We start from the raw sequence: 63,311 nt of genomic DNA, 5'->3' as shown, positions 1-63,311 counted from the left end.
GGACCTAATGGTCAGGGGTCCCTTTACCTTTACTTTATGTCAGTTTCTTCTTTTCCAGGCTAAACATACCCAGTTTCCTCAACTGTTCCTCATAAAGCTTAGCTTCCAGACTCTTTATCCTCTTGGTCATCTGCCTCTGCACATATTCTGGCTTGTCAATATCCTTCTTAAACTGTGGCACCTAGAACTGGACACAGTACTCCAGGTGTGGTCTGACTAAGGCAGAATAGAGCAGGATTATTACTTCCCTTGACCAGGACACCAGATTTCTTTTGATGTTGCCTCAGATAGCATTAGGTTTCTTGCTGCTGTTAAGCTTGTGGTCTATTAAGACCCCTCAATCCTTTTCACATTTACTACTCACAATCCACGTGTCTTCCATCTTATATGTGTACATCTGGTTCTTCCTGCCTAAGTGTAGAACCTTACATTTGTCCCTATTGAAATTTATTTTGTTAGTTTTGATTCAGTTCTCCAAGCCTGATCTTGTCTTCTGCAGTATTGGCTACCCCCCCAATTTGGTGTCATCTGCAGATTTGATGAGGATCCCCTCAATACATTCATCCAAGTGTCCAACAACTTTCATACTCGCAGGCACACTTGCTTTGTTTGAAGTAAATAATGAATTCACAAGTATGATAGAGCAAACCCATTGAGATAAGGAGGAAGCCATTTCCAGGTTCTTTCAAGTAACTTTTGACAGCTTTAAACATTTATTTGACAGCTTTGACATTTATTTTCAAGTATTTCTGAAATATTTAGTATTGCAGAACTCACCATTGGCACAAACTAAAATGAAGAGGAGAGAAGGACCATTGGTTTAAAAAATCATTATTATCATACATCATTTATATGTTGCCCAGTAATTAACCTGCCTTTTGAGTATAAGTCTCTGTGACGCCTATCAAGGCATACTCAAATCATATAAACAAATTTTTAAAAGTACAATAAATACTAATTATGAACAATAACAATCATTCTCTGCAATCTCAATGCACCATGTAAAATTTTACATTATTCTTATGGAGGTGAGGATAAAAATATGAAATCCACAGCTCTGCTAAGAGAGAGATAGCACTCAGCCACCCTGAGTTATCTCCGGGTATCACAGATTGACTGCCAACTTGGTTGTGCACACACCATATCTGCAAAGCACATTCAAAGCTGATTATTTTCCACCAAGAATTCTGGGCACTGTAGTTTACCCCTCAGAGTTATAATTCTCATAAGCCCTTAACAAACTTCAATGCCCAGAATTATTTGAGGAAAAGAATGTGCTTTGGATGTGCTTTAAAGGTGTAGTGTGTAACAGCTGAAATCAGTTGGAAGAAAACCCAGAGCCTTCTGGTAACCTTGAGGATACACCTTCTGTTAGCCTAAACCTCAACAGAGAACTGGCAAGGCAATCAATGTAAAATCCCTCATTTGCAGACTACCATCTTCCCACCCAATCAATAAAATCAAGTCTAATGTGCACTCTGCCACATGTATTGGGCCAATGACATCTTGGGACAGCCTCATGGTGGTGATGCTGATCACGACGTCCTGAGCTGCCCCCAGCCTGGTGTCCTTTGCATGGATATTGACATCTTCCACTGCTAAGAATGTAGGGCTCCTAAACACCATATCTAAGACCATATTGATCAGCTCAGATAGGGAGACTGCTGGGCAGCAGGGGATTGCCAGTACACCAGCAGAATCCTTTATCTGTCCCACTTAGCCAACACAATTTGCAAACACCCTAGACATGTACAGTACTTGTCTAGACAGGGAGACTGGAAAGAGAGACTGAATTCCTAACACACACCCTTCTGATTTCACTCTGATGCTGGCTTGGATTATGACATTAAAGGAACAGAGAAATCGTGGTCACTTTATTGCTATGAAATATTTGCTCCTAGCTCTTAGAGTTGCACGATGTTAGTGAAAGGAAATAGTTTAAGCAGGAAATACAACTATTCCTGATAGCAGATGAATTGATTTGATAAGCCACATCTGCTAAGTACACAACTTTTGCTGAACATAGTTGCTTAAATTAGTTTACATGTTTGTGATTCCTTCGAGCCATCTTCCAAAGAAAGAATCAGCTATCTCCCAAATAAAGAATTGGTTACTGATACAACAATTTCAGACTTTGAGGAGAGCACTTTGAATGGAAATGTACCTATTAGGATCCCAATGTCAGGGGAAGGAGATTAATTTTTGGAATGTTACTGTCAAAGTTGGAAGTCATGGCATTTGCACAGCAGCACCGCTATAAAAGTGGAAGGGATGATATTGTGCAGAACAGGTGCACATGGCAATGCAATCAGCCCTGAAGACTAAAATATTATTGCAGGGCTAGCAAGGGGTCATGTGTGGGAACGGCTGAGAAACAAACTATCACAACCTGAGTCCAAAGTACTACCCAAATACTGTGGTCCCACGGCAACTCTTGCTTTGTGCCCCTCAAGTTTATTTTCAATATGAGAGGGACCATGCAAAGTGCAGTTTGTGATGTGGCACAGCAGGCTGCTTCTGTTCAAAAAAGAGAAGAAATCTAAAATTGTACCCAGCTCTTTGGATCCTGGCCCATATTACCAGGGCAAAAGTGCAGAATTGCAATGTGAGATATACGGTATATTTGAAGTACACTTCTTATACTTTTTCTAATATGATTATTTCATCTACCATATCCACTGTGTTTGAAGTAAAGTCTTTTGTTAAAAGTTTTGTGGCTATTGTTTAGCTAAGCCCAAATAGGAGGCAGGGCAAAGTAAGACTTGCTAATACAGTATTTCATTCAAAATGGTTTCAGATTTAGAACTAGCCAGGCCATTTCCCCTCTAAAGTTTTGTTATTATTCTACAGTGGCCTTCAAGTGGAAACATATGCTTATTTAACTGTCATATCATATAGCATCAATTACAATTTTTTATGAAAGCGATTTTATTGGGCAAAACCTGCATTATGAGACTTTGAAAGTTATACTTGTTGCACCAAATTTAACTTGCAGGATTAGACTTCTGTACCTTTGATTATAGTTGATTGATGTAGAAATGTCAGCAACGCCGCAATTTCATGGTCCTAAATCACATATTAATAGTGTAATACTAGAAACGTTTACTCAGAATTAAATCCCATTTAGTGGAATGGGAAGTTCTTTCCAGTGTTATGGGTTTGCAGGGGGCAAGGATCCCTAAAATTCCTGGGTGCCAAGTTCTCCTCATAGTTTCTGAAATTAGTAAATGTGGGGTTTGACCAACGGATTTAGCAAGGCCTTAAAAAGGCAGTTTCCTCAGGAGAGTGCCTTAGAGAGGTGCTATGAAAGAACAAAGGTGATGGCAGGGTCACTATCAGACAAGAAGTGAGAGAGAAGTTCCTCCTCAGGCTGTGTGTTAGTTAGCAAAGGCAATAGAAGATGTGAGGGGAAAGTTGCAAGGGTAACTGGGGGTGTGGTGTCACCACAGGAAAAAAGTGTCTTTTGCAAGAGGCTTTTGAAACAGAGGTTGTCAAGGGAACACTGGGGATGATGTAATGGATGGAGGAGTTGTGTTTGGCAAGGGGTTCTGGGGGAAAGGAGCAGGAAGTGGAGGAGGAAGTCTCCATGAAGGAACTGAAGGGCGGCAGCCATATTGGCTGGCTGGAGTGGGCTGTTACAGAGGCATGGGGATGCTGCTTAGGATGCATCTGAGTCCAGTGCTGTGCTGCTGGGAAGGACAAGCCCCACTTGCTGTGAATGCCCTCTCCATCTGAACTCAGGTGTAAATATGCATAAAGAAACAGTATTTAGAAGACACTGCGGACACCCTGGGTGAGCACCTGGAATCCCTGGAATCATGCTACCACTCAGCAGAGATTGTGGGTGGCGTGGAACTCTAGTTATGTAAGTACCTGGTATAAGGCTGCATATACACAAAGCCATTTGCAGCACAAAAATTAACTAAGTTTTCCTCAATCCCAAATTGTTGATGATCGTCTTGAACATGGTGCTTCAATCTAGATCCATCTGCCATCCACACAGGTGACTATGCTTGAAAGCTTTTTCCTTGAGTAGTTTTTCCATGCCTTCCCTCCCCCCCCCCCCCGCACATGCCCCAGGTGAATGAAGAAATTAATAATAATAATAATAATAATAATAATAATAATAATAATAATAATAATTTATTTATACCCTGCCCATCTGACTGAGTTTCCCCAGCCACTCTGGGCGCCTTCCAATCAAGTGTTAAAAACAGTACAGCAATAAATATTAAAAACCTCCCTAAACAGGGAAAGAAAGAAGTAGTGATGGCGATGTTAGTGTATATACCCACCTAGAATGTAATAGGGCAGCTGTGGACACTCCCCAACCCCATTGCCAGGGCTGTCTGCATCTGTTTTAACCTGTTTTCAAATGGACATACAATGGTACCTCAGGTTACAGACACTTCAGGTTACATACGCTTCAGGTTACAGACTCCGCTAACCCAGAAATAGTGCTTCAGGTTAAGAACTTTGCTTCAGGATGAGAACAGAAATTGGGCTCCGGCGGCGCAGCAGCAGCAGGAGGCCCCATTAGCTAAAGTGGTGCTTCAGGTTAAGAACAGTTTCAAGTTAAGTACAGACCTCCGGAACGAATTAAGTACTTAACCTGAGTTACCACTGTACTGCAGGGTAATGCAGTATCAATCTGCAGTAAATTTCTATTCTTTAAATGAAACCGGTTTCTCAAGTACTTTTCAGTGGCAAAAAATATGCAGTAGAACTAGATTGTGCATAGAATAAAATGCTGTGTATATGCAACCTAAGTCACTTTCCTTCTTATTAGAGATTTCAGTTTACAAAACATAATATAAAGACAAGCTAAGTTCATATGTATTTATTGTACCCCAACCAGCGTCAGCATGTATTGTTAAAAAAAAAAAAAAATGGATTTTTTATACACAGGTTCAAAATATTTTGATAGTTAAAATCTGTGAGACATTGCAAAAACTGCCAGATCTTTTGCAACAATTTATGAAGGCCCATCCATTAGATAGCACTGTTTGTGTGCCTGGCTGTTGTTAACCTCTAGTTGTGGTAGTGTATCTTCCGGTAACATGCACATCTGCAAATAGGAAAGGATGAAAGTTCTGTGGAACTGGGGTAAGGCAGACCTGTGGGGAGAAAAGAGAACAGATCAGACGCAAAGTACTTTTCCAACTATGCAGTATTCTACTAGTATTTGGGTGTCCCCCGTCCCCCCGCAGTGTGTTGTTTCGGCACCGGTTAGGAAACATTGAACAAATATTCGGAACAGCACAAATAAAATACAAACTTACTGGCACAGAACTAAGTTTACAGCTTTATGTCTAGAAAGAGCAATGGAATAATTTAGAGCAATTTTGGACACTATCAAGTGACACATTATTTTTAGATTTTAATACTGTGGGTTTTGACCCAAATGCAGTAAAATATATTCTCTAAACTTGGATGTACCATGCAAAGTGCCATCAGGACCAGACACTATAAACTAGGATTGGCATATAATTTCAGGGAGAAGAGATTGTAATGGAAACGGTATTGTTGCCTACTTTTATGAGGAGAATGAAGTGTTATAAATGCTGAAGATCCTTTCAACTAGAACCAAACATACTTCAAAAATATTCCCAACTTCTTGATATGCCCTAATCAATATAAGAATTCATCATTGGCAAAAAGAATGTTTTCCCTGCACGTTACCTATTTATCCCAATATTAGATCCATACCTGCTTTTAAATCAGATGATTAACGTAATGTGCAGCTAGCAATTGCAGATTTAATGAGCGCATTTCCCACATGTTATGAATGATGCCACCTCTTTTCAGCAAGGAGTTGTTTTGTTACTTTATCGGTGCGACATCTGCATGACATCTGTTTCATTTTGGTACCGGAGGCTCCTGCTATCTACTCAAATACTCAACCAAAGAAAGTTCTATGAATAAATCCCAAACTCCCTTCTGCCTACCCTAGAACGAACTAGCCCGATTTAAAATGCAAATTAAGAAAACGAGAAGCAACCCCTGTTAATCTAGCATATGCTATTGCCCAGTGTGGGATCTTTGAGGCTGAGAAAGTGCAATTTTTCAAAACCACTCAATGAGTCAATTGCCAGGGGTTTCTAACTGAGCATGAAAACTTGTAACTCCATTAAGATGGGGAGAACAGTGGGTCTGGCTGGGTCACTAGGATGTCGGTGAGGGAAGAAGACGGAACGGGGAAAGTCAATTACTCCCAGCAACAAATCTTCTGCTGCATAGGCTAGATACACATTAGTGGCTTAAAATGCAGCAAGGCCATTTCCCCCCACTGTGTTTCATGTGGCATTTGCACACTATTCTATATACACACCAGAGAGGGGTTGGGGATGCCTTCACCCAATGCACATTAACTGCTTGGTTTTCATGCACCTATACCTCCCTCCTAATCATTAAGCTGTTATCTGTGCCTGGCACTGTCATCCATATACAGTATGTGCAAAGGCTGTCTCAAACGTACACCACCTCAGCTAAAATGCATCGTGAATGTGGCTGAAGTTTTACTTCCTGATTGAAGTTGATTTGAGAGAAAACGTTTCAAGCAGCGCTATTTCTCAAGAAACTACAGGATAGTTCTGCATTGTGGGCAACGTTGGGCATACATGGATTCAAAAAGCCAGAGGTGGGAGTGCATTGGGGCCAGAGTAAATGGTATTGTGTACAGAGCCATTTCCCTATGTGGAGTGGAAAGGCTTGAAAGCCAATTTAGCTGGGAAGAGAGATGCCCAGTTCTGTGTTGGTTCAATGAAGAAATATTGAAAGGAGAATTCCCAGATGCTAAGAGGCAAGTTTGGGGCAAGAATTCTTTGGGGAGAGAACCCTAGCAGAAATTTAAAATCACGAGATAGGCAGCAAATACAGTCTGTTAGACCTTTAAAATATGCCCTTTACAGTGAATTCCAAAGTTTCTCTCTTACCCAGCATAGAAAAAGACCACACATTTGGTAAATAAAAAAATGATTTACTTACAAACTCTTCAAAGGTCAGGTTCACGTGCTTCAGAAAGTTGCACAGGCAGTAAAACTTAGCTTAATTACAAAATGTTGAAAGTTCCTAAATTATTGGTATAGGAATTCAAGAGTGACCTATGCTAAGCCTCGCAGGACAGCTTATTCTGTGGTATTATCCCCTTCATGCATTCATTAGACTTAAGCATGCTGGTTATATGAGACTTGTTATCCCACATTCTGAAGGTCAAGCCACATCCTAGTCTTCCTACTCCAACTCAGGTCAAGTCCACATGCTACCTGGGCTGTTTCAAAACAGTGTCAGGAACTCAGACACCACTACTTATTTGGACCTTGCCCTTCACAGCTCTGTTAGTGCTCACCTAAAATATTCTCTCTCTCTCTCTCTCTCTCTCTCTCTCTCTCTCTCTCTCTCTCTCTCTCACACACACACACACACACACACACAGAGAGAGAGAGAGAGAGAGAGAGAGAGAGAGAGAGAGAGAACCAGCTACTGAACTGTTGAGGGTGGGGGAAAACAACTTTTATTTCAGAAATCTAACCTGACCCCATCCAATGTTCATAGGAGAAGAAAGAACACTCAGCTTCAGCTGCTGGTTGCCTTGGGACTTAAGAACGGAAGAGAAGCACCCTGTGGCTTCTGCCATCAGCCAGGTGACTGGGTTGTTTGTGTTTAGGGTTTGTGCATATGGATCTGTGTGTATTTATTATAATCTATTGTAAACTAATCTGAGGATCATTCAGTCAAAAGGGTGGAGGAGATACAGCAGTGTTTCCCAACCTTTTTTGGGCAAAGGCACACTTGTTTCATGAAAAAAATCTCGAGGCACACCACCATTAGAAAATGTTTAAAAAATTAACTCTGTGCCTATATTGACTATATATAAAGTAACTCTCTTTAATAGGAATCAAATAAACACAAAGAAAGTATTTTATAATTACTTTATTATGCAATAGTAAGTACCGTATTTTTCGTCCCATAGGACGCTCCGTCCCATAGGACGCACCTACTTTTTTGAGGGGGGAAATAAAGGACAATTTTTTTCCCTTTATTTCCCCCCCAAAAAACCAGGTCGGGGAACAGTGGGATGGCGGTGCTGCGCCTCCCCGCTGTCCCCCGAGCTTGTGGGGCTGGCCCATGTCTGCCTGGCGCGAGGGGCGCTCTGCTTCAGGGCGCCCCGCGCGTCCGGCGGCAGGCTACAGTCCGCAGCATGGGGAACCCTCTGTTTCAGGGCGCCCCATGCGCCCCCCGGGTGCGCAAGGCTTGCGGACACCTGCGTGGAGCACGGGGCGTCCTCCGAAGGGCGCCCCGTGCTCCGCGCTGCCAGCTGCCGCCCGCAAGCCTTGCGCTCCTGGGGGGAGATCCCCCGGGTGCGCAAGGCTGGCCAACACCAGCGCGGAGCACGGGGCGTCCTCCGAAGGGTGCCCCGTGCTCCGCGCTGCCAGCTGCCGCCCGCAAGCCTTGCGCTCCCGGGGGGAGATCCCCCGGGTGCGCAAGGCTGGCCAACACCAGCGCGGAGCACGGGGCGTCCTCCGGAGGGCGCCCCGTGCTCCGCGCTGCAGGCTGCTGCCCGCAAGCCTTGCGCTCCCGGGGGGAGATCCCCCGGGTGCGCAAGGCTTGCCAACACCAGCGCGGAGCACGGGGCGTCCTCCGAAGGGCGCCCCGTGCTCCGCGCTGCAGGCTGCTGCCCACAAGCCTTGTGCTCCCGGGGGGAGATCCCCCGGGTGCGCAAGGCTTGCGGACACCAGCGCGGAGCACGGGGCGTCCTCCGGAGGGCGCCCCGTGCTCCGCGCTGCAGGCTGCTGCCGGCAAGCCTTGCGCTCCCGGGGGGAGATCCCCCGGGTGCGCAAGGCTTGCGGACACCAGCGCGGAGCACGGGGCGTCCTCCGGAGGGCGCCCCGTGCTCCGCGCTGCAGGCTGCTGCCGGCAAGCCTTGCGCTCCCGGGGGGAGATCCCCCGGGTGCGCAAGGCTTGCGGACACCAGCGCGGAGCACGGGGCGTCCTCCGGAGGGCGCCCCGTGCTCCGCGCTGCAGGCTGCTGCCCGCAAGCCTTGCGCTCCCGGGGGGAGATCCCCCGGGTGCGCAAGGCTTGCGGACACCTGCGTGGAGCGCGGGGCGTCCTCCGGAGGGCGCCCCGTGCTCCGCGCTGCAGGCTGCTGCCCGCAAGCCTTGCGCTCCTAGTGTGCCACGGAACACCGGTTGGGAAACACTGAGATACAGAATCTTCTGAATTAGTAAAATAAATAAAAAATCTGAACATATAGAAAGCTTAGTGACCACTGCTGTATGAGAAGAGATAAGGCCCCCAAGAGCTAGAATAATCCAGTGTTTTAATGTGAGGAAAGGCTTTAGCACCATCATCGTTATCTTTATGGTAGTGATGTTTGTTTTTTGAAGGAGTGGGTGTGGGTGCAGAGCAAAATCAATCCCTACTCCAAAAGCAAGGGAAATAATTGGAAAGTAGGTTGCATTTGTGTATTGTCGGAGCTGATTCTGAGTCTCCAACAGGTTCAGGCCATAGGAACATTGCTAAATATAGCAACCACTTTACTGAATGATGAGCCAACAGTTTTGCAAGATAATAGAAATACAGCTAGCTTCCTTTTTGCCATCCAAAATTCTTGCCTGCAATGCACAAAACGTATCTCATTCATTATCTTGTCTCCTAGAGCCCTTGGCTCAGTCTGCTTGTTCTACTTGCTACAGTTACAAGAACTAAGTAAATTAAAATCCCAGGGATCATGTGCTGTACATACACGGTGAAAAGAGCACATCGTTGTCCTTTTGGGGTGTGGGGGAGGGTTGTGATGGTGGTGAAAGCTGGGCTTCCTCCAAAGGGCACTTCTACATATCTTGCTACAATTAGACTATTTGGAGCCAAGCAATGTGGAGCCTTAACTAATTTCAGCATTCACTTCTGCTAAATTATTTACGACGCTTTCCATGCAGGCTCTGGCTTTTTTAAAAAGCCACACACACGCCTAATGCTCTATGTTAGGTTCCATATGAAAATAAGGGACTAATTCTGCACCCAGTGTCCAACTAGTACAGTAGTTTAAAACACAGTAACTGATGCTTAAACCAAGCATTTGATATATTCAAAGAGACCAGAATGGAATTTCTGCCATGTACAGAGCTACTAAATTATGTTCATTAATGATGAGAATGCTTAATGTTTTCACATAAGCAGCTGAAACAACATTAGAAACATTTAATAAAAATACAGCCAGCCACTCCTATCAAAAACTCAGACACCTCAAATATAAAACAATGAAGATTTTAAAAACAGAGAAAGTCCCTATGTTTTGCAACTGCAGAGTCAGCATTATACATCTATTGAAACTGTTTGCTGGGGGAATCTTCAGCCTGAACTTTGTAAAAGTGAAAATACAGAAAGGTAAAATAGATGGTTTGATAGTTTCTTCTCTTTCTTTTTTGGAAAAATTACAATGGACCAATGCATCTCAGACTTTTAAAAGTGGGGCCAACCTATTCAGTCCTTTTTGGGCCAATTTTAATCTAACGCACTGCACATTGCTGGCTTAAAATGCAGCTAAGTTCTTCTTTGTCTCAGTTTGGATCAAAGCTGGTTTGGGGAGAACACTGTTAAATAAGAAATCACAGAATAGATACAGGATAGATATGGATTGTGGTTAATGCCATGCAAAACCAGCTGTGGGGAGTACGCTGTATGCAGACTAAATGGGAGTGTGTACACAGCCTGACACCACCTTTCAAGCCATACCTCTCTCTATAACAGGAAGCACAAAAATATCACACCAGTAGTTAGCTATGAATCTTTTGTTTTTCTGTGTAAATATAGATATAGGCGACATGTATTTGAGTTGAATTAAAGCATAATTAGGGAGGGAGGGAGGGAGACTTTAAGTCATCACACTAACACATCACATCACACCACACTGACAAGAATGGTGTGCTGTGAGCCTCGTAAAAGTCCCTCAAAATGTGTGTGTGTGTTGTGCAACCCACCCAGAAACACATTGTTACCCACGGTTTGAGAAGCTCTGCAGTAGGCAAAGTAAAGAGCAAAACACACAGGTTTTGGGAAATTAGAGAACAAATAACTTCACTGATCAGTAGGTTGCCAAAATCAACAGCCGCAGAAACAGGGAATACAGAGGGAGACTTGTCACTGAATTCTATCCAAACCAAGAAAGGGAATTTTGTAGGTTCTTGTTTGGGTACTACATTTAAAAAATAATAATAGTTCAAGGATTGGGGGAGTTTTAATAAGAGTTGATCTAGACATGATGTGCGAGATCCATGCATCAAGAATATCCCACAATTAAAAAGCTAAAAGGAGCCAGAAAGGAAAACTATGGTGCCAAGGGAGGAAGGAGTTTTCAGAGGTTTTAGCACAATCCTATGCATATTTATCTGCTGGGGCTTATATAGGTTATGTAGAATTATAAGCCAAAATCATTGACCACCTGAAAGATATAGGTACCATTATGATTTCCCTGGCTAAACAAATAGCTGATTTATATTGGGAAAATAGTGCAGCCCCAAACTGACCCTTACCCCCATACACACATACATACCAGTGGCTGCTTTTAACTTTTAAAAACAATAATAAGATCCTGATCTCAGATGTCCCATAGCTCACCTCGTTGCACTCTTAAGAGAGCTTCCAGACCTTCACTATTTTTGCATGAGATTCAGTCACATCCTGGCAAATTCAGGCTGCGGAATCAAAGTTGAACTGGAGCTCTTGCAAAGCAAACCTATTTTCCCCAAAGATCAGGCATCTTGCGATGAGGAAAGTGACCAGAAAATGCACTGGAAAGTGTGGGATAGCACTTGCTTTGATGCAATGTGGTCCTTTTTGTTAAAGGGTTCGGCTGGAAGCAACCTAAGAAATGGGGTCCACACATCCCTATGTTGCTGCTGAATTTTGCTTGAGGAAAAAGGTCCAAGAAATCTAGACAGAATAAGAACCTCTCAGGCTAGTAGCCAGAGGGGGGATATGCATATCTTTATTCACATATTAGCTGCTTCTCTTCTTATGAAAAACTGATGTAAAATGAAAACTATTCACACACATTATATGCACATATAAAATTGTGTGCAATTTTTTATATTTGAGTCCTATATGCTTCATGTTTTATTTTAAAATGTGATCTTTTTAATATGGGCCTTGTGATTTATCGCACTTTTCCAAGCAAGCATAAGCAATTACGGTACTATTTTAAAAAATCCTGCAGGAATGGTAACACAACTCTCCTGTTCATTATCTACAAATCCCATTAAAAACTACTCCAAACAAGCCTAAGGAGACTCACAAATCATGAAGGGTTGCCATGGGGAGGATAAGAATCTCTTCTTCTCCTTACATAGCATAGTCAAGAGAAGAGATAAAAGTTCAAATGGCAAATCAAATGAGTTTGTCTTGATGTTAGGAAGAAACTTTTTACTATATACGTAATGCTGAACATTGAAACAGGTCGCCTAAAAATGCAGCGGCTTCTACAACTCTGGAGGCCTTCCAGAATAGTTTAAACTATATATTTCACTGAATGCATATCTGAATCTAATGTTGCATGTTTTAAAAAATGCAAATAGCATCAGCTGGGGTGGGTTGATAATTAATAGGATCAGAGTAGGTGTGGAAAGGAAAAAGTCCTCCCTGTCCTCTACTGCAGTCCTGAGGAAAACATCTCTTCTGAAGCTAGTATTGTTTTGAAGGGAAATTCCCTCATTGGTGTCAGCCTTTCTCAACCTTGGGTCCCCATATGTTTTTGGCCTACAACTCCCATCATCCCTGACCACTGGTCCTGTGAGCTAGGGATCATGGGAGTTGTAGGCCAAAAACATCTGGGGACCCAAGGTAGATATACAATACAGTAAATACAAATACTTTATAATGTCACTTTTAATTTGATCCACATTTTTATGGCACCACTTTTCATAGGAGGGATGTGTGTTTATATTTTGTTGTATGTACAGATTGCTTTCTATTTTTGTTCCTCTTTGCATTGAAAGCAGAGAATAAACACTGCAAATTACATTAAAAGAAGACCTAAGCAGCTAACACCATAAGGAAAAATACTGTAGTCAATATCAGAAAAAAGCATTCTGTATAACAATTTAGTTAAAAAGTGATTAAAAAATAACTAAGCAGCGCTAATATCTTACATTAATATAAGCAATTCATACACTACAATGCAGCCAAGCAAACACAAGATGCAGACAGAAGACAAACCTTTCCACAGCCCTAAATGTGCACAGTGTGATACTGCAAAGCTGATTCTCTAAAGCTGCACGTTAAATTTGAAAAGTGAATTAGAAGCAATTGCTCAGAAACATAAAGTCTTGCAAAATGTTATAGGATGTTTCCAATCTGCAGACCTGGCGTTTAATGATCTGTTTGTTTAATCCCTTTATGCCATAAAGCAACAGTACCCTCCATAATTCTAATAGCTTGTCAATTACCTGTTTTTTAAAAAATGCAGTGGGTGGGAGAATAATCTAGAAACTTGAATGAATGGTGCTTCCACAGTGGTTGAATGGAGCTATAAATCATACAAAAATTAAGCAACAGTTTCTAGGATAATACTCCAAATTTACCTTGCATTTATTTCCATGATTGTAACAAGATTTCACATGTCAATAATATCTCATCTTGGTAAGAAACAGAGCTCAGTTTGATTGCCTCTGCTTTCATATCTAAGATGTGGATGCAAACTGAGCTTGATGTTGTTCAATAGCATTCTGGGAGACATAATTTATGGCATTATAATCGAATCATAGAGTTGTAGAGTTGGAAAGGGCAGCAAGGGTCATTTAGTGCAACCTCCTACAATGCAGGAATCTTTTGCCCAACATGGGGTTTGAACACATCACCCTGAGATTGAGAGTCTCATGCTCGACTGCAGGGGTCAGCAAATTTTTTCCGCAGTGGGCCGGTCCACTGTCCCTCAGACCTATATCTATCTATCTATCTATCTATCTATCTATCTATCTATCTATCTATCTATGATGAATTCCTATGCACACTGCTAGGGGGGGGCAAGTAGTCCTCCCCACCCACCCCCAGCCCCAGTCGCCTTCTTGGTTTGCCGCCTGCCTCATTCGCCGAAGGGCTGGTGGTGCGAAACGGGCTTCCTCACTGCCTAGAGAAAGAAGGCGCTGGGCTTACCTTCAAAGGGGCTGCCACCACCACCACTGCTGCTGCTGCTTCTTGTGAAGCAGGTAGGCAGAGCGAGCTCGTCCGCTCCACTCTCTAGCCCACAGGAGCACCAGGGTGGCAGCGGCGGGAGGAAGAGGCCGAGCAGTGGCGGCGGCTCTATTAATCAAATGCCGCTGAGGTAATTCAGGCGTGGCATTTGATTGGCAGAGACGTCCCTGCGCCGTGCTGAGGTAAACCAGGCGCGGCATTTGATTGGCAGAGCCGCCACCACCCGGCCTCTTCCTCCCGTTGCAATCACCAGGAGTCTCGGCTTCGCAGCAGGTTCTGGCTTCATGGCGCAGACCGGATTTAGGAGCCAGGTGGGCCTGATCTGGCCCGGGGGCCTTAGTTTGCCATCCCTTGCTCTACCGACAGAGCTATCCCAGGAAACGCTGGCATTGGGTATACAGTATATTGCTAATCAACCAACAACCTATGTCCATTAACTGCTTTGAAGAATTTAGCAGAAAAGCTAAATCTTTCACCCACCACATGTTATTCTTCCATTCAGCTTGCAGCTTTATGTACAACATTAACTTATTCTCCTTCACAAGTATGGCATTATCTTGTCCAGTAGTGGATTTATAAGTATGTATGTATAGTATACTGTTGAGGAGGCCCCAGGTTATTAGTATATGCTGTTAACTGAGAGCATACCTCTGAAACTTGATTACAGAAAATGAATTGTCTAGCATTTTAGTTTGTTTCCACTCTTCACTTCTTCTGCTCCATGTTTCAAGTCCGTGGATGGAGCTCCGTAAAAGTGGGGGCCACCAAACCAGTGTCCGTGAAGGCCTTCACTGGTACTCTCAAACAGACATTTTATGTAACATAAGTTATTGAGTATTATTTTTAGCGCAAAAGGGGAAAAAATATTTGCGCCATCCCAGACTGTCAGTGTTTTCTGTTTTAGTCTGAAGGGATAAGTATGGATGTACATAGGTAGGACTCCCTCCGTACGATGGTTCAATGTGTTTTTTAAAAATGCATTTTCAGTCATGGCTAGCTAGCTTGCTGGGTCTTTCATCTAGATACCCCAAGCTATTTAAGTAACAGTTTTTGCTTTCCACATAGTATAGAAAAATGTGTAACACAATAGCAGAACCCAAAATATCACAAATTATTTTTGCTGTTGAAATCTGGTAATTGTAATGTTGAAAATCTTCAGGTAATGAAATGCACATGTATGCTTTAGAGGAAATCCAAAATAATCTGTGTCACATTAGAATTATCTCACTGATAAGATCACCTTTTCAAACCTTAACTCACACAGCATGCAATGTCTGGATTTAACCACACAATGTTATGCAGGTCACTCATAAACATTTCACTAGAGGGTCCATTTGTACAAGGACCTCCCTGTTCTGTACTCAGCTGTGCTATTGGTACTGAAATGTCAACAGGCCAAACTAGGTCTTTTGAAATTCTGCAAAGCTCCTTGGCCACATATATCTTAACTACAAATCATTACATGTAAAAGTGTAAGTTTTTCTCTTGATATTATTAAAATCCTAATAATGTTGGCCTTGCGGGCAGACAATATACCGTATTTTTCCATGTATAAGACTAGGGGGTTTTTTTACCAAAAAATTAGGTTTAAAATTGGGGCTTGTCCTATACACGGGTAGTGCTGAGGCGTCTTATACAAAGGGGGGGGGGGGCCTTATAAACGGAAAAATACGGTATTTTGCATTAATTACTCTCTCACTTTCTACTTGGCATACGTTATCAAAGTTGCTTTGTGCACAGGGTGAGTTTGTTCACATTTTAACATGTTTAATTCTTATTCCTTTTACTCCACTGCAGCCAAAAAGGCTCCCAGAGCAGGTTACATAAGATCTTTTTAAAAGCAAGACAGTCCCTGCCTGGAGGCTGCTTTCTAAAAGTCGCAACACAAAAGGGATTGAGGGGAGGGGGAAGGGGAGGGAAATAAGCAGATTCTCATAGTAACCAGCTGTAGTTTACCCCTCACAGAACTATAGTTCCCAGAACACTTACCATATTATAGTACAGTGTCCAGTGTCTTTGGGGCATGGTAGCGGGGATGTGCTTTAAATGCATGGTGTGTATGCACCTTAGGCAGACAGAGGCAGCAGCTTCAGGTAGCAATGCTAAAGGGGGACAATGGGGAAGTGTTGGATGGTAGAGCTGTGAGTGCCATCATATGGTGTACTCTGTGCCTCCTAAAGTTGTCTGTTCCCCATTATGTGGTGGATACTGTATTGTCACCAGTACTGAAGTTACACTTTCAGTCCAGTTGTCTTCTGTACGTGGAATGGGGTTGGGCATCATGTCACCTCTTGCTTCAGGCAGCAAAGTGTCTTAGGCCAGCTAAATGTCTGATTGGCAGTGGATCTCTGAGTGTCAGGCAAAAGACTCAGCACTTAATAACTGATCCTTCTCACTTTCTAGCAACTCTTCTGCCAACTGCCTCTGGGAGAATGACTCAGTCAAAAGTACTTGGAAGGATGGACGAGGTAAAACCTTTTTAATTGGAGATGCTGGAAGCTAAATCTGGTCATTCAGAAATGTAACTATGATATTTAGAGGCAAAGTTGCTTACAGAGAATTAAGAAGGTGGCAAAAATAATAAGCATTATTGAATGGGCTGGATAATGCCCGAAGAGTAAAGCATCAACAATAAAATGTAGATGCACTGCCAAATTACAAAAGAGGGTTAGTAAATCTAGGTCTTTATGCTACTCTGAGGCAGCCCAGATTTATTGGGTAGGCGATGGATGTTCCATGATAAGTCAAACATTTGGTACAAACTGAAACAAGAGCTAATGGAATTTCCCGAGGATATCTTTCATTGGGGAGGTGAAAACCAAAACCAAAGCTTTTAGACAGAGGGTAATTCCATGGCAGTCACAGAAATCACGAGAAAATACAGAAATAGATTGAGTCTGGGAATTTCAGAATTAGATTCAGTCAGGAGAGATTAAAAAAATAAGCCTGGAAGGTAAGTTAGATATGATATCACAGACACACACACAGAAATGTTCGTGTTTTAAACCATAAGATTATTTAGGCTTGTGGAAAGATTGACCAACACATGGAGAAAAGCAGGAGAAAATATGCCTTAAAGACTTTTGCTAGGGATCACTATACAGATGCTGAATAATTAACTTGTTCTCAGGCTCCTACACATGCCATAAAGTACGCTGGGGCCGTGGAATTGCTTGCCAAGTCCTTAAGGCAATCACACTTCATGACACTCCCAAGGAAGATGCCAGATGCTGACGGAATGTTCTGAAGTTCCTATTTCAGCCTATACAAATTTTTCAAATAGTTCTAACTACAGATTTAGGCTGCCAATGTTCATTTATGTACACCATGCAATATAAGCCATGAACCGAATTAGAAATTTCAGATCTTTCTGCTCTTGGAAGTAAAATATAGAATAAAATGTAACCCCCCCCCCCCAAAATCCTCTGCTGATTCTTAAATGAAACCACAAGTGTAGCAAATGCAAAACAATCCTTCAATTATTATAGAGCATCAACAAGTGTTGATGAGTAGTTTAGAGGGATTTTGATGTTCAGTAAGGTATTTACTGGGACGCGGGTGGCGCTGTGGGTTAAACCACAGAGCCTAGGACTTGTTGATCAGAAGGTCGGCAGTTCGAATCCCTGCGACGGGGTGAGCTCCTGTTGCTCGGTCCCTGCTCCTGCCAACCTAGCAGTTCGAAAGCACATCAAAGTGCAAGTAGATAAATAGGTACCGCTCCGGCGGGAAGGTAAACAGTATTTCCATGTGCTTCTCTGGTTCACCAGAAGTGGCTTAGTCATGCTGGCCACATGACCTGTCAGCTGTACGCCGGCTCCCTCGGCCAATAAAGTGAGATGAGCACCGCAACCCCAGGGTCGGTCACAACTGGACCCAATGGTCAGGGGTCCCTTTACCTTTACCTTTAAGGTATTTGAGCTTAGCAAATAAAATAAACAGAACTTCTATTAACTGCCTTGTGAGTGGGCTAGAAGCACACATTCAATTTGTAGGCAAGGTTAATTATCTCCCTCCATACCAAGTGATTAGTGCCTGCTGCGTCATTTAAAAAAAAGCCCAGCTGATGCTCCTTGGGTATTATATCCCAAATGTCTGAGACATATTTGGGTACTTAGGGTGAGTGGTCATAAGGTAAGCCTATACAAAGTCCATTATACAACTTATAGAGCCAGAAAAGGACTTTGTTCCAGTATCTGACATTTGGTTTAATGAGAGTTACTCTCAACTGGTAATTGTGTATAAGATTGTACTTTGTAGTTGAATTGGCCAACTGTTCCATCTCTTGGCTATAATATTTTGATGGTTACCACTTTCTGTCAAGCAGAATGATGTTCAGAATCCCACAAAGCCTTTCTATATGCACTTGTGACTGAGAGCAAGTGAAAGGTTCTGCTAGTGTAAGAAGAAAGGTGTGTTTGATCAAAAGGCGGATACAGAAAGGGTTTTTATATTGGGTATATTTTCTTTCATTTTTCTGAGAGAGGCAAATGGACCTTAGTGCCAGCATTACCTATGTATACAAGGAACTAAAAATAAATACTATTGAGAAAAGTCTGTGTTAGAAAAAGAACCTTGATATACATTCATGATATACAAACATGAGTCTGACCAAACTGTGGGAGGCAGTGAAAGACAGGAGGGCCTGGCGTGCTCTGGTCCATGGGGTCACGAAGAGTCGGACACGACTAAACGACTAAATAACAATACATTCAGATGCAAAGCCTAAGATGTGAAAACTGAAATGTAATTATTCAGATTCCATCTGTGTTCTAGTTTACATCTGTTGTATTTATAGGAAATCATCGGAAATTCAAAATATTTGTTTGCTTATATATGCAAACTAAAAAAAAGAATAAAATGAAAATATATCCTCAGCTGTGACGTAATCAAAATGACCGACCCTTCTTTGCTAGGTTCTCTTATAGCACATAAATAAGGAACCGACTGTATAGGAACATACACAAACAGAATAAACAGGTTCAGGCCAGCATACAAAGACACAAAATATGGCAAGCAAAGTACAACGAATGTATTTGTCACAATGTACCCGCTATTACAAGGCATACAGTACATGCAAGCGGTACTCCAGAACCATCAAAATGAGTACAGTATTAGAATTTATGATATATTTTCATTATCTTTGACGCAAGGGAGATGGCAGAGCAGCTGTAGCAAACAGGGCTGGAGCCCGGTGATCCCAGTTTCCAAGAGAAACTTCTTATTCAGCTGACAATATAAAAGAAAATGGTAGCAGCCCAAGCCAAGCAATAATAGTGTAAACTTTTCCAGACCGTGAGCAGGCTAACTCACCCTGTGAAGTTAACAAGGTCCCACATTGGGTACAGGCAGAGGCAACTGCTGTGTGCTGGCTAGCGGAAAACAGAGGAAGCCCACTAGGGGACATTTATGAGTAGAGGCTGTGAAACACCGAGGGTTTCTTAAAGAGGTACTACAAGAAACAGCCCAAATCAAAAGAAGTATTCAACCTATGGGGTGTGACTGTATTATGAAGATGTATAAACTTAATTTCTTGTCTCAAGAGTACCTTCTCAGTATTAATTCTGTTGTATGGGTCCCTGTCCTGTAGTATGAGGACTTTCTTTTATTTTCTTTCTATTTTTAAAACCAGGGGAGGGAAATGCACTGTGTGAATATTCAGTTTTGCTTAAAAAAGGTAAATCATTAAGCTGACTCAAATAATAGCCTGGAAAGAAGAAGCACACCTTCCATGAGTAGCACCAGGACATCAAGGGGTAAATAAAACAGGAAAATAGTTGCTGGCAGAGGGCATATTTTTAAGCTGGGGAAAACCCTTTTTCAGCCTGAGGGACACACTGCTTTCCAGGTAACTCTCCAAGGGCACTTTGCTAGTAGTGGGTGGGGCTAGAGGCAAAAGTGGGTGGAGCAGCACATGTAAATTTTACCTTTTATACATGCACTCCACTCTCTCTATCCTCCATCCAGGCAAGCAAGAGGCATTATCAGAGTTCAAGGACAAGTTCCAGCCAGGCAAAAACATATGAGGCAAAAACAGCTCTAGTGAGTTGTATGGCCTGGGAGAGTTCCAGGGGCCAGATAGACAGGTGTTGGGTGCCAGCTTGGCTCTGCGACTGTGAGTGCCCAAGGCCGTGGGGGCCATGCAACGTGCATGCCCCTGGCACCGAAATTTGTGGGTGCCTGGCCCCTTCATGGGGAATTTGGTGGGTCCTCTAGCACCCAGGGCCCCAGGGAGTTGGCACCTATGAGAGGCATAGAGGGCCGCATTTGGCTTCCAGGCCAGAGGTTCCCTCCTGCCTTAAGTGAAGAGCTTTATAGACTAAGGAAGTAGTAAGGCAGCAGCAGTAAAAATGCATGTACCTTTTCATCAAGTCTTCTTTCTCTAGTTAGCAGTTAACCATTCAATTTTTCTCCCCCATGTCATATTTGAACGTGAAATATTCCCTGGAATCTTTCGCTGCAATATAAATAGATATTCAGCTTTAGCAAAATAGCCAGTAGCTGTAGTGCAGAAAGTCTATTATTTGGAATTTAGATAAACCCCCAAAGCAAAAATAACTGTGAGGATTTAACCAAGGAGGAATTGGAATCTGACAGTTTAGCCAATCAAAACTCCTGAGTGTTGACATTAGGAAAAGACTTGCATATCCTGTTCTGCAACATGCTTGTATCTCCAGTCAGCAGGAGTCTAATGCAAATGGATCCATTCATAAAAACCGTTTTCATGCTGCTTGCTCTTGCACTGTGTGCAAAATAACATGTTGCAAGACAATGTGCTGAGCCTGTAAATAGTACCTCCTCGCCCCTTAATGTTTACAGACCTTTTTTTTTGTCTAGAAACTTTGCATTCTTTGCCAGACCCCTGTGAAACTGATACAGTGTGTGTAGTTCTCACTCTCGTATCTCCTTTATTTTAAAGAGAGGATGCCACTCAAAGTGAAGGGGGAATGGCTGGGCTATAGAGGAGAGTAGCTTTACATCTGTTTCCCTTCAAACATTTTCTGCCCCCACTTCCCTGTACTTTGAGTGGCATTAATTCTACTTGGCACCCACTTCTTACCCACAAAGAGAGAGAGACAGAGAGAGAAAGTGAGGAGGTGAATCTGAGTGAGGACGACATAAAGTGTTCCACTGTGATTCGGAGTTCCAGAATATTCAATTTTACACCAAGGTCACCAGTACTCTACAAAGCAAAAGTTCAAGTATATACTTGGCTCTGCTTCTCTCCTCCCCTTAAAAAAGAATTTTGCATTATTGAATTATTATAGAAAAGAATTACGGTCTCACTGTTTGTGTTAGCCAATCTGATTAAACCTGCATAAGAGAAAATCCACGCAAGTGACTTTTCTTACCGAGGGAGAGCCATTTTCTCGTAATGTCCCCATATCAGATTTTGTAGGAGATGGATGAAAAGGAAATGTTGGCAGAATAGAAAGCCTATTAAAAAATATCATTGCACGTGCAAGCCAGCACTGCCAGGCATGGAAAACTGGAGAGCCATTTCTGTTGACTCTGAATTGTGATCCGCTTCTGGATGCAGTTGCTGTATGATAGCTGTGTGTCGTGTGCTTCAGCATGTGAGCATTTGACTGCAAGCTACATCCTTTTGCTTGTAACCAAAATCCGACAGCTCTTTTTTGGGGGGAAAGCTGCTTTGGCAAGGGGAAGATTTAGGGCAGAGAGCAACACGGAGTAGCAGGGCTCAGGGCTGGCTCTGTCATGAAGCAAAATGAGGCAGCTGACAAATTTGCACCTCCAGGCCCCTTATCTCTCTGGTTGACACAACCATGCACCCATTCAAGACATTTAAACACAGGCAGTCTCATTGGCCACCCTGCCCAGAACGCCTCTCTCTGAAGGACACCTGGCTCTTGCACAGTGCCAGACAGCAGGGAGGGGAAGCCAGAAATTGAGGCCCAGGCATGGCTGGTGCAATTGACAAGTAAACTGGGGGAGGGGGTGTGGAGAGGTAGCTATGCTGAGGGTTATTAATCCTTTTCCCTTCAACCACATCTCTGCTCCCAGTTGCGCCTATGTGCATTCAGCATAACAGTGGCCCAGAGCCTACATGAGCACAAATCATGCACATGATAAAGGAATCCACTTTTGCAAGCTTTCTTCTTGTGCAGGTTCATCTTCACCACACATTCAAAGCACTATTGGAAGAGTTTAAATAGCCATGGCTTTCCCCCAAGAAATCCTGGGAACTGTATTTTGTTAATGGTGCAGAGACCCCTGTTCCCCTTGCAAAACAGCAATTCCCAGAGTTCCCTGGAAAGTGGGCTGTTTGTTAAACCACTGTGGGAAGTCATCATGCTGATGCTACGCTTAATGTTCTTGGGTAGAAAATAGGAGGAGGATGGCTTGATCCTGCTCTTCCTCATACATGTTGCACTGCTTACATGCAGATAACATTTTACAGCACTTCTCTTTTGGGCGATGACCTTTGTGTTTCTAAACATTCAAGCTCATGGTCAGGTGTAAGTTCCACAGTAAAATGTTAAAGTAGTTATACCAAGTGAGTAGATAGGTGGGTTTTCACACACAGTTGTGGGCTTCTGCGTGCTGTTGCCCACTATGTGTTAATTTTAAGCAATGCAATTTTAAGCAACGCTGTATCCAGGTACAGGCCTGCCTGTATTTTGAGGAGTACCACACAAATTCAATCTCAGATTGCATGTGTGAATTCATCCGCATATGCTACATAGCTTGGGTGGCTTTCAGATACTCAGAGTAAACCCAATGGAATTAATAGATCTAACCCATGCTCATTCATTTTGATGGGTCTCCTCTGAGTAAAATTTAGTTGAATACCACCCCTTGTTTGGAGTTCTCTAATGAACGGAGGGGAATCTTGTCTTGATAACCCTAAAGTGTTTCTAATCTGTTGCTTATGGGTACTTCACAACCCTGACAAGAGTGACAGAGTTTACTTGCTAAGAATAACTTCTTTTCTTTTTAGGTCAAAGGGAAATCTAAAGAGATTTGAACTTCCTTTGGGCATCCTAAAACCAAGGGGGGTGGGGAACAGAGCCCTGGCTCAGTGTGAAATAAATAAATAAATAAATAAATAGTAAACTCTGTCTAAGATGCCAATCAGATTAATGCAGTCCCTTTCATGTAAAATAATGGCAGGGTTCTGAACCTTGTTTTGAGGAAAGCAGATAACTGCAGATAAGATCAGAAAGCTCTGGCATTCAGTCAAAACAGGCAAGAGGGAGCTGAGCTAAGGAATGTGCTGTGCCTGGGGAAAGCACCCTACAAGCTAAACAGTCTAGGACACGCCTCTTCTCAGGGCATAAGCTTCATGGGTGGTACAGCTCACAAGCATCAGGAACTTGGGAAAGAGGCCTTGAGCCTTGCTTTTGAAATATTTTCTTTCCCCTTTCCCTTCTGCACCCCTCTTCCACTTTGCTCCATTTCCTTAGGACAGCACTACTTACACTGAGTAGACAACAGAGCATATGTTTGAACTAATGTAATATTCACAAGTGCAACTTAATTATTTTCCCCCATCATATATTTTTTTAAAAAAGAAAGCCTTTATATCCCTCCTCTTCCAAAAGGTTCAAGGCAGGATACCAGCATTTTAGAAACACATACGCATACACAGTTTTAAATTAGTAACTCTTAAGGCTAAAGTAGTTATTATAGTCATCATTATTGTAGCAACTCATAATACCTAAATGTGTTTAATTCTTACCAACCCCCTTGGAACTCAGTTTGAATACTTAAAAGTTCCAATTCTGGAGATTGCCTTGTAGAGTCTAAACTAGAGATAGTTGATCCATGGCCTGTGGGTCACATGTAGCCCCTGATATTTTTTTTAGTGACACCTCTAAGATCCCCCAAAATTCATAATTAAAAATTGTATATACATATACACATACATATGCACATGTACTACTCCTATGAGTCCCCTGCTGTAATGCCATAATACCAGAAGTTTCAGTCACTTTCATTTGGGTTTCCAGTGGACTTTGGTTAACTGACACTTGGAATTCCAGATGTACATAGTGAGGAGATTTCACCCCTCCCATATCCAAGAATCTGCTGATGAGTCTGGTGATTTTCCAGAGAGGAGGGGCGGTATTCTGCTCTCTACTTATTCCGCTCCAGCCTAACATCAGTCAGTCAGTCAGTCAGTGTGTCGGAGAGAGAGAGACTGAGTGTTAGAGATTGTGTGTATAGATAAGGTTGCTGCTAAGAGCAGCCGCAGACACTCAGAGCAGTTCAGTTTTTTAGTTTAGACCTCATTTAGCTCTGTATATAGTTGTATATTATAGTTGTAGATAGAATAAAGAAGATATTCTACAGAGCTGCTCTCCAAGTCATTTATGCTCTGCTGTACTCTGCTATACTCTGCTGTGCGACGACTGTCTTCTTGTGGAAGTGAATCCGGTGCTCACAACTCTAAGCTGTGAGTCCACAGCACTTTGACCTGTTCCTGTGCAGAAGGTGGTCTCTGGAAGTGCTACCCAGCTCGCCTAGCCCAGTCGGAGCTGAAGTAGATGAGTCCAGTTGGTGGCACTGGCTCAGGGGCGATGCTGACACATAGAATTTTCAGCAACCACATACCAGAGACTTCATCACTACTTAATCCTCATAATGGAAAAGCAGCTCCGAAATTAAGAGCTTACTAAGCTTTTGAAAGGTATTTAGGCAGTTTCTCGTTCAAGCAGCTATTACCAATGATGCACAGAGGGTATGATAGGCTAAACTACATCCTGTGCTCCTGTTAAGCGTGTGTGTTTGTGTGCCTATGTGTACAAACTCCCCCTGCATTGGCCTAGATGAGTGAGATGTTGCTGAACCTTGTCCTGGACATTGTTCCATGCTTCTTTCTTATTAGAATATTTACAACATAATCAGAAATGGTAGTGACTAGCCATGTAAAATACCTTGCAATCATATGGACGCCTCAGTTAAATAGTGAACTCAGTGTGAAAAAGGTGCAGAAGGTAAATTCCATGCTAGCAATTGTAAGGAATGTAATAAAATTGCCAGAATATAAGTATGGCCATTATACAGGTCTATGATGTGGCCATACTTACATTCTAAGCAAACTGCTTTGGTGGCCCCATCTCCAAAAGAATATCGTCTATCTAGAAAAGATGCCAGGAAGAGCAAGCAAAATGACCAGAGAGCAGGATTCCCTTCCTGTATAATAATATGCTAAAGTGTTAGAAATTTTTAGTTTAGAAAAAAAGGTGATGGGGTTGCAGGCGGGGCTTACATAATATATATGGAGTGTAGAAAGTGATTGGATGTTTTTAAACCTCTCATACGATACAAGCATGCTGTATTTATAGCTGGCGATCCCAACTTTTTTGAACTAGTGAGCACATTTCAAATTTTGAGCGAGTGCTGCGAGGTACCAGTCTTAAAATGGCTGCCATGGGGAGCCTGGCATAACACAAAATTAGAGAGACAACCATCTACAACACCTTTATGCTTACCATGGGAAGTCAGCTATGTCCTGCTGGTCTTGATTATGTCTGTCTGTCAGTCAGTCTGTCTGTTTGTCTCTCTCCCTCCCTCTCTCTCTCTCTCTCTCTCTCTCTCACACACACACACACACACACACACACACATGCTATTGCTTTCTCATAACAAACAGGGGGCATTATTCAGTACCAGGAAAAATATGCACAATTCTCATTCCACAGAAATAGCTTTCTTAGACAGTACCTTCACATTTTGCCCCATCACTTTCTTTCTAGGAGGACTAGAACTGACTTTGTTTTTTAAGAAAATGAAAGCTCAGAGTTTGCGCACCATGGGAAGCCTTCATGGACATCATGGCATGACATCATAGTGACCCGATTATAACATTACAAAATGAGATGGTATTGTAGAGAGGAACTGTAGTTTACCCCTCACAGAGCTACAGTTCCCAGCATCCTTAAGCTACTGTTCTCAGGATTCTTTGAGGAAAGCCATGTGCCTTAAATGTGTGGTGTGTTGTGACAACATCTACATTAAAGCATCAATTAATAGATGCTCTAAGGCGGAGCAGAATGGGGAATCTGCAGCCATCCAGGTGGTGTTGGACTTCAACTCCCATCAGCCTCAGCCAGCATGACCAATACAGTCACATCTGATCACAGCTTCCCCATCCTTGCTCTGAGGCAACACATACAGTGGTACCTCGGGTTACAGACGCTTCAGGTTACAGACGCTTCAGGTTACAGACGCTTCAGGTTACAGACTCCACTAAGTCAGAAATATTACCTCGGGTTAAGAACTTTGCTTCAGGATGAGAACAGAAATCATGCGGTGGCAGCGCGAGGCCCCATTAACTAAAGTGGTGCTTCAGGTTAAGAACCGTTTCAGGTTAAGAACAGACCTCTGGAATGAATTAAGTTCTTAACCCGAGGTACCACTGTACAGTATTGATTCACTGTGTACTCAGAACAGCCTCCTCAGAGAGGGGAATCCTTTTTAACTTTAAAGATTTTTTTCCACCTAGAACCTCTTGCCCTCTTCACCTTTTTTGTGTGCCTCAGGGCAGGGTCCTGGTTTATGTCTTCTGTTTCTGCCTCCCCCTCCCCCTGCTGCGCTCTCTCTCTCTCTCTCTCTCTCTCTCTCACTCTCTCCAGACTCTGCAATTTTCCCTCACTATCAAACTTCTTCCCAATGTGACTTCACAGAAAATATGGAAAAAGCTTGATGGTGAATTGCTTATTCTTTCTCTTTCTTTCGTTCTTTTTCTTTCTTTCTTTTAAAAAGGAAAAACCAAAGGAAGTGGAATTTGTGTGCAAGATAGTTATGCATAAAGCAATTTTCCTTAACTAGTCAATAGATTTTAGCTACTGCAATCTAGTTTCACTAGAATGGACTACTGGATAGCATTAATTAAAATACAATACAGAACTGGATAACATGGATTAAATTGCTATTCCAGCTGGTATCTCTCAGACATCTTACAAATAAAACAGTGACTTAATTCAGGAGGAACTACTCCAGAGAACTATGTTTGGTCTAATTTTTCTCTTTGTGGCAAAGGATAGATATTTTCCATCACACTACTTCCCAAATATGTTCTTTGACAGCAGTTTGTGGTCTTTTGCTACTATATGGCCTTTAGTACTGCCAGAGTTTAGCTGTATATATTTAGCTCGGAATAATAGCACACAGTAGCAGCACTACCACCACCAAGTTTTTGTCCTAAGTGGGAGACCTCTGGTCTCTCACATATATGCACAGGTAGCTGTTCTCTCCTTGCCTATGTGTGGGACGGCAGCAGCATCCTTTATGGTGGGCTCAGACAGAGGGCAAAGGAGTTGAGGCCAGTTCCAGTGCTTGCAGGGCTGGGAATCAATGCCCAATACCTGCACAGAAAAGAGGCCTCTCACAACTGCTCCGACAACCACCAGCAATTTCTCAGCAGTTGCTGGGCTACATGCGACATAGCCTTGATCAACCAGGCACTCAGTCATCATCTAGATGGTGGAGATGGAGATAACTCTTCATGTTAATGTAGGGTCATAATGTCTGGTGAGACTGATGGCTAGGACGAGGGAAAGCTCTCCCAGTGCAGCAGGCATCCATGGCACTGGGCAAGGAGCTGGGGGCAGAGATGAAAGGAAGATGTGCTACAAATAATTCCTGCCTGTTAAGCTTAGGCCACTAACATGGGATCCACAAGCACATCTTGCTTCAGCCCCACTTGGCTAGCCTCAAAGACATTTGATCCAGCCAGGATGTTCTGTGCCAGATTGCTCTTACTGTGTCACATAGGGGTGATAGGGATGGTGCAGTCAGGCTGGGTCATTCTGGGAGACTGTCTCCGTGGTAGCCAACCTCAAGAGCCAAGTTCTCTCACAGCACGCCTCAAACTTATTGCAGGAGGAAGCAAGCTCAGTGCTGGTTCCAATCAGTTAGCAGCTATCTGCCAGAGCCAGTCTAGTCATGGCGATCTCTGAGGCTGGAGGGCAGGCCAGCCATTTGCAGGGCCAAACACAGTGCAACTGTCATAAGCCAATAAAAGCAAGAGACATTGCTCTACAAGTTGCCACACCAGTTGGCTAGCAAGAGGGGTGGGGGGTGGGGTGCACACATGGCAGAACCTTCCCATTTTGCTTCAGGCAGCAAAACAGGACAGGCTGCTTCTGGCTGGAATGAGGCATTGGAGGGTAATTTATGAAACCAGCAGGTACAGAAAGACAGAAAACAAATTCCTAGAAGTACTCCATCTCAATGACAAGATCATAGCCATGCCGTCAAGGTCCTGAGCCACATAGAGCAGGAAGCTGATCAACATACACCAGAACTGAGTAAGCATACCTCTGCCAGGTAGCAACATTTATTCACATTGAACTTGTGATTCCCAAGAGGGAAAGACAGGCCAGACAGAATACATAAATTTTCTTCCTGTGTATGACAGACAGGAAATTAAGCAACTGCCCATACCATTTAGGAATGAGTGTTTTGCTAGGTTTTCTTTTGCCCATATCCAAGTGGAATCTGTCAGATGACAGGAGCAGTGTCAAGCCCAACAGGTTCATTTTATGCTCTGCGTCATTAAGGATGAGGCCTATAAAATTATTGTTTTTTTCCCCTGCCCCTGATGGCTAGAACTTTTATTGTAACAAATGGCAGAGTGAATACTTTTGCTACCCCATTAGAGTAAAAACCAGCCAATCCCCAAATTGCCCCTTTTATGGTTGTTGTAGCCATCTATTCTTAAAACATAATTGTTCAAATCTGCTATATTTTGGCATAAAGTTAGTGAATTTATGACACAGTGGGAATATTGATAATCTGAGAAAAAAGACCATTTCAATTCCTCAAGAGATAATGAAAACCTTCAAATCTGTAAAGCTTAAATATGTTGAGGTTTTTTTAAAAACAAATGAACATCCTCCTTTAAGATTCTTGCTTATGTTACTCTAATTAAGTAAGGGTGGCACTGATTACTTTTATTTTAATATGCAAATACTGTTTCATTTCATCCATGTATCTCCTAAAATATCACCTATCTCTGTTCCATAACAGACATTCCTTGAGGTTGCTAAAAACTGAAAATAAGGTAGAACTTTGAGTCACTATCTGTCCCAAACTCCACAGATAGCTCAGACTATGTCTGGATTGTCTCTTCCCATGCATTCTTTTTATAGGTACCTGTGCACTGACAGAAGAGGAAAAAATAAATTACCGTACAAATGGTAGAATTTGATGATCAGGACAATCCAGAGCAACACATGCACTACAACACACTGATGCTCAACCACTCACAGATTTCTCGATTCACTACAATGGAAGAAAAAATAGCTCTACCACCATTTCTTTGCATGCCTGGGACTTATCCTTCAATAAGCTTCTGTATGCAGGGGAACACTATGTATGAACCCACATACTTTAAACAGATCAGTGGAATTATAGGAAAGGAAATTAATGTATTTGCATATTTAAGAAACTCTAGCATGTCTTATTTTTAGAAAATAAAATGCTTCAGTCTTAGTTTTACCAGTTTTCCTAATAAAATAGAAACTAGTTATGCCTATAAATTTGGATCTTGCTGTTTGCCCTGATTCAAATTCCTTTTGGTTTTACTGTTCAAGTTACTTTTGCAGTCCTTGTAGTATAGGAATCTTAAAAGCTGTTTACCCCGTATCCTCTTCTGTACGCTCCAGAAACTCTTTTAGACTGGAAAAATGACAAAGTGGAATCATCATTCCAGATGCATTTATTTCATAAAGTCTTCCTGCTCGAACAGAGAAGATGGTTCCCAGGGCCCTTGAACAATACAGTGGGATCCTTCCTGTTTTGCCTTTGAAGAGGAACAGCATGTGTCTTTTGGCTTTTGTGGGCCCACAGAACACAGCATACTTAACATTCAGAGAAACACATTGTGGGTCTAGCCTCATCCTGGAGCTGGCTGGCAGTTCTGTCACCCTGAGTGTCCCAAGAATAAGTGGAATGCTCAAAACTAATTTTGTGTTATTTTAAGATGTTTTCTTAAAACACAAACAGAAATATAAACTGGCTGTTGAGCAGCAGACTTCAGTTAACTTGCTGAGAGACACTCTGTGTGGGTTTGGCTTCACTTTGCGAATATGGATGAACTTTTGAGAACATCTGCATCATAAAGCAAACTACTTTGAACTTGAGGAGTAACAAGCCTCTCTAGTACAGACTTCTACTTCAGTAGTTTGTTAAGATCATGAGTATACTTGTAGATATCTACCTACTTTTCTACATATACAGTACTTTATGTACACATACAGACGCACACTTTATAAAAACAAAGAAGTGTCATGGAATAAAAATGTCAAGTGTTTTTTGTTCCACGCTTACCTTTGGTCAAATGGGTTTTTGAAATACACTGGACTGTAAAGCCCATTTTCCAAAGGAGAAAGTTGTTTGACACTAAAAGCAGCACTCTTTCATTCAAACGTCCCTCAATTATCTCAACAAATAATATTGTTTATGTCCATACCGAAATTTCTCCAGAGAGCTGCAGGGCTCTCTGCTATTACCTGTATAGCCATTGTGAAGGTTGCCAGGATGCGTGTTTTCATAACTGCTTTAGATGGAGAGGTTTCTGTGAATTCTCAAATTGCTGACAATCATAGGGACACAATGGGAAAACGCTTTGCCTCAAATTGCAATCCACAAACCATGTGTAAAAGGCAATCTCATCAGCTGATACTCTATTTCCTAATAGACTGAGGTTTCTTTTCAGGCAAACTGAATTGCTTTGTCAAATCAAACCAAAGAGGCATTTTATTCAGTCCTCTTTTCTTCAGGAGTGGCCTGTCAAATGGTCCTTGTGAAGTTCAAAGGCAAAGCATTGTGAAGACTGCTGTGGACATAGTGTATCTAGATTTCAGTAATAATAAATAATATTTTTAAATTTTATATCCCGCCCATCTTGCTGGGTTTCCCCAGCCACTCTGGGCGGCTTACAACATATATAAAAACACAACAAAGCATCAAACATTAATAATCAAAATATCCCATTCAAGCAACAAACAAACCAATAAATCAATAGAAACCAATAATAGCAACAACAACAACAACAATAAATAGTTTGCAGTTATAACCACAACCCCCAACTAAACATTTAACCAACATCAGCCTGACAAAAACAAAACAAAGGAACCAAAATTAGAACTGTTTAAAACATTTTAAAACATTTTAGCCAGTTCCGCCAACCCAAGAGTTGTTCCAGCAATGTCCCTCCAGCCTCCCAGGAGCCTCTTTTGGGAAGGACAAAAAGTGGCTTCCAATCAGTGTGAAAGTAAGTACAAATATGCATCCATGAATACAAGGGAATAATAGAAAAATACAATTAAACAACAGTGTCAATGTAAAAAAAAAATGTACTGTGTATTTTGGGTTTATGGACCACAGTAAAGTTCTGTATATGTGTGTAAATAAAAATACAGTGCCATTCATTTTAGCATAATAGGACGCTGGATTTTTACTGTGACCCTTATTGCTAACATAAAAAATAAGTGAGTGCAAAGACAAAACAATTTTTTTAAAAAATAGCATGAAGAAATATCATTTTGAGTCACTATTTCCAGGAGGGCTAAATATCACACCTGTAGTCCAATGGCACACATTATAAGTCTCTCCAGTGTTTGGGCAATGTCAACCTGGCTGCAATGAACAAGCGGCCAATTAATCATTTAGCTTTAATTTTTTATTTCAGTATCCAAGTGTTGTTAGCTTGCTTGGACAAAGGGAAGTGAATGCTTCAGTAAATGGAAAGCCAGATGATTATCCCAGACAAAGCCACTAAAAGAACAAACTTAGTTGATAATCTTTAAAAGATACTAAATTTAAAAGATAGAAAACAAATGTTGTATGTATTGGTAACCTTGGAAGGCGTCGGGAGAAGGAAAGACATCGCTTTGCTGCCAACTGTGGTAATCTTCAGGCGCCATTTGTACATTTGTACAGGTTAAGTACTTAATTTGTTCTGGAGGTCCGTACTTAACCTGAAACTGTTCTTAACCTGAAGCACCACTTTAGCTAATGGGGCCTCCTGCTGCTGCTGCCATGCCACCGGAGCCTGATTTCTGTTCTCATCCTGAAGCAAAGTTCTTAACCTGAAGCACTATTTCTGGGTTAGCGGAGTCTGTAACCTGAAGCGTATGTAACCTGAAGCGTATGTAACCTGAGGTACCACTGTACTGTGTTTGCAGCTTGATAATCCCCATTGGCAGTCTGGCTCCTTTGTTCTGAAAAAAGGCTTTTGAAAGTAAGACTTTTGACAAAGTCACCCTTGATATTCTTGCAGAGAATCTTTGCTTCTGGCCAGCCCAGGACCTCCATATACACTGCCTAGGCCTGTGTTCCCGGGAGGTCACTTCAGTGCTGCTAACACATAGTTTGGCTTCACCCCCAGAGGCACACTCCATTGTCTCTCAAGACAGATGCCAGCAATAATACTATACAATATTAGTAATAGCCACAGTTCTTTGAGCACTCTCTCTAGTTGAACATGCAGCTATCATAGATCCTCACTGATGTTCCAGAGAATGACGAAAGTTTATATGGGAAGAGACTCCTTCCTGCTCCAATTGGCTACTGTTAGTTCAACAAAATCAAACAAAGCATCCGAAATATATTCCTCAGATTCTCCATCACATTCCAGTTCTTAACTGCCAGTGTGTTTCAGGGGGAAGAATTCCAAAAATTATGTTGTTCTAATAATTTTTGATCTGGCTTCTCAGTTTAAACCAGTAGCCAATCTCAATTTTCAGCTAATAGATATCCTGTAGCTTGTTTTATTTATTGTCTTTTTTTTAACCCAAAATAGCTGCTTCTCTTAGCTCTTCCTCATTTGATTTCTCCCCGCCCCCTGCATTCCACTCATGGCCTTATAGATCTGTGTGTTTATAAATTGTAAGGGTGTTCATATTCTGCTTTCTGCTGCATTCTTTATACTTTTTTTATAAAGAATTTAACTTATTTATATGGTTAAGCCTGAGCATATTTTTCTGCTTTAGCATGTTCCAATGGTTCATATAGTAGAATATTAAATTGCCACGAGCGGCATTAAACGTAACAGCTATGTTAAACTTGAATGAAGCAATGCAAATCGAGAACAGATTTCTGAAAAGGGCAAGCAAACTTTCTTTGCCGAATCAGACATTCCATTGCAAGAACCAGTCATGTGGCGTTTAAAGCTACTGATAATTTAAAAAATTCTCTTGAAACTACTCACCCAGAAACATAAAAAGAGCTATGATTTCCCTCTTCCCCTCGGGCTGCAGAATTAAAAATCACATCAATATATTTCTGGTGAAGGAGCATTCCAGTAGGTAATTGTAGGACCGCAAGAAGTTGTCCCAGTTGCATTTGTACATAAAAACATTTAAGCACATTCCATGCATTTCAGATTTGAGGGTCCAAAAGGGCATCTGGCTACACTGGCTTTAGAATGAGCCTATTCATTTTGTGGGCCTCCTTTCATTCTGAGTGGCTATTCAGCCCTACCAGCAACCAGTGAGCAAGCAAGCTGCTCAAGGATCTCAAAGTCAGGAAGTACTTGTCAATATCTTCATCCAGCAACAGATCAGGAGTCACAATTTTGATTCAGACACTTCCCGATTTGTCACTTCTCCTGTAAATACCACCATTGCAAAAGAAACACAATAAACATTCCTTTTTGTATGCAGGAACCTTGTGGCACTCATCAACAATGTCCCTCCCTCAGTTCATATTTCATCCCACTTTCTACATCTGTTCCCGTGATCGTGGATTAAAAGTGCACATTCACGAAAACTCTGAAGTAAAGCTGCAATATTACTTATATTCCTCCCATCCCATGTTTGTTCATGTATCTGAGCATATATTTCTTTACCTTGTAAATAAACAGAATTAAAAGCAAAACGCAAAATCAAAGATGTGCTGTGCATTTGCTCCTACTTTCCCTCATATCACAAAACTGTAAGGAAGAAAAAATTTCTTAGCCTTTTCCAGTTCTGGTTTTCTTCAGCAAACATAGTAATGGAGATTTATAGTGTCTTTCTAAAAATCCAGTTATTTACACTACTACATGTTTAGAAGGAACAGCTAATTAGATTGTAAGGCTGCTGTGTTACCCCTTTGTTTATACCTAACTATTTTATCTTTTTATACCTTTTAGGACACTCCATATTATATTGTGTTACTTCCCAAAAGCAAATCAGCAATGCAAAGAGTGTTCAAAACTGTTCTTGCCAAATCAGTTTAAAATGTACAGGTTTCTTTTCCATAGGCTCACGTGCTGCAGACCCCATGTTTTGAGTTCCAGGAAATACTGTACATTCCATACAGTTAGTTAGCAAAACGAATTTGGAGGGTTCCTTATCTAAGACAAATGCCCACTTATTTGACTTGGGGTTGATATTATTCATCCATGTGTGTCACCTAGACTAATGAGGGACTTTCATTGCTTTTTGATGCCAGGGGTTAGCCTGCCTGTGATACCAAATAGTAATAAACTACCTTGCATGTGATTCCCATCTGTGCAGGTGCCAAGACTTCCACTGCTGGCTGAGAAAGGTAGATATGCCTGTGAGCACAAGGGAGTGTTTTCCCTTTCCCTTATCAGCACTGCAATAGCCCTTGTCAGCTGCATCGCTGGATTACCAAAATAGTTACATTTTCACTTGAGTAGAATTATATTCTCCATCCCAAATGGCTGTTCATAACATCTCATTAGGAAAATAGAGTTGCAAGAGGAAAATGTGGATATCCTTATTAGGTTGCTTAATGATCAGGCAGAATAGTGTTCGTGTCAGCTGGAAATAGGGATGGATGAATCTGTCAGTTTCAGTTTCTCACAGTCCCTATTGTTCAAGTCTTAAGCTCAGTTCTCCAGATTTCTGTTTCATAGAAAAATAGAATTGTAGTTTGTGATTATTAGTTTTAAGTCCTCATGAAAATATGTCAGTGTTTTAGTGTACATTTGTACGGACGTATGCAACTTTGCCTAATACATACATATGTTCTTTTCTGAAATAGGCATTTTATGTGCACTTTCCCCTAATACAGATTTGGGCTGGGGTATTGTTTGTTGTGGGGGAGGTCATTGCTGTTACAGTACTGATAACACTTTTTTATCTTTATTTTAGATCTTATTCTAATTAATGTGGAAATTGTTTAATTTGGTTGTGTACTTTTTGATTTCTTTATTTATTATTTATGACTACTTTTGTTATTTTTTGTAATGACACAGTGTTTTTTTTAATGTTGTAAGCCTCCTTGAACATGGTTTGAACTATGGAAAGGCGGTATACAGATAAAATGCATGTGTACACACCATTTAGAGAATTTCATATCTCAAAGGAGACGTGCATTTCCATTCATGCAGTGAACTGGATTTCTCCCCATTGCTAGTTAGAAGTAACCGCTAAAACTTAAGTACAGCCACCCTATCATGCCTTTCTTGTGATCACTTTCTCCCCTCAGCCACAACAAACTTAAATCGCCACAGGTGTAGAAAGCAGCTGGAAAGGATTACCTAGTAATCTGTGAAGAATGTAGTACTGTGGCATGCATTCATTCAACTTACTCTCATTTGTGCCACAAAACAAGAGCTCAGAAAGTCGTAGTGTTGCTGGATTCTATCGTAAATGATTTAATAAAAATACATAGTCTCTTGTAGGTGATCATTCTCCCACCTGATGTCACATGGCAGTAAATTCACTTTCAGCATTTCAACGTCACTTCCAAATTTCCAACAGTCATTTCACATCCATTTTGGTTCAGGCCCCCTCCCCCCCCCCAGGTTCTGTGAACCTGTGGTCACTGTCAAATGTACCAGACATTTTGGGTCACTGTGTGCATTAATGGATGCTCAGTGGCTGGGCAAACTAAACTGGCTCAAAGTAGATAGTTTATGCTAAATGTGTTGCATTCAAAAGTGATCTGGGTACATGAGCCATTCAACATAAATTAGTTGCAATCCAGATGGAGAGGGGTGGGGAAGCGCAGGCCAACTTTGACAGGTGGGTGGAGCTATTTGTCCATCACCTGATATGAGTTGTCCTGCAATTGGGCGCTGCAGCACAAAGGCTTTGTTGCACCAACAACACCAAGCAGATTTCATTGAAACGCCTAATAATAATAATAATATTAATAATAATACTAATAATTTATTATTTATACCCCGCCCATCTGGCTGAGTTTCCCCAGCCACTCTGGGCAGTTTCCAACAAAGTATTAAAATACAGCGGTCTGTTAAGCATTAAAAGCTTCCCTAAACAGGGATGCCTTCAGATGTCTTCTAAAAGTCTGGTAGTTTTTCTTCTCTTTGACATCTGGTGGGAGAGCGGTCCACAGGGTGGAAGACTGGAAGTTGTTCTTCTCCTTAACATCTGGTGGGAGGGTGTTCCACAGGGCAGGTGCCACTACCGAGAAGGCGCTCTGCCTGGTTCCCTGTAACTTGGCTTCTCACAGTGAGGGAACCGCCAGAAGGCCCTCGGCACTGGACCTCCGTGTCTGGGCAGAATGATGGGGGTGGAGATGCTCCTTCAGGTATACTGGACTGAGGCCGTTTAGAGCTTTAAAGGTCAGCACCAACACTTTGAATTGTGTTCGGAAACATACAAATTGTGCTAACCCCTTTGGAATGGAAACTGCTTGGTGTTATTGGAGAAGTAAGGCACGCTGGAGTGGACCACATTCACTTTAAGCTCCTGATGGTTCCTGTCCAGCCATGTACCTACTTCCCATATGACATCAGGTGTGGGGCAGGTGGTTGTAGTTTGGGGGAAATGAACTTGGGCACCAAACAGTGTAGCTTGATGAGCTAAATTTGTGCAGCCCACTCCTGCACTAAACAACGTATTCTAATCACTCTGATGGCAGGTGATTCACTGATAACCTGCACCCAGTGAAACAACATACACTAAGCAGTGGTGCAGCTAGCAATGTCAGACCCTGGATTTACCACCCAGCAAGGTGGAACCACAGAAATAACCTCCTGGTTCCAGTGTTGTTGCCGCTTATCGGGATGGGTGAAATGGGGACGAGATTGCAGATGTGCAGGCACACCGCACAAGACAACCTAGGGGTCCTGTGGGTGTTCCTGTGCAGCGCTGGCCGCCTTGTCACCTCTGTCCTCACCCCAAGCATTAGCCACACCATTGGTGGGAGGCTGTTGCTACGGCTCCCAAAGATGCTACCTTCATTTTCTCTCCCCCCCCCACCTGCAACCATTCCATGCTTAACAATTGCCCTTGCAGTCCTGGTATGTGAAGAAACTTTCTTTTTTTGCCAACGCTAATAAAAAGAAGAAACACTCTAATCACATGCAGGTCCAGATTCTGAACTCAAGTCATAGCACCACCACCACTAAAGGAATAAAACAGGGCTGCCGCCGCTGATGCTAACTCCATAAGCTTATCAACAAACACCATTTTAATGTAGAAGAAAAATAAAATTAGCCTCTGTAACCATGAACAAATTTGGTTGCCCCTCCCCTTACTATAACATGTGTTTAAAAGTAAGCAAAATGCAAGGATGCTGTGGCAACCAGTGCCAGCCCCGGTGTGCCTTGGCATGCCCATGCCAGCCCAGGGACTTGTGGTGAGCCTGTTTGCTGCTGCCCCCATCATCTGCAGCTGGGCTTGGGGGTAATCTGGGGAACCCCTGGGCTGCAGGACCTGGATTTTGGCCTGAGATCCAGCCCTCGCTTCATCACTGACTGTAAATAGGCAGTGAATCACCCTCTTGAGGCCTGTGTCGGCAGTGTGAGCAGAGTAGTAGCTACTATTTCCGAAGTCATTGTAAAGAAGCTGGGCCATTTTATTTTTATTTTATTTTTAATTGAGTCAGCCAACAGTCTGAACTCCATTATGGAAAGGATTTTACACATTCTTTTCTAGTTTCCCTGACTTTATGTATCTTTAAAAATAAACTGTGGTGTAACATTACATGCATACTCATCAAGACACTTTTTCCATTCTTGTCCCTTCCAGCAAGATATATTGTTTCTGTGATTTTTTCAGCAACAGATCCATTGCTGCTGCTTTGTTTTGTCTACTCTTCTTTCTCAGAATTATCCCTCAGCTACATCCTCTTACTTTAACACACACACATACCTGTTTCTACCTCTTTCACTGGATGTGGGCAAGACCACAGACCATAATTGTACCATTAACTTCTTCCCTATTTGTCCATATGACTTCAAATCAGATAACCTTATTTTTTTCCACAAACCAAAACGAGCTCCATGGTTGTTCGTTCTTATTTTTTACTGAGGAGGTGAATCTCTGTTTGCCTTGCTCTTTGTGACTCAATCTCAGGTGACCCTGAAAAGGTCACCTGTAGTCACATTGTAACTTAGAATTGCAATCAGCCCCCACTGGGTATCTCAGTTAAATTCACATTCCTAAGATTTCCTACTCTCTTTCTGCCTAGAGCTGCCTGTCATATTAAATACACAATTCCTTTCAAAAAACAAACAAATCTGTCATTCCTTCCCTGTAATGCCCTAGTTTATTTATTTCATTTCATTTAGTAATTGCTTTCCATTAAACGTGCTGAAGCTTTTCAACAATAAAACCCATGAACAGTAAAACCAGATATAAAAATAATGCCAAGTCCAATACAGATACAGACTGAATAGAAGGGCAGTAGTCAAAGTAGGACTAAGTCGTCAATTGTGTAAACACAAGGATTTCCCATCAGCAGGAATCCTGCCCCTCTTAACTCCCTACATCTGTTCTAGGGGTTTCCCCAAACTCCAGAGCAGATTTGGAGCCAGCACATGCAGGGGAAAGAGAGGGAGGGGAAGTCTTGTTCTGTTAACCACAGCTATTCACTTCAACACCACCCTATATCTCCACTTAAAAGGAAAGGAATATCTAGTTGTGTCCCAACATCATGGTGGGGTGCTTTTGTTCACTCTCTGCCAGTGTCCTGGCCCTTATTGCTGGATGAACTGAACTCCCAGTTTGGTTTAATCCATAAATCAGAGTCGTTCTTAGGCAAGGCAGATTGTAAAATGCAGCACATGGCTAATATGTTGCTCCAATAAGTGCCATGCCCCCTGCACCTTCCTTTCGAAGGATGGCATGTAGCCAGAGTCCTGGGACTGGGCAAGGAAATAGGCACTCTCCAAGCTCATCCCATTCCTCCTCAGGATCCAATCACCTCCTCCAAGACACCTCCATAGGACTAATGACAGCCAGTTATTTATAATGTCCTGCCAGGGTATAGGTAAGTTGTCCTAGACATTAGGGGACAAGCGGGTGGCACTGTGGTCTAAACCACAGAGCCTAGGACTTGCCAATCAGAAGGTCAGCAGTTCAAATCCCCACAACGGGGTGAGCTCCTAGCAGTTCGAAAGCACGTCAAAATGTAAGTAGATAAATAGGTACCGCTCTGGCGGGAAGGTAAACGGCGTTTCTGTGTGCTGCTCTGGTACACATGCTGGCCACATGATCCGGAAGCTGTACACTAGCTCCCTCGGCCAATAAAGCAAGATGAGCGCCGCAACCCCAGAGTCGGTCATGACTGGACCTAATGGTCAGGGGTCCCTTTACCTTTACTAACTTGTGGTTGCTGGTTTCAGTGGTGGCCATATAACATGCAATTCCACCTTCACACTCAAGACTATGTACACACATACCTTTAAAACTCATTCCTTCCCTCAAATAATTCTGGACAATGTCATTTGTCAAAGGTTGCTGGGAATTGTCACTCTGTGAGGGGTAAACTACAATGCCCAGAATTCTTTGAAGGAAATGATGTGTTTTCAATGTGCTTTAAAGGTATAGTGTGTACACAGCGCAAGCTACTCTACTGTTACATAAGGTACAACTTTGACCAAGAGGCTTTCATTATCATAAGGGAAAATTTGTATTTATCTAACTCATGAGTAGGCAAACTAAGGCCTGGGGGCCGGATCCAGCCCAATCGCCTTCTAAATCCAGCCCACGGGCGGTCTGGGAATCAGCGTGTTTTTACATGAGTAGAATGTGTGCTTTTATTTAAAATGCATCTCTGGGTTATTTGTGGGGCATAGGAATTCGTTCACCCCCCCCCCCAAGATATAGTCCAGCCCCACACAATGTCTGAGGGACAGTGGACCAGCCCCCTGCTGAAAAAGTTTGCTGACCCCTGACTTAACTACTCTCTTCAGTGCCCTTCAATTCATCAGATTTAACCTCAACACCAGTCATCACTTGCAACCATGATTCCTGCTATCTTCTGTCCTTACAAAAAGGGAAAGAACAAGTTATGGTTTGGAAAGGGGAGAAAGTTGTTGAGCCACTTCAAGCATCCTTGAACATTATCAGCTTTCTGAACTCCCGACCAAATTTGGTACGGAAACCCTGATTGTCCTACTGGAAGATCAACATAAGAATTTTTGTTTTGCTTTATAACTTACAAATACACACAGAAGGAGAAATGGAGATAGAGACTGCCTTGTTTCCTATGTCCCATCACAAACTAAGTTGAGCCAATAAAGCTTCCTTCAGGCCAAATTAGATGTGCAGGCAGCTATGTCCCTTGTTTTTCTTTAGCTAACTAGGAGAGCCCAATTCTCACCACAAAGGCAGCATGCAGGTAGAGGAGCCTTATCTCTTCACTAGCCTGCCACAGTTGGAACGTAGTTTAGGTATTAGGTATTAGCTGCTTGGGTCCCCAATCTTTGTTCTGATGGTGGTGGGTGAGTGAAAAGCCTTTCCTCCCAGTGTTGCCTTTGCAGTCAGAATCGGGCTCTCCCATGCCTGTAATTAGCTGAGTAAAAACAAGGTACATGCTACATCCATATTAAACAAAAGTCTAGTTTGGCCCTTGGTTCCTCACCTAGCCACTGTGTTCATAAAAGTACAGAACACAAGAGGCAATGACTTGTAGGAGCCCATTCATGGCCAAGGTTTAATCCTCTGCACGAGGACTGTAAGACAATGTATAGGAGCTCTCTCTTGGTGGCTGGGGTGTTTTTTCCTAAGCAACTGTGGAGTTTTAATTTGTTATACCAGCCTAGAGCCTTCAGGGAAGGTGGGGTAGAAATGAAAAGAAATCAAATGTCACAATTAAGCAGCAGGTTTGGGGGCAAGCCAATTTTCTCATTAAATAAATGTAGTAATTTCCTAATTAAAATTTATCAATGCTTATGAAGACATAAAGAGTGCTGTTTGCAGAATTTCTGAAATATGTTTTCAATTATTGTTGTGATCAGGGCTCCCTCTAGTGTGCACAAAACCAGTTTAATATTTTTTAAAAAGGAAATTCTCATAATAAAATCAACATCTGTTTGATTTTTGACAGTCAAATGTACCTTATGTGCACTGTTCCCATCCACATCCTTCCCTCCACTCTCTGTATCCACTACATTAACAAACATTGTTGTGTGTAGTAGGCATTGTACAGATCAGAGAGTCATGTTTTCTTGACCAGAAAGACAATCTACATAGATCACAACTAAAGGTTGGGGAGATCAAGAGCAGGAAAAGCAGGTGGGTTACAGGAGACCGCTCTGTGGTTACCAGTGAAAGGCTCTGTGGAAATCTTTTAGAGGGCAAGTGTTTCAGGCTGGAAAAAAGTTTACATTGATCAGAATCTCTAGAGATAAGAGCTCTGCAACATGGATCTGAAATGATGTACTTAGACTGGAATTCATAGTATCTGCTGCTGACATTAAACAAAAAGCTCTAAGATATGTTTGGTATATGACTGTGAAATAACTTGGTACTATATTGACAGTGACAGTACATTATTTTCCAACAGTTCCATTTTTGGAAATAAATACAGTATGTGAATACATAAAGGCAAAATAAAAAGGGAGAAGGGATGAATTGTTCCCTTAGCCATCTTGCTGAAAATAATTGCTTCCCCTCTTAACAATCAAAGCCTCTGTGACCCATATTTGGGATGATCCTGCCTCCCCTCTATACAGGATGTTGGAACACCAAGGGGTAATATAAACATACACTTCTCTTGAACTTTTGTACAACATTTTCATGGAATGAAAATTCAGACTCTGAATTCTGAGATTGTATACCAAAGGTGGGAATGTGCATGACAGGAGAAAGAAGAGCCCATCTTTAGGAGGAAAAAAGAAATAACATAATGACTACAGATTCCCCCCCCCCCCCCAAATGATTTAAAGTCATGGCAGTGGATGAATTTTATTGCTCACAGAATTGCAAACTGCCATGTGGCTACGAAGACTCAAGAGCCCCTTTGTCTTTAATATTTGGCTACTGATTTGAGATAATGGGCACAATCCAGGCTTCACACCACAGGGCTGGGCTGTGCAGATGTGCACTTGCCCACATGCCGAACAACCCATAATCCCTAGTTACGCAAGTCTATCCAACTTTGCACATTCACTGTAAACCATTAACTATGGTTTCCCGTGATGTGTGAATGCCATGCACTATGGCATGGTATAGAGAGCACTATTAGTTTGCATACAGTTTGCCGAAACTTAACAGAAATCTACTTCCATGTAATTATAATGCAATCCAAAGTTACTATAAAGTATTTGCTGCAAAATGTGTATTTACTGTTAATACGAAACATTTCAGAAGGAAAATTGGACATTATTTAGGGAAATTAAAGACCTTAGCTATTTTCCTTTGACTCGAAGAGTATTGTTTTGGAAAAAGAGAGTTGGCTGGACAATTATTCCTTCTGCCTCCATGATGAGGAGACATATGCAATGCTGTTTGACACTGTGATATTTGTAAGACAAAGTTAAGGTCAAAGTTGCTGAAAAGTTTCCAAATTCCACTGTGGTTTATCATAAAGAGCCTACTGCTGCTGAGGCTTTAGTCAGTTCAAGCTTGTCTCAGATTCATGAATCCAGTCATACACCCACACATATACACTCATTTGCCAATAAAATAAAAATTCGGAATATTTTTCAGGTTTTTTAAAAATGAAATAAAAGGTTTCTAACAAGTTATTCCTTTATATATAATCAATTTTCATCCCTACAAGGGACATGACTTTGGAACCATAAGCTCTATCATAGTTTTCAGGACAAATACATAAAGATAATTTTAAGACCATGCCCGAAAGGGAGATTGGCACCCATACTTTATTACTTCCCTCATTGCTCTTCAAGACGGCAGTGCCGTCTTCTGGGCTGAGCATAGAATTTGTTGCCAAGTTTGTTCTATTCTGTGTCCCACAGGGCTATATGGGGATTTACTTTTTGTTTTTATACTGTTTGTACTGACATTCAGGTATTTGGAAAACCATTCAATGGAAAGATTAGCAGAAATATCCAAGGGTCACCAAGAAGCTTCCCTTTACTCCATATCCTCTTTCACCCGCTAATATCATCTCCCAATTCTTGCACTATAGGGACCTTGTCTACTTGATTTCAGAAATTTATACTGTACTAAGACTGGGAATACTACAACTAGTGACAATCTAGCAATGTAAGAATTCTCAAACCAGATAAAAAGCAAACACAGACGTACCCCATTATTTATTTGCATTCTGGATGCAGGAATTCGTTTGTCTGCACAAACTCTGTGTCATATTTGAACAATCAATTACATTCAACAAAGATGCAGTTGTCTGTATTAGATTTTTAAGTAAGCTGGTTTAAGCTATGTGTTATAATCAACAATTCATACACAAATTCTAATATCATGCAGCAGAGGAGCTGTTTTTTGAATGAATTTGAGTGTGCTGTGATAATTTCTATGAATAGAGGTGCACATGTTTATATTATAGATTGTGTTCAGGAGGAACATTTTTAGTTGAGAGTGCCCAAATGTTGACATTAATTGATCTGATATCTTCAGATGTTGAAGGGAATTAAAGCTCATTACAAATAAATTGAAAGAAGATAACATATAATAATAATAATATAATAATTTATTATTTGTACCCCGCCCATCTGGCTGGGTTTCCCCAGCCACTCTGGGCGGCTTCCAACAGAGATAAAAAATACACTAAAATGTCACATATTAAAAACTTCCCTGAACAGGGCTGCCTTCAGATGTCTTCTGAATGTCAGGTAGTTGTCCATCGCCTTGACATCCGATGGGAGGGCATTCCACAGGGCGGGCGCCACCACCGAGAACGCCCTCTGCCTGGTTCCCTGCAACTTGGCCTCTCGCAGTGAGGGAACCGCCAGAAGGCCCTCGGAGCTGGACCTCAGTGTCCGAGCAGAACGATGGGGGAGGAGACGCTCCTTCAGATATACTGGACCGAGGCCATTTAGGGCTTTAAAGGTCAGCACCAACACTTTGAATTGTGCTCGGAAACGTACTGGGAGCCAATGTAGGTCTTTCAAGACCGGTGTTATATGGTCTCGGCGGCCGCTCCCAGTCACCAGTCTAGCTGCCGCATTCTGTATTAGTTGTAGTTTCCGGGTCACCTTCAAAGGTAGCCCCACGTAGAGCGCATTGCAGTAGTCCAGGCGGGAGATAACCAGAACATGATTTTTAATTAAAACAAAGTTATAAAAAAAAAATCATACCCAGCAATTCTTGCATTATTTTTATTTCAGACAGATTACTGTAATTATTCTCCAGTGAATGGATCCATTTTTACTATTTAAGGCGTTTTGGGATTGGGATTACCTCCTTTGATGGTGTTGCCAATATAGTTTTACATGATACATGTTTTTTTTTAAAGTGATAAAAAGTGATAATAATATTGAGTTGCTTATCAACATTTAGCCCCTAATCTACATTTGCTCTGAAACTGGGCATTTTGCATCACCAGAAGCTGAAATAGCACATGTACCAGCAGAAGTCACTAGAGAAAAATTCCATAGGTACCAGAAACATCTGCCTGTACCTGTGAACCTTCAAAACCATTTCCTCACTGAGTGCAGGCTGGTACAATATTGAAAAGTTATTTTGAATGTAGGTGAGGAACAAGGCCAACTTAAGAGATGTTAGCAGGACTTGAACTTAAAAAGAATTATTTAACTATATAAAATTTCTAAAACTATTCATCAGCCACTCAGATTAAAACACAAACTAAGAAAACTTGTCATGTGTACTCCCACTGTTTTCATATTAAATCACCATGCAGGGTATTTAAAGACTGAAGAACTGATCATACAACCCTCATATTATAGAAAGACAAACACAAACAGAAGGAGAGAATGCACCATTCACCCTTGCATATTACAGGCCTTTATTAGTTTTCATGGCATTTAATTATTTTCAAATGTAATTTTGTAGGCAATAGGCAACAGTACAAGCCTAAATTCAATGTAAATTCTCGTTGCAAAACGGAATATGTATTACTCCTTTAAAAAATGCTGGAAGCCTGTCTTAACTGCTTTTATCAGTTGGAACCTGTTTATCTTTAAAGAGTACAGTTTTGATTTCTGGCCTGAGTTATTAAATTCTACCACAAATTAATGTAATTCATCACAAAAGCCATGATACTCATATAAACTAAAGTATTTCAGATGTACCTTTAAAAGAAACAAGGACATTCATGGGTTCACAAAGTGAGTGCATTTTGGAAAACTGCAATGCTATTGTATCTCTTCAAAATAAACATAAATAAATTACACAAAATGTACCATTTATTAATGTGATTTTGGAATTCAAAGCCATTTTACCACCATTACAGCATGTTATTTCTTGTGTGTTTGTGGTTTGACGCACACACTTATTTAAAGTTTAGCAAGTTGCCTGAGAACTGTGGACAAGGGGAGCATTGAGCCTAGATATCAAATATCACCACACCTATGTCTATGTTAACTAGTAAAAAGCAATGCTTGGGTCAAAGCTCTTACCACTATGCATTAAAAATTATTCCACAACAGCAATGAAGCACATTGCCAGTGCAGTTCCAAATATTCACTGTATTTCTCATATAATTAGAAAAGGTTAACTTTTGGGCCTTGTGCCTCAAAGTAATTCAAGGTGTAGCAAAGTAATCTCAAAATAGCTTGCTTAAAGTAAGTGTGGCCTTCACCAATAAACAGTGCTTTATCAAATAATCTTTTCTAGGGCGATTCAAATGGAAAATGCTTTAACCTTTACATCCAGAAAAAAACCCACAGAAGGATTACTGGTTTTGTGAAGAACAGCACAGGTTCCAAATGGAAATATTAGTGGACTAAAATTAAAAAAAAGTTTAGATGGATGTCTTATGGTTTAATATCAAAACGTCAGTGAATAAGTTAATGAAAATTTAATTGAAACACTGGTTGCTTTCATTTACAACTAACCTAATGTACATATATGCTCTGTTTTTTTCACATGTGCCCTGAACTGACCTTTTCTCTCTCACGGAGATTAACAAACAAGTATGGTGCTTCCTAAAAGGGTGTCATGGGCTGAAGGCTTTATAACAGTGATTTCATTCTAAAAAGAAAAAGAAAGAACCATCAAAATAAAATCATTTAAATGAACTCCTTTCCTGAGCAACTTAGAATTTGGAATGTGCTGAAAAGTCACAATAAATAAGTCAAACGATTAACAAACTTAAAGTGTGCTTTTAAGTCATTTAAAGTAAATTATAAAATCTATTTCATGACAGATAAATGACCTGTTGTGTTAGGAATCTTAAAAGCTTATGTGCCAAATAAATTTATTCAGTACCTTTCTGGGAGTAGAGGCCAAGTTGCTTTGTACAAAAAATATACAACACTGAAACCTAGCAAGTAAATTACCCGACAGCCTGTTCTTTTTAACATTGCAAAGTATTCATGAAGAAAAATATTAAATAGAACGATAAAAATAGATTTAAGCAGCAGTGAAATTGCAGAGAAAGTGAACATGTTAAGTGACCCAGGACTCTAGAGACACGGATAAAATCTGATCTTTTCTTTTAAAAAAAGATAAAAGAGAAACCCAATATGTGAATATTAATTTGCTTTTTTAAAAAAGAAAAGAAATCCACAGTGTGTAAACTAATCGTTACTCTTTAAATGTAATTTCATAGAAACCACTTAAAATATACAATGCAGCATCTTGGTTAATTATTATTTACTGTATTTCTTGCTCCCACTGTGTTCCTTCAGAGTAGTGCATTGGAACCACAAAATTAGGACATAACTAGCAACAAGATAATTCATCCATGTTGTCATTGAGCCTTAACACAATTATGTTTGTTCAAATCCTGATAGAAGTAGTATAGTAAACAACAGAATGCAATAGATAATGGTGATTTACAATATTAGTTGATGCTCACAAGCTCTGAGAAGGGAATTTGAAAGATAAAACACTAGAAAAGAAGTAGAGCTCCTGGTAAACCAACAAACTAGTTCCATCCCATTTCATCCCAGCTCCCTATCAGAGATGCTGACTGTACTACTCTGGCCAGCACACATTTGAGTATGACCAAGACAACAGCAATTCCTTGCTCCTTTGCTTTAAGTCAGGCATGGCCAAACTTGGCCCTCCAGCTGGTTTGGGACTACAACTCCCATCATCCCTAGCTAACAGGACCAGTGGTCAGGGATGATGGGAACTGTAGTCCCAAAACATCTGGAGGGCCAAGTTTGGCCATGCCTGGTTTAAGTTAAAGGAGAACCTGCCCATGCCTAGACAGTTGTTACTGTGAAACGGGGTCAGGGGTTAGAGTGGAATACACTTTGTAGGGAATGCAGTAAACATTCTTCTGTATCTCTTCAATAAATGCATCATGGAATACACCCCAAATGTATTAGGTACTATCTTATTTTCAACTGTCCAGAAGATATGAGGCACATTGAACAGAGACTTCTAACTTCAGCAAGAATCTCTCTCAGCTGGAACCGAATCATGCATTTATGACATAGCACAAATGTTCTTTCAACTAGAACAGCCCACATTTCTGAAAAGATGCCTATTTGTGTTCCCCTCCTTTAGGGTCTCTGTGTAATAAAAGGACTGGGAATAATACACTAAGAAGGATTTATCCTTCTAAAATCTGGAGTAAAGTTAAGTGCCTTCCCTGTAGCCTAGCTTCCTCTGTGAAACAAACACCAAATTCTGCAAACATTTGCTCTCCTAACTTTCATCAGTTTCGAAAGGTGTTGAACTCTGATGTACCGATACATTTAACAAGATAAGCTTAATTTCCCCTGCAATTCTACTTGGTTTGTCAACAATGCCCTTATTAATTTCCATGGGGAAAACATAGCCTAAATAGTATCCAGAATTAGTGTAGCGGTAATGCATTTCTTTCTTCTTTTAGCACAACAGAATTCCCTGTTCAGATGATAATACAAACCTCCAATACTCTGCTCTTAATTCCAAGTGATCAAATGTGACTGTAAAATATTCGGTATAAATACTAACAAAGAAAAACAGGTTTTGAGAAAACTGCAGATGACCTATGCTGTGATCTACATCACTCTGCCAAATAGGTACCATATACAGCAATATTTTACAGTGACAATGTACCGTAATTTGTAATGAAATGGCACATTTAAAAGTATGTCCTAGCTACTATGATCCTATGGAGCCAAGGGAAACAAATATAAATTTAAAGAAATAGACCCTCTCAAAAAGAGGTCTCACAATCAGTTCATCCTGGGGGAAATGTCTTTTAAATGCTGTTGTGCAGTAACTCACTTCCTTAAGAATTTTTCTTAATAATTTATGAAAAATCTGGGTGCTTCAGCCAGCAGAGAAGGTGATGCTTGCATCACCTTCTATAGATATCTTCCAACCACTTTTCATCATCTTGCTCCTCATCTTCTGTTACTGGCTCTTCAGTTTCCAAAGGAGAAGGAATGACAAATTCTGGTCTAGGAGAAGAGTTACTATTTGAAGATCGTAGTCCAAACTTGCGCTTTAATAGATGAAACTGCTCTTTGATGTAGTAGTAAAACTCATATTCATATCTCATGCGCTGGTACAGGATCTGAAGGGATTCTGGAGAAGGGACTGTCTTTTTCACTGTCACAGTTAGATTGCCGAGTTTCCTATGTTCTGTAAGAGAGTTACATAAAGAAGAATTTGGTCAATATAGTCTGTTGAAATGTAAATACCCGTATATATATGTGAGTATAAGCCGACCCGAATATAAGTCGAGGCACCTAATTTTACCACAGAAAACTGGGGAAACTTATTGACTCGAGTATAAGCCGGTTCACCACACCACAAACCTCCTGGTGGGCTGGAGTGTGCGTGCGCGCATGTGCACATGGAAGAGGGGGCTTCTCTCTCCCCCCCAGCCCCTCCAGTCCCCCTGCCTACCTAGGGTGCTGCCGAGAGGCAGAGGCTGATGGCGGCAGCGGAGGAGGAGGAAGGAGCAGCCCGAAAGGGCTGCTTTCGGGCTGCTCGTTCCTCCTCCTCTGCCGCCACTGGAAATGTGCTCAGCTGGGACCCTCACTCGAGTATAAGCCAAGGGGGGCCTTTTCAGCATTAAAAATGTGCTGAAAAAGTCGGCTTATACACGAGTATATACAGTAAGTTGTAAAAGCGTTTTATTTTTTTCATTATTATTTTTTTGAATTGCCAAAACTTCCTACCAGTTGCCTTCTCCTGGTCATAAATGTAGGCTCTCAAAACAAATAGCTAAGTATTCAATAGACTATGGATGCTCTGAAACTGAAATTTTGGCTTTGGCTACTGAATATAAGAAAGCAAGTACAGTGGTACCTCGGGTTAAGTACTTAATTTGTTCCGGAGGTCCGTTCTTAACCTGAAACTGTTCTTAACCCGAAGCACCACTTCAGTTAATGAGGACTCCTGCTGCCACCACGCCGCCAGAGCACAATTTCTGTTCTCATCCTGAAGCAAAGTTCTTAACCCGAGGTACCACTGTACTGAACCCAATGAGAGGATGAATTGAAGATGGTGGCTTGAAGAATCATTGGAGTGGGAAAGGCCCAAGAGCAGCAGAGCAGAAATACTGTAGCAGGTGTGCAGGGTTTCTCACTAGGCTTTGTTTGTTGAACTAATAAATGGCTCATTTTAACAGAACTACGGGTGTGACTCCCCTTTCTTGAGGAAAAGCAGTATACAGTTTTGTGACATGGATTATCACTGGATAGAAGAGTCCCACTGAAATCAATCTGAAAAGTTAATAATGATAACTTAACTGATATTAATAGGAACTAGGTGCAACTTACTTAATCTGGATCCAGCCAATAGTGGGAGTTGAGGGGAGATGGGGGAGATGATGGCTGGGTTTGTTGGCATTGTCTTGGGAGTCTCTATAGTTTGAGCATGCACTCTTTTTCTTTGAAGGCTGGCAAATTTTAGCAAAAAAGCCTGTATGAAGTGATTGGGAAATCCTTTCAATGCAGCAAACTGGACAAAGCTGGCATACACATTGGGGCTTTTCACCATGCGTGTTTAGCACATAGATTTCTATGTCCAACACCTGAATGTTTTGTGGTCCAAAGTTGAGAAATGTTATCTGATTTGCCAATGACATTTCCTTTCCTTAAAGGTAACACCGCAGAGAAAGGAGAGCATGAGGATCAAGGTTGTGCTTTTCTCCACACTGTTTCCTCAGTTTAAGTCAAACTGTGCCCCCACCCCTGGATTTACAATAGAGTGGGGTTGTTTGTGATCTGGGGGAAAAGTACAAGGGAAAAGGCAAAACTTTACTTCCTCCAGAGCTGTAGCTCAATCCAAATTGCACAGCAAAGTGACTGTTTTTTTTACAAAAAGATAGGCAATGAGAGATCTGATCATGGATCCACTGTGCCCTATCTAGTTTGGCCCTAGCTTTTTGCCACTGTGTGCAAGATTTTAAAGAAATAGCCTGTGTGGCATGGAAAGAGAGAGGAGACACGATGCCCCCACTGCAATTCTGTTCGGAATTCCAAACTCCTTTGCTCCCCTGCTACTTGCAATGGGAGGAAAGTTTCCATTGGCAGGCATGAGGTCTGATTCTGATTGGTAAGGGCAAAGGGTTAAAGTCCTTCCTCCTTCCACATTCTGGATCTGGTTTGACCCCCCTCCCTATTTATTATTCACTACACATGAATGTCATCAGCTAGTTGGGCCCTAAAATATTTCCATGGGAGCCATTTGAGAAATGAACTTTATATGACCATTTCCATGAAGTTTTTCCAATGAAAAGTTTCATTCCATTTTAATTATTAAGGGACATTTTAGCTCCCTCCCATTTTCCTCCAATTCATTCTCAATATTGATACCATTTTTTAAAAATTCCAATCCTCTCTTGAAGAATCAGGAGAACAAACAATATATGTCTCTCGGCAAACCTATATAGTTTATTTATTTTAAGAAAAAGTCAAAACTACACCCCCCCTTCAGAAAAAACTCCCTGAACTGTGGGCAACATTCACTTGCCATTAGAGATCTAGTCATACCTTGTGGCCTTTTTATTTTGTTTACATTACTTTATATTCTCTTAAAAGACTCTTTTAATAAAAATCCAAAGTAACTCACAAATTTGCTCCTCCAAGTTACCACCCCCTGCTCCTCATCTATCAAATGCACATAATGGAAAAATTATGCATGGCTGGCTCTGCGCCAGACCAAACACTCGGAAAATGCTGTGTAAACCCAGCTGTTCCCCTAGAAAAAGGCTGGGCTGGGGGTGGGAGAAGAGAGAAGAACCACACTTTATGACCTTCTAGCCAGTGAGCCATATGGAGGGCAACAAACTGCACTATTTACTTTTGGAGATTTTGTTTTACAGTGTTTGCTTTGGCTTTGAGATTACTTAGGGGAAAGTATACTGTAGTACAGTGATCAGGAGGTCCTTAAAACCAACTGAAGCAGTTTGTTTGTTTGTTTGTTTGTTTGTTTGTTGGAAACCAAGCCAAAAACAGGAGAGTGGGAAAAAATAAATAAAGCAGGATGGTGACAAACATTTGTCATGTAAAGCCAAACACAAACCTTCCTTTTCTATGTTACTAAAGTGCAAAACCAAAAGTTATGCTGTTTTATATGCTATATATTTTGTCAAAAATGCAGCTAACTAAATGAACTTTGTAGAACTTTCCACAGCATGAGGGACTTTGCTTTAAGATTGGAGTGTCAGTGGGCTTCAATTTTATTTACTTTAATACCAAAGACATGCAATGGTGTGTGCTGCCATCAGGATAGTTCATCTTATAAATTTATTGGTGCAGTCAGCACTTATGAGATAAAGGGAAGTTGCAGAAGCCTCACATTTATACAGGATTCCCAATGTTTATAGATGCTCTACTCTCAAGATGGGCAAATTTGCAAGAAACCTGTTTTGAGAGGGCAGAGAAAATCTAGTCACTGAGCCTCACAGAAAAGCAGAATTATACAAAAAACTTTTGTATAGCTGCCTTGCAAGAGATCTTCAGCAGAAGAAAATACTAAGGAGTAAACCCTATACAAATCCAGAATGGAGTCCCTAAGACAGTTGGATGGTGCCTCACATGCCTTCTTCTGGCAACACCTGCAGCCATGCTGGTGCCAAACGTATTGCTCTGCTTTGCTTTGGATCACATCAGTGAGGCCGAGGGGAGGTCTTGTTGTCTGGACAGCCCAGGATCTCCATACACACTGCCCTGGCTTATGCCCCAGGGAGGTCATTTTGGTGCTGCTAACACAACAGTTTGGCTTCACCTCTGGAGGCACACTCCATCGTCTCTATGCCACCAAAAGAACTTTATGGAAGAAGAGTTTAATTGACAATGCTTGTTCAGAATGAATACTGGATATATCTATTCAGTATAAAGAAATTGCCTTGACCTTTCTAGTACATCAAAATTAGTATTCTGCTACAAAATACTGAATGAAAATTTCGATCTAGACAGGTGACTTGTGTTCCTTCAGGCTGCTTCAAAGCTCCAAGACTTTTGCATTGTTGTGGCTAACCTAATCTGATGTTTTACTTTGGATTTGAAGAACTGTCTTTCTGGCCTGTTTTATCAGAAATCAAATGGAAGTGGGAATTCTAAAGTTAATTATGCATTCAACCGTTAAGTAGCTAATTACACCACTAGTTAGAGCTTATCTTCTTCTCTGCCAACCTTGACCAATAATTGAATGTGAAACTGAACTCACCGTAACCCATTCCAATCTGTGGTGTAATAATGAATAAAATAGATGTTTAAAATACGGTCTTTGCTTCAAACAATGCTTGATAGTTTGGCTAACATTTTAAGGCATTGCATTGCCTTGGATTTCCCAAGAAGATAATATACCGATTCATTTAGATTTAAAGAAATGTTCCTTTTTCACATGACTTTGTGAGCTAGAATTGTCTATGTGAAATACCTGAAGATGAAACAAATCCCAAAATCAAGGGAGTGTTTTGGAAAACTCTGGGACCTAACCATGCTGAGTAAACTGACATGATTATTTGAGTCAAGTATTTATTAAATTTTTGGAAGTGAAAGCTGGACCATAAAGAAGGCTGATCGCTGAAGAATTGATGCTTTTGAATTATGGTGCTGGAGGAGACTCTTGAGAGTCCCATGGACTGCAAGAAGATCAAACCTATCCATTCTTAAGGAAATCAGCCCTGAGTGCTCACTGGAAGGACAGATCCTGAAACTGAGGTTCCAATACTTTGCCCACCTCATGAGAAGAGAAGACTCCCTGGAAAAGACCCTGATGTTGGGAAAGATGGAGGGCACAAGGAGAAGGGGACAACAGAGGACGAGATGGTTGGATAGTGTTCTCGAAGCTACCAGCATGAGTTTGACCAAACTGCGGGAGGTAGTGGAAGACAGGAGTGCCTGGCGTGCTCTGGTCCATGGGGTCACGAAGAGTCGAACATGACTAAACAACAACAAATTTATTTAATTTATATCCCAGCCTTCCTCCCAAAAACATCCAGGATGGCAAACAAGTGATTAAACAATAAAAACATCTTAAAAATACATAAGCAGACTGGTAAAGATCCCCACTTAAAAGGCTTGATAAAAGAGGAAGGTCTTTAAGCAGGTGCCGAAAATACACAAGAAATGATACCTGTCTAACATTCAAGAACACACTACACTAAAGGGTAGGTGCCACAACACTACATTTTGCAGAATGGACCTCCTGATTGTTGGACTACAACTCCTGTGAGTTGTAGTCCCAACAATATCTAACTGGGGACTCAAGTCTGATCTATACAGTAGCATTCCAGTTATGTAATAAAAACAGGAAACAAATATATCAAGCAGTAAAATAAAGACAATTTATCAGGTGGAATTAGCTTAAAGCTTAAAGCTTAATGCAAAGTACATGCTTTGCCATAAAGTGACAACCCTTACCCATACTGCTTATGTTCAATGGTTTGCCATTGAACATAAGCAGTATGGGTAAGGGTTGTCACTTTATGGCAAAGCATGTACTTTGCATGCAGAAGGTCCCCGGTTCAATCTTTGGCACCTCTCAGTAGGGCTGGAAGAAACTCATGCCTGACACCTTGAGCCACAGCCAACAACTGTTGACAATATTGAGCTACAAAGACCAATGCTCAAAGCAGCTTCCTACATACCTAATCTGCAAACACAGTGGCCTGGTTTGCATGCTATTGTAAATGATAATTAGGCTAAACTATTGTTTGAATGTGAAGGCAAATGTGCAGCATCCTGGTGCATGCTGCTGAAATCATGGGTGTTTTGCTCCTTCCACTCCTGCCACCTAAAACAAAAACAAACCTCAATGGGTTGCCAAAACGAAACCCACAAGCCTGGGTTTGGATGTAGCACTAAGCCAGACTATGGCTTACATCTCAGCAGCAAGAAGAGGAGCGTAGGAGCAACGTGGCTGTGATTTCAGGTGCCTGCACCAGCCAGCTGCATGTTCACATTTAAAAAAGCACTTTAGTGCATGCTCTGGTTATCTCTTGCTTGGACTACTGCAATGCGCTCTATGTGGGGCTACCTTTGAAGGTGACCCGGAAACTACAACTAATCCAGAATGCGGCAGCTAGACTGGTGACTGGGAGCGGCTGCCGAGACCACATAACACCGGTCTTGAAAGATCTACATTGGCGCCCAGTACGTTTCCAGGCACAATTTAAAGTGTTGGTGCTGACCTGAAGGAGCGTCTGCACCCCCATCGTTCCACCTGGACACTGAGGTCCAGCGACGAGAGGGCCTTCTGGCGGTTCCCTTGCTGTGAGAAGCCAAATTACAGGGAACGAGTCAGAGGGCCTTCTCGGTAGTGGCACCTGCCTTGTGGAACGCCCTCTCACCAGATGTCAAAGAGAAAAACAACTACCAGACTTTTAGAAGACATCTGAAGGCAGCCATGTTTAGGGAGACATGTTTGATGCACTATTGTATTTTAATATTTTGTTGGAAGCAGCCCAGTGGCTGGGGAGGCCCAGCCAGATGGGCAGGGTATAATTAATTAATTATTAGATTAGCTATCATTTAAAGTAACATGGATTTGGACTTCCGGGATAGCGCGAACGGGTAATGGCGGATTCCCTCCGAGTCCCGGAGGGAATCGGCTCCGTCGAGGACGGGTCTTGCCGTGCCGGCGACACGGGGACCCTTAAAAACCGCAAGCGCGGAAGCTTGCGGACCTGGTAACTCGGTGGGCACCTCAAGCGCCCTCCCCGACCCGCGAAGAGCCTTTTTAAAGGCTGCGGAGTGGACTGGGGAGCGGCGTGGTGCTGAGAGTTCAGCGCTACCTCGGCGGAGCGAAGCCGCGAGCCATGACCGTAGAGCGCCGTCTTTCTTCCTGAAATTGGGACTGAAAAAAGCAACCCGTGAGTAGAAGGAAATTTTGGCACTAAAAGTTTTTATTCCTGAATTCGAGTACGATCGGGGGACGTGTCAAAAAGGAAGTCCACACTCCCCCCCCCACCAAAAGACTTAAAGTAAGGAGAGGAACACTAAGTCGGAAAAACTGTGGTGTTTAAAGAAAAAGCTTTCATAAATTGGATTAAAAAGTTAATTGTGCTGGAGTGAAGAGAGGGGAATTTCAGAGGTTTTTTTCTTTTGTTTTCTCTGGCTGACCCCCCCCCCGAACCCGGGCAGCGCCCTGTGTGTGAACCCGAGAGAAAGAATAAGGAGTTTGACAGCTGTCAAAAGAGCTGTCAAACGGATAGTTAAAACCTGGAACTGTGCTACAAATATATTTTTGGATTAAAAGTGTTACATTAAATTCACTGGAAACAAACTAATTTTGAACAACAAAGTAACGGACTGTTGGAAAAGAACCATGATGGAAATCCCCCTGAAGGGAACTAAAGACATTGCAATGGCGGCTGAAGGAAAATTACTGGCAGAGATAAAAAAAATGTTTTTTTTGGTGGGAGCTCTGCAAGAACAGAGCTCGGCTATGAGTGAACAATTGATGACCTTCAATCTTAAACTAAGCAACTCTGTTGATGGAATTAACTGGATGGAAAAAGAACCTGCAGCTGCAGAAGAAGAGATAACTTTAGAACTGGGGGAAAAAGAAGAAGGAGAAGAGGGAGTTCAGGAGGAAGAGAGTAATCAAAAGTCTGTAACTTTTGGGAACAAAAGAAATGAAGAAGACAACCAAAGGATTACAAATCTGCAAAGAAAGATGGAAGTCCCTGGAATAACTGGAATATCGAGCTATAAAAGAATGAACAAGTTTGATGGGGACTTATTCTTTAAGCTGCAACAGGGGAGATTTGTTGATCCTGGACAGAAACTGTTTCTGTTTGATTTGGAAGGAGGAAAATATGAGGAACTGGGGACAGAATTCCTCCGAGAAGAGAAGACCAACAAAAAGGACTATAAACAAAATTGGTGGAAAGAGACTAATTGGGGCCTAAGGGCCTCCGATGTGAGAAATCCGGGTTAAAAATATGGGAAGGGGCAAAAACCGGGGTAGGGGAGGGAGGGGAGTGTAGGGTGGTAAGACTCTGGGATCTAGAACTGAAATATTATGATTTTCGGTTCAATATATGATTTTTGGTTTAATATAAAGACCGAGGAATTTGTGGGAGAGAAATTAGGCCGACCTTAGAGAAAGGATTCAATGTATATAATGGGATATGATAAGTAAAAATGGAAAAATGATAAATTTTAAGAAAGATATGAACAATATTTAAGAGAAATGAACAAATAACTTGCTGAGATACTTAATGAAATTGGAAGGTGGGTAGGGGGGTGTGGGGAAGTCACTGAAAGAAGGTAATGAATGTAAGACTATGAAATTACAGATGTTTTGTTTTGTGTTTGTTTTATATGTGTGTGTTTGTCTGAAAAAGCTGAAAACCCAATAAAAATTTTTATAAAAAAAAAAAAAAATAAAGTAACATGGATTTGTTTTGCTGCTGGCAAATATATTGGCCCTGAAGATAAACCCAAGTGAACTCAAAAGAAACCTTATATTAGCATTGTAACAGAAAGATTACAGCTTAAAGTAAGTTTTAGATAGCAAAATTACCACTGTATCAAACCAAAAAATTTAGATGGCATATTTCTATAAAATACTGGTTTATAATATGAATAAATTAGTAGAAAAAACCCCTGACAAGGCAGCATTTGTTCAGTTCTTTCACACATAAAAAACCTCTTGAGACGATCATGGCAGCAGGAGTTAATTTTCAACACAGAAACTACAGAATCCCCAAATCTCTTTATAAAGGGCTTGCAATTTCCAGGTCACCAGGGCAAGGCTCCTTCTGCCAGTTTTTTTGTTCAGCATCACAATACCATGGCGATGTAAGGCAGGACACCAAATTAATCACATGCTTTTATTTTGTTTTTCTCTTGTAAGTTCAGTGATTAACAGTAACATTACTGACAGTTACACATTAGGAAAAAAGCTCCCATTTCCCCTTCACTCAAGTTTGAACATTTCACAGCACTTATTATATATACTAAGTCTGAGGGTCGTCAAAGGCTGGGGACATCTGGCATGTAAAAAAAGGAAAGGAGACAGACAGACAAAAGAATATCAGAATGGGAAATGAAACACTGTCTCTTTAAAGTACACTGCTTTTGACACGGAGCCTGACTGTTCTGGCCAACAGCCAGTAAGTTAGAATAAAGGCTTTCCTCAACCCAACCCTACAGGGATAGAGTATCTACTGCTAAAAACTAAGGCATGCTTCAGAAAAGTAAAGTAAGCAAACAAAATGAAAAGAGGTGGGGGCGGGGAGATCCCAAAGTTTCAAAATTCCCAAGTGAAATCATTGCAGCTTTTTCCCAGGCTTCCTATGTCTTTTGGAAAGGGAATCCTTGGCTCCATTCCTCACCTAGACTAAGATGAAATAGGGAAAAGAGGATGGTGATGGGGTGAGTGTGTTTGTGTTTGTGTGTGTGTGTGTGTGTGTGTGTGTGTGTGAGAGAGAGAGAGAGAGAGAGAGAGAGAGAGAGAGAGAGAGAGAGAGATCACCAGAGTTCTCATAGTCTTTGTACATCTCCAGTGTTCTCTCTAGACTGGTGACTTTCCTAATAGGAAGGAAAATTGGGTTTTATGAATTACCTTTACACAGATCTTTCCAGCCAGTAGTGTTAACACACAGGCTACACCTATATCTGGCCAGTAGGAGGCAAGTTTCTTTTTAAAAAACAACCCTAGGAAATGTTGCTTCTGGACACAATGGTGAAATTACAAATTTCCTTTCATAGCACACACATTGCCTTTGTTCATTTTAATTGCAGGGCTAAATCATGTTTACAGTAATCATTGGAGGGCTGCTGAAAACACATCACTATTGGTGAGCAAATCTACACCCTATGCTTGGGCTACGTACTGTGTGGGCTACCACCATTGCGAATCTTCACATCTAGGCAAGCAGCCTCCATCAATGTGAAGTGTGTGGCTTGAGAGCGATACAAAAATGTTCAGAAGTGACAATCTGAGTATGGACAAGAAAGCTGGGGGGAGAATCATACAGCCAATGCTTTGTTTCTGATCAACAGCTTGGACGGTGATGTCAATGGGCATTAAGACAGGAGTTTAACAAAATATTACTGTGGGGAGAAACCTTCATTTGACTGAGGAAGTTGTTAAGGGTTGGGGGTGATATACCCTTTGATCTGTACGGTTTCAACCATCTCCTGTCCCTGCTATTTGCTCTATGGTGGAGGGGAGACTAGAGGGGCCTGTATTTTTTATACCCATGTTACAAATGGGAGTGGCTGTGTAGGGTGTGTGTGATTTAGATTAGTACATAAAGTGTGTATGACGAGACTTTGAGAGAGACAATTGATCCCTAACGACCCAACAGCTAAATCAAATTAGCAGCTCAATACTGCAGCTGTATTTAATTTTTAAAATGCAAAATGTTGTTGGCCCTTAGTCAGCATTTCTATGGCTCACAGTTGTTTCTGGCAAAAATTGCTATGTGTAAGCTGGATGAAGCGATCATGTTGTGAATGCCTAGAACCTCTTCGGTAACTCTTACACAGTGTTAGGAGCTAAATGGCACCTTAAATCTAGGCTATGGGCACATTCTTTATAATGAGAACACAAAGCTAAAAATGAATGAACTGCAGCTAAAATATAATGTTCATTTTTCTCATAGTCTAGTCCTTCCCCTGCCCACCCCCCTCATATTCTTAAGAGGGTCTCTTCTCCAGTCTTCAGAGAGTACCTGGAAGTGCAGAGACATAATTAAGTTTTAATTTGAAATCTTAGGCGCAGTACTGTGCCCAGAGCTCAGAAACTGCTTGTGCTAATCAAATTCCCTGTCACAAAATGTGTCTAGAACAATGGGAGTTTCGAACACTGCTCATACAGAGTTGAATCCAAAATTCCAAAGAATCCAGCTCCATAAACTGGGTGTAACATCTATGCCAGCCACCTTTTACATTTCTACGCATCAAGTTAATCGCACTCAGGAAGATGAATTAGTGCTGCCTTGACCCCACAGCAGGACTACCTGGAATTGAACCTGTCCATTGGATTTGCACAGCTAGCCCTCCCAACTACACACAGGTATATTGGAACTCTGTTGTTTATGTCCTCTACCCTTGCCTCCACAATAGCATTGCTATGTACTACTGAAAACCAGATGAAGAGAATCTACCCTTAGTTGGCTGCCCTACAATAAGAAACAACTTTTATTATTTCCAAATAGAAGGACTCTGGCCATTGGCCATAAAGTTTCTCAGACTAAACTTCTTGAGGTGGCTGTCCTTTGTCTGCAGTGCTGCTGACCCAGTCAAAACTAGGTGAGACAAAAGATTAGTAGCATGAACAAAGACATCAAGCCAAACCTGGGGTGGGCGGGGGGGGGGGGAGAAAAGCCAACAAGTTGCTGGTTGAACACACAGCTCTGCTTTAGTCATGCACTATTAACATGAGAAGGAAAAGTCAGGCTAGAAAGCACCAGAGCTTCTTCCTGATACAAGGCATCAGCTTATTTGAGTTATTCCAAGGCACTGGGTACCAACAGCTTAAATGTATCCCATTTATGCACAAGAGGCACAATAGTAGAGATCAACTATTCCGACAAGAGTGGATTTCCAAGCAGCTGATTATCCCAGAAGAAAATTAATTTAAAGTGACATCCAATGATGTCCATCTACTCACATGACAGAAATCTTCTATTTTTTATTTTTTTATTTAAAAAAAAAATTCTCCTCCCTCAGCCCGTTGTACCCCAATCCTCCAAAGCATGTTTTGGGACATATAGTGGGCTGCAGGGGTAGTGAAGGAAAGATAAGGCCTGTTGTGTGAGTGGCTGGGTGCCTGCTTGTACTATATTACATCTCAGACTTTTTGCCACCTGCTGAAAATTCATATAAACAGTTAACCTAAGCTCACAATGAAGTGTTTTGAAAAGCCTGGGTAGCTCTGTTGGTTAGAGTGTGATGCTGATGATGCCAAGGTTGCAGGTTTGGTCCCTGTATGGGACGGCTGCATATTCCTGAACTGCAGGAGATTGGACTATGAATAATCTAGGAAGCTATTCTGAGTCTCAAGCATGATATTCTGCAATCACTTTCATATCATTGAAACATCACCTTGATTATATCATAAACAATAGCCAACAGTCAACTATAGTAGTCCATAAGCTTATTTGTTCTTATAGTTCATCCTACCTCCAGTCCCAATGACAACATATTAGCTAGAAATCAAGTACAGTGGTACCTCAGGTTAAGTACTTAATTTGTTCCGGAGGTCCATACTTAACCTGAAACTGTTCTTAACCTGAAGCACCACTTTAGCTAAAGGGGCCTCCTGCTGCTGCCGTGCCGCCGAAGCACGATTTCTGTTCTCATCCTGAAGCAAAGTTCTTAACCTGAAGCACTATTTCTGGGTTAGCGGAGTCTGTAACCTGAAGCGTCTGTAACCTGAAGCGTATGTAACCCGAGGTACCACTGTACTGTAAAACTTGCCTACCAGTTGACTCGTTCCAACTGCTTCCTTTTTGGCTGAGTAACACATTAAATGATATAAACTGCAAGTCCCTCCACAAGTCTTGTAGAGAACGGGCACATTTAGAAGCCATAAAGACAACCCAAATACAGCAACCAATGCAAAGATAAAGTACAAGATCCAGAAAACCCAATGCCAACAGCCCAGAGTCTCTCCAGAGAGACTATGAAGGAGGAAACAGAAAGAACAGGAACATAGGCTAGGAAGCATGGAAAAGTGACTTGACTACATAACCAGGTAGGCTAGTACATATCAGGATTAGAAATGTATTTGCAAAATGGATTGATCTTATCCCTTGATCTTATCCCTCAAGCCAAAATTTGTAGTTGCCTGCCTGCCCCACCTGGGGCATTTCCCGTGTGGTTGAGGATATGCTGCCGGAAGACAAGCTGCTTGTCACATAGGCAGGGGCAGCCCATGTTCCCTCCCTGGCTTTCTCCAAGGGAACATGTGCTGCTGCCTCGAGAACATGAGAACCAGCATTCCCCACTTGTTTGACTCTCCTTGGGCAAAGTGCTTTGGGCACCCTGGCTATTCAGCTGCCAAACAATCCCCAACCTTTCTCCCTACTTTGGAGCCAAATAGGTGGCACGGATCACTGGGCAATACTCTTCCACCTCAGCAGCTTCAAAATTGGGGGAAAGGGCTTACTAGAGAATAGGACCACACCCGCTGCAGCAAACATATTTATTTGTTAAAGCCTGATTGCTCATTATTAGCACCAATGTCAATGTAATACTAAACCATGATTAAAGCCAACAAAGGAATGAGAAAATCTGTACAAGATGGGTTGGTTCCCAATTTACAAACTACAATTTGAGAGACCCAGGATTACATCTGAAAAGTTCCCAGGAAGCTAAATATTAACTCATCACCTAACATTAAGAGACATTTCACCTACTTCATTTCTGCATGCCAAACTGCTGCTAAAAAGCGTAAAGAAGGGTCAGGTTTTTAATTAAAAATTTAGCTGTACTAATTTGTCCCATGAGCAAATTTCCAAGCCCAGTAGCCTCGAAAAAACGCATTCACATCAAATTTAAATGAAGGCCCCCATTAAGCTTATAGCAGGGGGGAAACAGCGTGCTTTTGCCTGTGCAATATTCATTAGTCGTGTGGAGCTTGAAACAAATACTCTCTACACACTACACCTTTAAAGCACATTTGAAGTGTATTTCCCATGCTTTGGAGAAGAATTGTAACTGTGCAAAGAGTAAACTACAGGGCTCAGAATTCTTTGAGGGAAAGAATGTGCTTTAAAGGTGTGTATATGCAGCCATGTATGTATGGGCAGCGGTGACTAACCTGTGGCCTGCATCAGGCACACCATAGGTTTTTTATCTGTGTCCCTACTACCCACCCCAATTTGTTATTTAATTTTAAAAAATACTTTAAATTTTTTACTGACTTCTCCTGTAGGTTCTGTCTTGTAGGTCCTGCACTGTGATACTTCAGTGCCAAGAAGGCTCCCCCCAAATAAAATTGTCACTTAAAAAAATAATAATGCAGTGAAACCTTGGTTCTCGAGCAGTTTAGTTGATGAACAAATCGGCTCCCGAACACTGAAAGCCTGGAAGTAAGTGTTAGTGTTCTAGTTTTTGAGCGTTTTTTGGAAGCCGAACGTCCGACAGTTTCTGCCTGAGTGCAAGAAGCTCCTGCAGCCAATTGGAAGCCATGCCTTGGTTTTTGAACATTCTGGGAGTCAAATGAACTTCCAGAACGGATTAAGTTCGAGAACCAAGGTACCACTGTACATATATTTACTGACTGCTTCTACAGGTCCCCTTTCGGAAAGCACCTTTGAAGACTGCAGTTCTCACCATACTTCTACGCTTCAGCCATACCCACTTTTGATGTGTGTCCTCTATAGAGAGTTGGCCACAGGTCCAAAAGAGAGGTTAGCCATCCCTGATGTGTGGTGTGGATACTAAAACATTAGATCTACTGGTATTTAGAAGATGACAAGGACATGTACCACATTTATTATGTCAATGAAGTTGAAATATAACCTT

The 63,311-nt window shown here is 41.6% G+C and overlaps 1 protein-coding gene and 1 long non-coding RNA gene across 3 annotated transcripts in view; one reads left to right on the top strand and one right to left on the bottom strand.

The window, feature by feature from the left end:
* Positions 1–3,533: 3,533 nt before the first annotated feature.
* LOC309337684 lies at positions 3,534–34,114 on the top strand. 2 transcript variants are annotated; one of them, XR_014154483.1, is made up of 4 exons: positions 3,534–3,865; positions 7,555–7,643; positions 16,592–16,656; positions 33,826–34,114. It is a non-coding gene; the product is annotated as an uncharacterized lncRNA (long non-coding RNA). The 2 variants fall into 2 exon arrangements; XR_014154484.1 differs by lacking the exon at positions 33,826–34,114 and adding an exon at positions 29,308–29,671 and having other exon boundaries at positions 3,536–3,865.
* Positions 34,115–45,238: 11,124 nt separating this feature from the next.
* Positions 45,239–63,311, bottom strand: part of UST (uronyl 2-sulfotransferase) — a 116,447-nt gene continuing 98,374 nt past the window's right edge. The window contains exon 7 of the mRNA XM_081855977.1: positions 45,239–49,005. Coding sequence (XP_081712103.1) covers positions 48,719–49,005 — 287 coding nt within the window. The 3' untranslated portion in view covers positions 45,239–48,718. The remainder of the gene's footprint in view (positions 49,006–63,311) is intronic.

This window comes from Podarcis erhardii, assembly GCF_964252035.2.
Source record: "Podarcis erhardii genome assembly, chromosome: 3".
NCBI classification, from domain to species: Eukaryota; Metazoa; Chordata; class Lepidosauria; order Squamata; family Lacertidae; genus Podarcis; species Podarcis erhardii.
Note: the sequence above shows the minus strand (reverse complement) of the source record. Positions and strands in the feature narration are given on the sequence as shown.